The sequence below is a fragment of the Saccostrea cucullata genome, unplaced genomic scaffold (genome assembly GCF_032062105.1).
Source record: "Saccostrea cucullata isolate Sc308-1 unplaced genomic scaffold, CSIRO_AGI_Scuc_v1 ctg2161, whole genome shotgun sequence".
Lineage (NCBI taxonomy): Eukaryota > Metazoa > Mollusca > Bivalvia > Ostreida > Ostreidae > Saccostrea > Saccostrea cuccullata.
The window spans coordinates 18-72,106 of record NW_026936703.1 but is presented as its reverse complement, the minus strand read 5'-3'; the positions used below and the strand labels follow the sequence as shown (position 1 = coordinate 72,106).

Genomic DNA, 72,089 nt, shown 5'->3' with positions numbered 1-72,089 from the left:
AATTGGAAAAATTAAGGAAGGAACAGATAAGGCTCAGTCAACTGAAGGTAAATAAAACCTTTAAATGAAACTGAAAAGTATAGTAATGTGGCTTAATTAATCTAGTTGGGTTTGTATTCATATTAGGGGAAATCTACACTTTAAAATAGTTAAATTTTTATTCCCTCATGCATATTCAAAGATAAGGGGTATAAAGTTTTGTTCTGTCCATATATGCCTGTTTCACAGGCACCTGACGTACATTACTTATTTTTCTTTTAATAAAAAAATATACCCATACCTAATAATAAACATGGGTTTATTATTAGCATGATTAGGTATGAGTATATTTTTCTTTATTAAAAGAAAAATAAGTAACATCAAGTGCCTGTGGCCTAGCTGTTTATCTCTAAATTTATGTCACTGTGTTTGCCTGCAAAAACTGTACCTTAAATTGCCCATAACTTTGAGTGGGTGGCGCTAGCATTTCATTTCCGGAATTTTTGGTAATTATATCATCTTTTCATTTCCGACAATTTTTAATTTTCATTTCCGACATTTTTTTGTTTTCATTTCCGACATTTTTCAAATACATATGTAGTACTTTTAGTAACAGAGCTGAAGACTTTACTATAATTGAAAAATTTAAAGAAAAAAAATTAACATAGATAAATCATTGAAATCCAATATCTAAGTTTTGTAAATCTATCAATGACTTAGACATGAGTGCGATGCTGTCACTGACATTTAATTTAGTGAACATCAGATGCGGTGAAAAAGTTTATGCTCATCGAACTCTTTTTACCTAGACATAGTACTACATATGTGCATGTAGATGTTTTTTTTTCAATATTTTGTAATAAATACTTTTAAAATTCCATTTTCACTTACTTAGAAAATATTGAATTGCAGCACAGGTAAATTCGGGAAATGAAAACAAAATTATGTTGGAACGGAAATGAAATTTAAAAATTTCGGATATACTATGCATATTTCCGGAAATGAAATGCAGTGTATGGCATTCAAATATTTCATTAGGTGATTGAGACAAGACCTTTCTTTCTTTAATCTCTCGATCTTAACATCTGACTCACTTTTACAAATAATTAGCACACTTTTACCCTGGCAATAACTCTTTGCAGGGCTTAATTGTCCATATCTGGTTCTCGGCCCTAGCTGTATCCTTTCAATTAATTGGGAATTTTAAATCTGAAAAGTGGCAAAATTTTTAAATGTGATGCCTTATACTAAGTTTTACTGTTAAACAAAAAGACACTTTGAAGGTTTGTTCCCTATTCACATATCAATAAGTCATTAATATCTTAAAATTCAAGCATTAATATTTCTTAAGACGAAAAGCAAAGAAAAAATCAATTAATTAATTTGCAGTTTTTATGGACATTTTAGGAGTAAATTCTAAATTTGGACTGGGTTCTTTTACAAGACATGTCTGCAATCGAAGGAATATCAAGGCCTGTGTTAGAGTTTCATACTTCACATGTGTCAAGACCTTCAATGAATATGAATAATTTTCACCTTGACCTGAAAGTCTGACCCAATTTTAAAACTTTTAACCTTAGTCCTAACTTCACATGTGTATTCTAAGTGACATTAGACCTTCCTTTGCATACTAACAATTTTTTTTCACCTTGACCTTTGACCTTAAACTTCCATCTGAGAAACTTTCAAACCCTCACCATTAGCTACCATACAGGGGCATCAGTTGTTTTACAAGTGTATCATATTTATGCTTTATATCTATATTATTCCTATTAAATAGGGCATATTTACCACTACATCTGAGTCCCTTCATCATCAACACTGCAGTATTAAAGAAATGATGAACCCATAAGCAATTGTGTTTGAATAATCTTCATAGAAGACCACTGCTACATTTGGCACCCACGTTGATGATGGATGATGCCTACACAGGATGACGCATTAGCTGATGAAGGATGGCCAGGTCTACCTCTACCTTCCTCCTTGTGAGAGCTACATGTTTCGAGTGAACAGTGGCGATTTTGTGGTAGCTGACTTTAGCAACAGCTTAATTTATAAGTACAGTAGTGATCAACACTGTGAACTAGCTGTGATTTTTTATTGTGACTTCTGTGTGCATTGACTTTGTGGTGATTCAATCGGAATTATTCCACCTGTAATTGGTAAGTTAAAAATTTACCATATACAACACTTGTTTATCTATAACCACTAACCAATGTAAAGTTAGGATTTTAAGATACCCCACGCTTTTAAAGTTGGAGGGTATGTATAATGATTGGGATTTCCGTCTGTCTTTATATATGTCTGTCTGTTTTGTATGAATTGTTTTCTGCTTTAAATAGATGTACATGTACATGTATTAGGAACAAGTATATTGAAAACAAAACATTATATCTGTGTGCCCTGTCCCTATTGTACTGTACATGTAAATGATATATAGTTTCATATTTAAATTTCTGTCAAAATTCAGCCTAATTCTTATACTAACACATTTGCACTGCATTGCATGATAAAATTATTCTGTTTGATAATTGTTGACTGGATTCAACAGATGTTGACAGAGCTGTGGTACAATGTAGCTGTGGTAGATTTACATATATTATAATTATCATGTACAGGTAATGTCCCACCCCATGCCCTTCCTAGTTACATGTACACTATATAGACACATACACATGTACATGTACATGATAGTCATACATTATACACACATGTACATATTTGGCTCAAGCAAAATTAGTTGTTGTGTTAGGGCATTTACAGTAAATGTAAGCTATTAATTGAATTAACATGTCTGTCTGTCTGTCATAGTAAATATAATTGCAGTGAATATCGAAGTATACTGACATTTTTTGTGCATTGGGTACTCTATAGAGTATGTATCTCACCTGCTCGGCGTGACCATATATAGAGCTATACTTTATATTTAAATCAGACTGCCATTATTTTATTATTAAATCATCTGCTCATACATGTATTTCATTTTCATTTCATTCGTTGTATTTCATTTTATTGTGTAAGTGTATTTATTTTGTTGTCATTGTCTTTTGAAATCTTTCAATTGTCTCTTTCTATTGTGTATATATATAATGTAGACAGATTTGCAGTAAATTAGAGTTATTGCCCTTTATTCAGAGTAATCAGTTCCCTAATGAAATTTTCTTATCTTTTCTTTCTTTTTTGATATTTCTTTTCAAGATTATTTCTTGCTGAGCTACATGAATTTATTTTTTTAAAAATAAAATTATATGAATAAAAAAATTTAATATTTTAATTCAAATTTTATGGTTTTCAATCTAAATTGTTATATTACTATGGTATATATTGGACTAAGTGTGAGCTGGAAACTTACTATCGGGGATTTGTGATTTATTTTCATTTTTTATGTAATTTAATTTTTTTTAAATTCCATACATTGTCCCCTGCATTAAAATTAAATCTCATTCATCTGTCACTCAGCTGCTAGTCTTTCACAAAACAGGCACATATTATCTTAAACAATAAAAGTATCCCATGTCAAAGTGGAAGGCAGTTTGTTGGAAGTTATTAAGCATTCCCAGTTTTATTTTTCAAGCAGTTTATTAGCAGTTCCCATAGCCTTCCATGTCCCTCAAACAAGTTGATTTAATATTCGTAGAAATAAGGGGTTCAAGGCAGTTTTTCTTAGCCTTCCCAGTTTTCAACCAGTCGTGAAGCAGTTATTTTCAGCGAAATATTTAAATGAGTTCAAAAATACTGCTTGAAACCGCAAATAACTACTTCAGAACTGTAAATCCATTTCCATTTATGGTTGTGTCTAATGAATATTCAAAGCAATATGATGATGCTGAAACTGGTACACATACGTACAATTTTCTGCCAAAATATGGCTAAAATATTTCTAACTTGGCATAAAACAATAATAATCCATGAAATACAGTTAACAACAAAGTTGTAAGTTTATTATTTATCAAATTTTCCCAAGTCTGAATTCCAGTTAAAAACACTAGCAAAATTTAGAAATACATTAGCAAAAATCCTTAGCTATTATGTATAATTTACCCAAACAATTTCAAGTAATTCTAAAATTAATCAGCAATTTATCACAAATTCAAACAACCAGTAAATTTTAACCAAGTCCAATTTCTCAGCCAAAATGACTAAAACCTGATCAAAACTTAATTCCTGCAAAATTCCACAAATATTCCAAAAGTTCCTCAAAAATCCTTAAAATAACCCTGGCTTAAGCTCTTCTTAAAATAAAACTAAAAAGTAATTATTTAATCTAAATCAAAACGCCCAACCCATACTAATTCCTTACCCCTAAAACACAACTTCTCTAATCAAATCAACCTAGCAGAAAGCAAAAATTCCTAAAATCTCTCTCTTTTACACAATTAACTCCAAAAATCCGAAAAATATCGTAACTTTTACGATCGGGCTCGATCTACACAATTTACGACCGCCAAGTTCGCAAACATGCCACCAGTTTAAAACAAGGCAATAAACCTTCAATAGTTTACTAAAAACAACTTAAACTGCAAGAAAACAGGATTCCGTCCACAAATATATGGTTAATCTACTACGGAAAACCAATTAAAGTCCCTGACACATGAAGTAAGCTCAAATAATTACACAACTTTACTACTGCTATATAATGACTAAATCAGCTGATTTCTACGTAACTCAAAACATGAGAACAACTATTTCAACTCGTGAATCACTTAAACTTGTCAATAATCACCTACATTCAAAGCATAAATTAATACATATCCCTGCATTGTCAAGTAACTTTAACACATACAAAATTCATCTCAACTTTAGCTCCTACTGTAAATAGGTTCCATAATTCTGTATAAAACTTATCTGTCATAAATCACTGGACTGTTACAATATATCGATCATTATTCATTCAAGGCCACATATATTTTGTACTTACCACTTGTTTAATTGTCTACATCATTATTTCAATAGATCTCAAGCTTTTGTAGCCAGCAGGCTCCCTCTGTATTGGCTAATAGCCTTTTGTCAAAACAATACACATGGCAGCCATGCAGAATTCAAAAAAATTGGCGGGCAGTTGTAAGCTAGGTTCCTGTTGATTATATTTGTTGGAACATTGAGCCCAACATTAAAATTTCTCTTGAACCCAATCAAATTATACAAGGAAACCGCTATGCACTGCTTACAAAACTGCTTAGGAAATCTGCCTTGTCCTCAAGCATATGCAGCACTGCTAGGGAAACTGGTAACTGCTTAAAAACTGCTTAGGAAAACTGTTTACTCCCAATGCCCTAGCAGTTACTTAAGAGCAATAAAAACCAAACTGTTTGGTACTGTTTGAAAACTGTTAAAAATTTCTAAAACAGCTAAAGAACTGCCTAATAACTGCCTATATAGGCAGTTCACTTTTCCATGGGATGTCATTACATAGATAATATATAAAAATTAATTATATGATTTAATAATCTATTACAACAATCCTTACATGGAAAACATAGACCAAAAACCTTGTTGACAATCAGCAGTTCCTTTGAAAAAAATACTTTTATCGGATATATCTAATTATGAAGAGAATTCAAACCCGAGTATTTTTTCCAATTAGTAGAATCTAAAGTCATGATATATCTTTTTAAAATTAAGGAATTGATTGAATATAATCCATAGTAATTTTTATATTAATATGCATATTTACAGAATGAAGGAAAATAAGATATTTTTAAAGATTTTTTAAAAAGGGGGTTTAGTAACAAGGGCTAGAATATTGCCAGTGTACACTTTGTTGTGAAAAAAATGCTTGGGTTTGTTCTTCATGAGTTATACATGTAAGCGATAAATTTAATTTTTCGAAGGTGATTCATGCAATGTCAACAAATGTCAACAAAGGATTATTTATTGTGTGACCTAACAAATATTATTTTTTTAACTTTTGAATTTAGATATCTTTAAAAAGAAAAAGACTTTAGGGATATAATTTGACAAAAGTTGAAATAATTTATGGACAATTATTTTTGAAGAAGAAAAACGAATATATTTTTTAGCGCTTAGAATCGGACCAAGCGGCTTTAACATTGGTCATAACTTTTGAAAGAGAAAATATAAGGGGTTTTTTTTATATTTCACATGTACATCACCTATGAGAAATCCTTTCCAAATATACTCTGAATTTTGAATCCATGACCTTGACCTTGAAATTTTCAAGAAATTTAACTTTACTTTTGATTGGTCATAACTTTTGGAAGAGAAAAAATAGCTAGGGTTTTCATATAACACATGAATTAGTTATAAGACCTCTTTAAATATACTGTTTTTAGCTCACCTGAGCTGAAGGCTCAAGTGAGCTTTTCTGATCAAAATTTGTCCATTGTCTGTTGTAGTTGTTGATGTCGATGTCATAAACTTTTTACATTTTTATCCTCTTCTGAAGAACCACTGGGCCAATTTCAACCAAACTTGGTACAAAATATCCTTGGGTAAAGTGGATTCATTGACATGTTTCTTTAAATGAAGGGCCATGCCCTTATGCAAGGGGAGATAATTCAGAAATAATGAAAAATTGGTGGTATCTTTTAAAAATCTTCTTCTCAAGAACCACTGTGCCAGAAAAAGATGAAACTTATAGGGAAGCATGACCTCAGATAGTGTAGATTCAAGTTTATTCAAATCATGACAACTGGGGGTAGGGCGGGGCCACAATGGCCGATCAAAGTTTTACATAGAAATATATAGGGAAATTCTTTAAAAACTTCTTCTCAACAACCACTGTGCCAGGAAAGATAAAACTTATAAGGAAGCATCATCAGATAGTGTAGATTCATGTTGGTCTAAATCATGACACCTGGGGGTAGGGCAGGGCCACAATGGCCGATCAAAGTTTTACATTGAAATTTATAGGGAAATACTTTAAAAACCTTCTTCTTATGAATAGCAAAGGCTTGAATGATCATAATTATATGGAAGCATCCTCGGGTAATGTAGATTCAGGTTTGTTCAAATTATGACCCCTGAAGGTAGCGCGTGGGGGAGGGGGACTTCAATGGCTGATCAAAGTTTTACAAAGAAATATAGAGGAAAATTCTTTAAAAATCTTTTTCTCAAGAGTAGCAAAATCATGATTGATCATATTTATATGGAAGCATCCTCAGGTAGTGTAGATCCATTTTTGTTCAAATCATGACCCCTGGGGGTATTGCGGGTTCACAATAGCTGATCAAAGTTTTACATGAAAATATTCTTTAAAAATCTTCTTTTCAAGAATAGCAAAGCCATGATTTATCATATTTATATAGAAGTATCCTTTAGTAGTGTAGATTCAATTTTGTTCAAATCATGATCGACCCCGGGGGGGGGGGGGGGGGGGTAGCGAGGGGGCGCACAGCATGGAATCCAAGTTTTACATAGAAATTTTGAGAAAATTTTTTTAAAAATCTAGGTTCAAGTTTGTTCAAGCCATGACCCTGGGGAAGGGCGGGGCCACAATGTAAGTTAAATGTAAAGGGCAATAAAGAAGCAACCGGTAGTCAAAGAAATATGCAGGCATCTTTAGTTGATGTAGATTTAAGTTTGTTCAAATCATACCCTCTCCCCTTTAAGGATTGGTTGGGACCACTTTAGCATTTAAACTTTTCAATAATAAACTGATTTCTGCTTTTTTCCAAGCTACAGTGCTTAGGTGAGTGTTGTGGCCCATGAGCCTCTTGTTGATCCTGTAATCGTGACCTTAAAGTTTGACATACTTTTTGAAAATTGTATCTTTTCTCATATCTTTTGATTGAGAGAAGATAAGGCTTTCATATCTCACATATGGATCACCGGTGACAAGATGTTTCAAACATGCTTATTGATTTTGACCCCTTGACCTTTGTGTTTGACCTAATTTTCAAAAAGTCAGATTTTTTTTTAATGTAACATATGATAGGGCATTCATATTTGATACATGTACAATTTGCCATAAATAAGGCATCCCACCCACTAAGACAGTTTGAAAGTGGGGGACATAATATTTGCTTTTTATTATTTTTTTATCTTTTGACATTTACCGGTACTTAATTTTTGCATAATTTAATAGAAATTAAATTTTCAAAAATCATCCTCTGAAATTCAATAGCTTACATTGGTCATGTTCATTTTTCTCTTTATTGGGCATATCATTCTACACTTTTGTAATTTTTTCAGCACATCTTAGCCGAAGGCTCATCTAGCTGAGCTTTTCTGATCAAAATTTCTCTCTTGTCTTTTATCGTTGTCATTGTAAACTTTTCACATTTCATCTTCTATTCAAGAACCACTGGCCCGTGCCAATTTCAACCAAACTTTCCACAAAGTATCCTTGTGTAAAGGGATGTTCAAATGAAGGGCTACACATTATTCCAAGGGGAAATAATTATGATTTTGTTAAAAATTAGTGGTGTCAATCAGAAATACTCTTTTCCGAATCACATTGCTTGAAAATTAAAAACTTTTTTGGAATCTTTGTTGTGTACATTCTACTTTTTCAAATTATTATCCCCAGGGGTAGGGTGGGGTTACATAATGGTTGATCAAAGTTTTACATTTAAACATTTTAATACATAGGAAACACCTGTTAATATCTTTTTCCAGAGAACAGCAAATCCATGGTTGGTCATATTTATATGGAAGCATATTCATCAGATAGAGTAGATTCAAATTCATTCAAATCATGACCCCTGGGGAGGGGGTAAGGGTAGGGCCTACACTGCTTGGGGGGGTCAAAGATTTAAATAGAATTACATATAAAAATCTTTAAAAATCTTCTCAAGAACAGCAAAGCTGTAATTCAATGTATTGATATGGAAGCATCCACAGATAGATTCAAATCATGATCCTGTGAGAGTAGGATATGGGGCTACAATGGTTCGTCATTGCATTGGAATACATTAGTAAATCTCTTTAATTGAAATTAATCACAAGAGCAAGAAAGCCATGATTGTTCTTGATAAGATATTATAGATATTTTACATCTTTAGGTACATTTAAATTTCAAATAATGACCCCCAGGAGAACGGAGTGGCCATTAACAGGAGATTATATTTATTCAATGGAGTATAAAGCATATGTCAATAAAAAACATCTTAAGCAATAATATATCATATTAATTCAAAAGCAGCAATAAGAAGTGTATTTTCAAGCCCCAGTGGTCCTCTTGTGTTTTAAAGTATAAGTTTAACATTCTATTATATTTATTTTTATTGTAACATGTATATTGTATTTGTGAGAGTGAGGGAGGAAGTGGGGAGAGAGGGAGGTGGAGAGAGGGGGGTTGGGAGAAAGAATGGGGAGAGAGAGGGAGTGGGGGGAGAGAGAGAGAGGGAGTGAGAGTGGAGAGTTAAAGTGGGCAGAGAGAGAGTGAGTTGACAGAGAGAAATAGAGAGAGTGATAGAGAGATGGGAGAGAGAGGGGGAGTGGGGAGAGAGAGAGGGAGTGAGAGGGAGTGGGGAGAGAGAGAGGGAAAGGGGAGAGAGAGAGGGGGAGTGAGGTGAGAGAGAGATAGTGAGGTGAGAGAGAGTGGGAGTGGGGAGAGAGAGAGGGGGAGTGAGGTGAGAGAGAGGGGGAGTGAGATGAGAGAGAGGGAGTGGGGAGAGAGAGAGAGAAGGGGAGTGAGAGAGAAAGAGAGGGAAGTGAAGAGAGAGAGAGAGGGAGTGGGGAGAGAGAGAGAGGAGGGAGGAGAGAGGTGAGAGAGAAAGGAGAGAGGGAAGAGAGAGAGAAAGAGAGAGTGGGTGAGAGAGAGGGGGAGAGAGAGAAAGGAGAGAGAGAGGAGAGAAAGAGAGAGAGGAGAGAGAGAGAGAGAGAGAAAGAGAGAGAGAGAGAGAGAAGGGTCAGAGAGAGAGAGGGAGAGAGAGAGAGAGAGAAAGGGAGTGGGAGAGAGAGAGAGGAAGTGGGTAGAGAGAAAGTTGGGAGAGGGTGAGCATGGGGAGACAGTGGGAAGAGAGTATGGAGAGAGAGAGAGTGGGGAGAGAGAGAGAGAGTGAGTGGGGAGAAAGAGAGAGTGGGGAGAGAGAGAGAGAGAGAGAGGTGAGAGAGAGAGAGAAGAGTGGGGAGAGAGAGAGGGAGTGAGGAGAGAGAGAGAGGGAGTGGGGAGAGAGAGAGAGAAGGGGAGAGAGAGAGAGGGAGTGGGGAGAAAGAGAGACGGAGTGGGGAGAGAGAGGGGGAGTGGGAGAGAGAGAGAGAGAGAGGAGGGAGGTCAGAGAGAGAAAGTGAGTGGGAAGAGAGAGAGAGGGAATGAGGAGAGAGAGAGAGGGAGTGAAAGAGAGAGAAGGAGAGAGAGAGAGAGGGGGAGAGGAGAGAGAGAGGGAGTGAAAGGGAGTGGGGAGAGAGAGAGGGAAGAGAGGGAGAGAGAGGGGGGAGTGAGGAGAGAGAGGGCGTGGGGAGAGAGAGTTGGGGAGTGGGGAGAGAGAGAGGGAGAGAGAGAGGGAGAGAGAGAGAGAGAGAGAGAGAGAGAGAGAGAGAGAGAGAGAGAGAGAGTGAGGTGAGAGAGAGAGGGAGTGGGGAGAGAGAGAGAAGGGAGAGAGAGAGAGAGGGAGTAGGGAGAGAGAGAAAGGGAGTGGTGAGAGAGGGGGAGTGGGGAGAGAGAGAGAGAGGGAGTGAGGTGAGAAAGAGAGGGAGTGGGGAGAGAGAGTGGGGGGAGAGAGGAGAGAGAGAGAGAGAGAGGGGGGAGTGAGGAGAGAGAGAGAGAGGGGGAGTGAGTTGAGAGAGAGAGAGGGAGTGGGGAGAGAGAGAGAGAGGGGGGAATGAGGAGAGAGAGAGGGGGAGTGGGGAGAGAGGGAGAGAGGAGAGAGAGGAGAGAGAGAGAGGAGTGGAGAGAGAGAGGGAGAGTGGGAGAGAGAGAGAGAGAGAGAGAGAATGAGAGTGGGGGAGAGAGAATGAGAGTGGGGAGAGAGAGGGTGGGAGTGTGAGAAAGCGAGTGAGGGTGGGAGAGAGGTGAGAGAGAGAGAGTGAGGAGAGAGAGAGAGAGAGAGAGAGAGAGAGAGAGGGGGAGTAGGGGGAGAGTGAGAGTGGGGAGAAGGAGGGGGAGAGGGAGTGGGGAAAAAAGAGAGAGAGGGAGTGGGGAGAGAGTGAGAGGAGAGAGAGATCGTGGGGAGAGAGAGAGGGAGTGGGGAGAGAGAGAGAGGGAGTGAGGTGAGAGAGAGAGGGGGGATTGAGGAGAGAGAGAGAGGGGGAGTGAGATGAGAGAGAGAGGGAGTGGGGAGAGAGAGAGACGGTGGGTGTGGAGAGAGAGAGGGAGTGTGGAGAGAGAGAGAGGGAGTGGGGAGAGAGAGAGGGAGTGAGAGGGAGTGGGGAGAGAGAGAGGGAAAGGAGAGAGAGAGAGGGGAGTGAGGTGAGAGAGAGAGAGGGGGGAGAGAGAGAGGGGGAGTGAGGAGAAAGGGGGAGTGAGAGGAGAGAGAGAGGGAGTGGGGAGAGAGAGAGGGAAAGGGGAGAGAGAGAGGGGGAGTGAGGTGAGGAGAGAGAGGGAGTGGGGGAGTGGGGAGAGAGAGAGGGAGTGAGAGTGAGGGAGAGAGAGTGGGGAGAGAGCAGAGAGGGTGTGGAGAGAGAGAGGGGAGAGAAAGAGAGAGGGAGTGGGGAGAGAGAGGGGGAGTGGGGAGAAATAGAGAGGGAGTGAGAAGAGAGGGAGTGAAGAGAGAGAGAGAGGAGTGGGGAGAGAGAGGGAGTGGGGAGAGAGAGAGGGAAAGGAGAGAGAGAGGGGGAGAGGGGGAGTGAGGTGAGAGAGAGAGGGGAGGAGAGAGAGAGAGGGGGAGTGAGGAGAGAGAGGGGGAGTGGGAGAGAGAGAGAGAGAGAGGGGGGGAGTTAGGAGAGAGAGAGAGAGAGATAGAGGGGGAGTGAGGTGAGAGAGAGAGAGTGGGGAGAGAGAAGGGGAGGGAAAAGGGAGTGGGGAGAGAGAGAAACGGAGTGGTGAGAGAGACGGGGAGTGGGGAGAGAGAGAGAGGGAGTGAGGTGAGAGAGAGAGGGAGATTGAGGAGAGAGAGAGAGGGGGAATGAGATGAGAGAGAGAGGGAGTGGGGAGAGAGAGAGAGGGGGGAATGAGGAGAGAGAGAGGGGGAGTGGGGAGAGAGAGAGGGAGTGAGAGGGAGTGGGGAGAGAGAGAGGGAAAGGAGAGAGAGAGGGGGAGTGAGGAGAGAGAGAGAGCGGAGGAGAGAGAAAGAGAGGGGGAGTGAGATGAGAGAGAGAGGGAGTGGGGAGAGAGAGAGGGGGGAAGGAGGAGAGAGAGAGAGGGGGAGTGGGGAGAGAGAGAGGGAGTGAGAGGGAGTGGGGAGAGAGAGAGCACTCGCGCTCACCGACTTGTGGGGAACTCACACCTGACAAAGGACCTTTCTTATGGGGAAAGTTCAGAATTGTGGGGAACTCTCTCGTTCCCCACAAATATGGTCATGGGGTTTTTTGAATTCTACGTGTTCTACTGATAATATTTATTCGATTTGTGGTCATTTTTGAAAAAATCCCCATAAGTCCGTAAAATTGACTCGTAGTAATTTTCTCACTGCACCGTAAAACGAATGTTTGAGGATGCTGGGAAATGTTCATTCGGAACGCAGCGGAATTTAAACTGGTCCCCATATGATACCAATTTATTGCGGGCAATGGCTGCTCCGAGAACATGTGGTAATGTGGTAAGTAGATTTTTTATCATATTTTAAAGATATTATAGGCTGAAAACTTAATTTAACTACGTAAATCATGCATGCAGTTATTTCTTACAGACGTTCGTAAAGTAACATTTAATAATGAATGCACGTAAAACTTTGGGAAAGTTTGACCCGACCTAGACCTCGGTTATTTTTTTTTTTAATTGTATCATGTTTATAGGCCTAATGGCTATCCTGTAAGAACAAACTACGGATTTATATGAATTCAGCACCCCCGGGATATGGTAAGCGTTTAAGGCTTGTCCCCATTTTTTGTGAAACGCGACTATCCTCCTCATGCTCATACAAATTATGCTAGACGGTGCGACTGTCTGGTCTTTAGCTGTTTAGTGAGGCCTGGTGGGCGAATTAATTGTAAAAGTTAATCTGACTTAAACTGTACGTGTATCTATAAACGATGTCAGTCACACACTGACTCAGTGTCAGAAATGTATCACAGAGAACTCCACCTTTTCAAAAGGTCCATTGAAATCAGTACATTTATAGATTTACGTAGCTAAAATTTCTTAGCTTGGTTAGATTATTTAACATGTTTAATTCTTCCAAAAAAAAGCTTGATTTAGTTATCGTTTTTTTATCAAGTCATTCTTCCTACTTGTATATATTTCTTCGCATGCGTTGGTTTGCATAGTGTCCATTTGCCTTCATTATCTTTCACCTGCACCCTGTTCTACATTCATCCTGATTGCCCTACTGAAAAAATTTTCATGATTTTAGACCATCATTATCGATGTATCATAAGTATTTTTTTTTATTTTGCTAAGGCCAAGATAAATAGATAGTGTTTCCTATTTTAACCTTAGAAAATATAGGGTAGGTAGGTAGGAAAAACATTTTTATTTTATTTTAACATTGGCAGGCACGCTGCCACTTTCCCCCAGGATTTCACTGTCAAAATATTTCTGATTAATATGTGTAAGATATGCATTTCTCAAACATGGAAGTGATCAAGATTGGGATTTCATTTCTAATTGTAAACTGGAATTCCGAATACTGTAATATGTGTATATAATTTGGTGCTTTCAAAATTTAGCATAATCACTGGGTTAATTGGCATAATCATAAATTAGCGCTACACATGTATGTGCGGTGTATTGTATATATCAATATGTAAATGATTTCTTAGCAGTATTCATGAATTAGTGCATTGTTGTCTGCACCAAAGCCGCTAAAATATGAAGCCTGCATTTTAAAGTATACGTACAGTAGTTTACTCATGGAAAGATATTAGCAGAAAAAATATTGAGGGTCGGCTCCTATACTTCTTAGAGTTAGGCGGGGAACTAAACATGCTGAAAACACACTACTTATTTATTTAGGCCCAATTAAAATGTCTAATAAATTCATTTTAATTAAATACTTATTGTTAATTAAAGATCACCTTTTATTTTTAAAATTTGTTACAATTCAAACCTTGGCCTTGGGGTTTAGATGCTGATGGAATAAATAAGAAACAAAATCATATGTAAAAAATAACTAAAAATCCTTTTCAAAACCTCAATTACTATTGAATTATGATTGGGCGTGGTATACAAAATAATGCGAATTGGAGGAAATGGAGAAACATAGTAATAACAATTAGATCAGCTTTTATGATAGCGAGCATATTAAAAATTTAAAATTGGTTATAAAATTGAAAGGTAATGTTGAGATTTTAAGATTCAATATCTATTATTCATAATTATTTATATTTGCTTAACTGAATTTATACCTTTTTAAATTTATTTACATATAACGATCGCCCTCAAAGTTTTGGGTCTGATAATGCTTCCTGATTTTGGTCTTTTATTTTTTTTTTTAAGAAAACCATTTGATTTCTGCACCCACTCCTCCTTTCTAAAAATTTTTAATCTGCCTCTGGTAACTTTACGCTGTAAATTTCTATTCTCATTTTAATTAAATTTAAATAAATACTAACAGCACTATCATGCAATTTCAATGACTATCATTTAAGGTATTGATTCAGTTTTCTGTCATTCCTAAAAATAAGTTGTACTGTATCGTAGATTTTTTGCATATAAAACAGTTTCTGCTCATCAAACATCTACGAGAAAGTGTTCTGTTTCGCAGTTATTGTACGGTTGATTTAAAAGGGAAAGCTCTGATAGTAATTTTTGACCCCATGCGGCATGCCAAAATTAAGACTTAATGTATGCCCTTTCCTGAACCATATTGTTAACAGTGGGTAGGTAGGTATGAAAAATATTTTACTTTTTTCCTTCTTGTGACATGGCCCAGAGAATCTCTGGGCCATGTCACAAGAAGGAAAAAAGTAAAATATTTTTCATACCTACCTACCCACTGTTAACAATATGGTTCAGGAAAGGGCATACATTAAGTCTTAATTTTGGCATGCCGCATGGGGTCAAAAATTACTATTGAGTGATGTGGAGATATACCTGTCTTGTAATTATAGGTAAAGATATGAGCACTTTAAAAAAAATATACAATGAAATCTTTGAACTGAAAGCAAAATTATCATTGCAGGTTTTCGAGGGTTTTCACCACAAGAGCAAATTATACAACTTTATTCTTGAAAATGTTAGAGACTGAGACTTGGAGTCAAAGTCAACAGACACGCTTGCATGGACATGAAGGATGTAAAGAACTAGAGTATTATAACTGAAAGCATTTTGTCTGGATTTGTGTATGGAAACAGAAGGATTTAGTATTGGTAAGTCAAGATAGCTGTAAAATCTCATTTTGAACTCTATATGTGAGCAGTACTGTAAACCAACTACCAGGTAGTACACATGTACCCTATTTGTGTCATCTTTTATTTGCATATCTAATCTGTGTTGATTAATTTCCGTGACTAATGAAAGGAAACATTCTCTACAAATATAAAGCAAAATTAATAGTTCAGGGCAATTAATAATTTACTATTCACTAGTAAATGTAGGTCATGAAACTGGCAAATATTTCTTGCACTCAAATAAAAGTTGGTTTACAGTACTTCCGTTGCTCTAAAAACAGAAATAATAAAAAAAAAAAGCATGCTGATATCATGTATGTTATGAAGCCTAATACATGTACATAGAAGTATATAAACCGGTATATCTAAAATAAAAAAAAAATTTGGTCCTTGTTCATGATTTCAAAGTAGGTTAAAAGCCTCATGAACATGCTGAGAAGTTGTCAGAAAATATACATGTGTGCTAACCATGCTAACTGTGTAACAATAATCAGAAAATTTTACAAAATATAATCAAAATTTGGTTAATAATAATTAGTCATTGGCCAATTAAATCCATCAATGATTAAATTAGTACTTATATATACTGTCTCCTGATTTTATGACTTTTTAGGTCACCTGAGTTACTCAGGTGACCTATTGCTATCCGTTTTCGTCCGTCGTCGTCCGTCGTGTGTCGTGTGACGTGTGTCGTGTGTCGTGTGTTAACATTTGAACATTTTCAGCTTCTTCTCTGCAACCACTGAACCAATTTCAACCAAATTTGGCACAAAGCATCTATGGGTGAAGGGGAACAAAAATTGTGAATTTCATGATCCCTGCCCCCCTGGGGCCTGAGGGGTGGGAAAAACCACTAAAATTAATGCAATCTTTAAAAATCTTCTTCTTTACTCCTGGACATCAAGCAGTCAAACTATTTGCATGATTGTAATCAGCATTGAGTCCTCTACCAAAATTGTGAAATTCATGGCCCTGGGGTCAGGGGTTCTAGTGCTAGGGCGGGGCTAAATAAGTATATAGTGAAAATGCATTATTTCTTTGAAAATCTTCTTCATTGCTCCTGGGTATTAAATAAACCAACAAAGTACATAGTTATGATGAGCAAGAGTGCCTCTACCAAATTTGTGAATTTTATGGCCCCAGGGTCAAAGGTTCTGGTGTTAGGGTGGGGCTCTATTGATTATATAGTAAAAATACATGATTTCTTTGAAAATCTTCTTCTCTGCCCCTGGGTATTAAATAAACCAAATAAGTAAATAGTTATGATGAGCAAGAGTGCCTCTACCAAAATTGTGAATTTTATGGCCCCAGGGTCAAGGGTTCTGGTGTTGGGGGAGGGGGGGGGGCTCATTGATTATATAGTAAAATTACATTAATTCTTTGAAAATCTTCTTCTCTGCTCCTAGGTATTAAATAAACTAACTAAGTGCATATTTATGATGAGAAAGAGTGCCTCTACCAAAATTGTGAATTTTATGGCCCCAGGGTCAAGGGTTCTGGTGGGGGGGGGGGGGCTTATTGATTATATAGTGAAATTACATGAATTCTTTGAAAATCTTCTTCTCTGCTCCTAGGTATTAAATAAACTAACTAAGTGCATAGTTATGATGAGCAAGAGTGCCTCTACCAAAATTGTGAATTTTATGGCCCCAGGGTCAGAGGTTCTGGTGTTGGGGTGGGGCTCTATTGATTATATAGTAAAAATACATGATTTCTTTGAAAATCTTCTTCTCTGCCCCTGGGTATTAAATAAACCAAGTAAGTACATAGTTATGATGAGCAAGAGTGCCTCTACCAAAATTGTGAATTTTATGGCCCCAGGGTCAAGGGTTCTGGTGTTGGGGGGGGGGGGGGCTTTATTGATTATATAGTGAAAATACATGAATTCTTTGAAAATCTTCTTCTCTGCTCCTAGGTATTAAATAAAATAACTAAGTAAATAGTTATGATGAGAAATTATAACACAACCAAGATGGTGAAGTTTATTGCCCCAGGGTCAAGGGTTCTGGTGTTGGGGGGGGGGGGGGGGGGGGGGGGGGGGCTGATTATATAGTGAACTAATACCTAGGAGCAGAGAAGAAGATTTTCAATGAATTCTTTGAAAATCTTCTTCTCTGCTCCTATAAACTAACTAAGTGCATATTTATGATGAGCAAGATTGCCTCTACAAAAATTGTTAATTTTATGGCCCCAGCATCAATGGTTCTGGTGGGGGGGGGGGACTTTATTGTTTATAAAGTGAAAATACATGAACTCTTTGAAAATCTTCTTCTCTGCTCCTAGGTATCAAATAAACTAACTAATTACATGGTGATGATAAGCAAGTGTTCCGTAACTAAGATTGTAAATTTTATGGCCCCAGGGTCAAGGGTTCTGGTGTGGGGGGGGGGGGGGGGGGGGGGGCTCATTGATTATATAGTAAAATTACATTAATTCTTTGAAAATCTTCTTCTCTGCTCCTAGGTATTAGATAAACTAACTAAGTGCATAGTTATGATAAGCAAGTGTTCCTCAACCAAAATTGTGAATTTAATGGCCCTATCATCAAGGGTTCTGGTGTTGGGGGGAGGGGGGGGGGCTCTATTGATTATATTGATTATATAGTGAAATTACATGAATTCTTTGAAAATCTTCTTCTCTGCTCCTAGGTATTAAATAAACCAACTAAGAGCAAGAGTGTCTCTACAAAAATTGTGAATTTTATAGCCCCAGGGTCAGGGGTTCTGGTGTTAGGGTGGGGCTCTATTGATTATATAGTGAAAATACATTAAATCTTTGAAAATTTTCTTCTCTGTCTCTGGGTATGAAGCAGATGAACTACCTATATAGTTATGATGAGCAAGGGCCCTAATCTTGAAGAATTGTGAATTTCAAGGCCCCAGGGTCAGGGGGGGGGGGCTCTACTTATATACTGGAAATGAATTAATTGTTTGAAATCTGGTCCTTTGTATTTATAAAACATTTATTTACTTTTTGATAGGCAATTTTAAGGGTGCCTTTTAAAAATTTGTGCAACCTAGGGTCAGGGGTTCATGTCAGAATGTTAGGGGCACTACTGATTATTGATGAATATTACTGATTAGTTGGAGTGCTTTTTTGTTCCCCTACCCTGCATATGGGTATTCAGTAACCAAGCTAAGCGACTGCTAAGTTTATTGTTATGATAATCAATGGTGCTCTTTCAAAATTGTGAATGCCATATAGCATCTGGCTCAAAACATGTTATTGAATCAAATTTAATACACTGTAACTGGAAAGTTGTTGCATAATGCTCAGGTGACCTATAAGGCCCGTGGGCCTCTTGTTATCCTTTTCAACATACTTATTATTTTTGAATTGAAAACATTTTTTTTACCTGAGAAAATTAAAATTTGCAATTTGTTTTAAATCTAGTGAAGGAAAACAAATGTTTTTAAAATTAATGTGCTTTGATTTAAAAGACTTGTAAACATTAGATTAGTAATACATGTAGTTTCAATACAATTATTAATACTGATGATTGATTTTTTTTAAGATTTGATAGTTATTTTATTTGTTGAAAAATAATTTTTATCTGTAATGTTCATGTATAATAAAATAATGCATTTCCCAATAAGTGATAAATGTTTCCCACAAGTCAGCAATATACACTGAAGTGTACATTTATTGGTTGGGTTCAAAGGCAACATTTATATGGAAACAAAGTTTTAAGGGTAAAGCAATGGTCAATACATGTGTATTCCTCACAAGTGAACAGTGAGAAATATTCCCCACAAGTCAGCAGTGATAAATATTACCTAAAATTGTTAACTGTGAAAAATATTCCCCACAAGTCAGCAATGATAAATATAACCTACGTGAGAAATATTCCCCACAAGTCAGCAGTGATAAATATTCCCCACAAGTCACCAATGAAAAGTATTACAAGTTAACAGTGATAAATATTCCCCACAAGTCAGCAGTGATAAATATTCCCCACAAGTCAGCAATGAAAAGTATTACAAGTTAACAGTGAGAAATATTCCCCACAAGTCAGCAGTGAGAAATATTCCCCACAAGTCAGCAATGAAAAGTATTACAAGTTAACAGTGAGAAATATTCCCCACAAGTCAGCAATGATAAGTATTACCTACAAGTCAACTGTGAGGAATATTCAATAACAACATACAATTATTTTAACCCATTCTCAATCAAATTTGGGGAGTAAATTGGAATTAGCATGTCTGTCTATCTTTCTATAGGCATTACATATTGAGGGATAATGGTGGCATTATTTTTTTAGGAAATCTCACATCAACTTCCTGTTTATCTGTGCGTGTAAATTTTTATGTTTTTTTTTTTCAGCAACTACTATGGTAGCAAGAAGTTTGAAATTTTTTAACACTCTTTGTCGAGGCATATTATATACTGGTAGTGAGATTCATTTTTATGCAAATTCGATGTCAACTTCCTATATATCCACGTGTCTCGAGATCTGTACGCAATTTTTGTTGCAGTTTTTTCACCAACTGACTATCACAGATATAAAAATGTGGTACATGTATCCATTAGATTGAACCCTAGCAATAAAAATCCTGAGTAGCATTCTCTACTGAGACTAGCAAGCTAACCACTATGCTACACAAGTCCTGATGAGGATTGGCATTTAAATCATGTTTGTGATATGACCATTGACTCAGTGGACTTCAAGTTTTTCTCGAAAAGATACAAAAGTTATATCATAAAATTATAATTTTTTAAAAGGTTTATTGGGTTTTTACTCCATAATTTTGGAAATCAAAATAGTATATTTCATTTTGTATGCAAACTTTGAGGATAAACTTGAAAAAAAAAAGTGGAGTGAAGACCCACTCATACATTTCAAAACATTGTTTTAAAAAGTGTGTAGTGTTGTTATGATAGTCGCTGACTATCGAAAAATCGTCGTTTAAAGGCCCAGATTGGCGACAATCGATTGTAAATATTATCATCGATAGATCACTATATTTTTCAAGCCGTATTTCTCAAGCCGAGCAGGTTTAACTTTTATATTCACCAAAGGGACATCACTCTAATCAGCAGTAAACAAAATGAGAACGTGCATGGTGAAGAGGTTATAATTATTATATCCATATCCTGGTGCATTGTCTTTTTAAAATACTTCTAAGGATGAATAAATCTAACCTTTTATAACATTTAAAATTATCAATTATATAATTATATAAGTAATTGTGTTCTTCCGATTCAATTTGATAATACAAATGTAGTAAATTTGTCCAATTTTACAACACAAAAAGTGTGAAAAAATGACTCAATTTGCCCTTTTTCGCGTGTGTATTATATTTTACAGGCCAAAAACTTCAATCTTCATGAGATATGTATAAGTTGTAGAGATTTGACAGATTTACATAAAGTATACTTTAATTTTAGATGAAATATTTCGGAAAATTTTGATACAATACTTGATATCGCGATTACTTAACTTAGCTGAACTCTTTCATGAAGGAGGTAGGAATCATCTGTTGGGTGGGAGCAATGTGCTATTCAATACAATTAATGCAAGATCGATCATTGTAGCATTTATAAGGACAGATAAGTAAAAAATCCTGGTGGAATACCTCGCTAGACAATCGCTGAACCAGCCTTATACATTTTTGAGAGGAGCCAATCCTAAATTGTCACATTTTTAGCTCACCTGAGCCGAAGGCTCAAGTGAGCTTTTCTGATCACATTTTGTCCGTCGTCCGTCCGTCCGTCTGTCTGTCTGTCTGTCTGTCCGTCTGTCTGTCCGTCTGTAAACTTTTCACATTTTCGACTTCTTCTCAAGAACCACTGGGCCAATTTTGACCAAACTTGGTACAAAGCATCCTTGGGTGAAGGGGAATTTAAATTGTTAAAATGAAGGGACATATCCCCTCGCAAGGGGAGATAATCAAGAAAAGGCAAAAATAGGGTTGGGTCATTAAAAAATCTTCCAGCCTTAAAGCTATCATTTTTGTTCAGAGGAGCCAATCCTTTTTTAAATATATAGGACATTTTTAAAGATATGTGTTAATTTCAAGCGGACTCTTTTACATATATAGTTAAATTTTCATTGAAACTTATGTGGAAGCATCCTGGTATAACGTAAAATTGTTCAAATCATGACCCCCGGGGGAAGGGCGGGGCCACAATGGGGAATCAAAGTTTTAGATAGAAATATATAAGAAAAATCTTTGAAAATTTTTCTCAGAGAACCACGGGGCCAGAAAAGCTGAAACTTATGTGGAAGCATCCTGTATAGTGTAGAAAAAAATATTTTTAGATAGAAATATATAGGAAAAATCTTAACTTTCCTTATTTGACAATCTACTACAGGTGTATTTGGAATTATATATCTGGCAAAACATCGTGATTTTGGCATTAAATTGTTCGAATCATTCGATTGTCACTAATGTAAACAATGTCATTTGCCCCCAGAAATTTAGACTTTTCTTGACTCCCTCGCAAAAGAGCGGAGGTAAGTTAGATAACTGCGAGGTACTCATTGGTAGTCGCGACATAACATATTGAGATTTAATTTTTTCACCTTCATGTTTGTTGCGCTATAGGCTTATCCCTTGTTATGTTCTCGGACTCCCATCTCATTTATCATCCAATAATAAAATACATTTCCAAAGCATGTGAATTATATTTAGATGATAATTAAATACATATGATAAACAATAGATAAAAATTGATATTTTTGTCCTTTCTACTCTTCATGCATATAACATGTATAAAGTCCACAACAATAAAATGATTCATTTGATTTTTGTTAGGATTTGTTCATCGACATCCAACATATTGTTTACATGTTTATGTTACGTTTGTCCCAGAAATCCTGAAAGATTTGTACACTCTGCAACTTTTTTACAGAGGAGCGCACTAAAATCTTAAACTCTTCCATAGTTGAAATAAGACGTATTGGTAAATAGATTTTGCCCTGTAGTCCATCTGGCTGTTTGTCCTCAAAAACTTTAACCTTGCTCATAACTTTGGAGTGAGTGGGGCTATGGCTTTCATATTTCACTGCTGTACACTTGTATTTCTTGTGACAAGACCTTTCTTTGGGTACCACCACCACCAAATTTGACCTCTTGACCTTGAAGTTTGACCACTTTTACAAAAATATATCACTCTTCAACCTTAGTTATAACTTATAACTTTTGCACAGTTGGTGTTAGGGCTTTCATACTTCTCATTGGTATGTTCAATAATTTTTTTGACAGGTCTGCCCAAGTTTTGTATTAAAACGCTTCTGAAACTCATCTGTAAAAAACATTTAATATTGTTGGCCGATTTAAACATTTCGGGAAAATAGCAAAAAAATGAAAACGTGAAAAAAAAAACTATGAGGTTCGGAGAGTAAAATGGAGGATAGGTCAGGTGACAGGAAACATGAGTACAGTCATGTATATTTTTTTTGCCCCGGTATAGTGTCATATTTGATATTATATGGAATATGTGATTTGCAGCACATTCTTACTGATATTTCTTTAAATTACAGGTATCCTGAATTTTTGTCAACTTCTAGCCAAGATCCTGTACTTAAGCTGAATGTGGAGGACAGATGTACACACAGTACTAGTATAGAGGGTAAGTAGACCATAAAAAAAAACAAGATGTGTTTGTGAAACACTATGCGCCCGGTGGCAACAAAGTTTGGAAAAAGCTATTTTTAGCATTAAGGTCACAGTCAAGGTCACAAAGTCATTGACCTTGGTGTCATTTGAAAGAGGTTGATTAGTGGAGTATGGAGTGGACTCCATGCCACTAAACTGGAAGTGAACACCGCAGTGAATATTTTACGTAATTGAAGAAAAGAAAAAAATTGTATGTAAATCTTCATGTACAATATTATGTTTCCATATGTGATCAATTAAAAAAAAATATATTTTTAAAACAAAATAATGCCTCATCAGGTCGGTAAGACAAGCTGTTTGGCTCTTTGTTGACTTGGCTTTTCAATGATTTAAATTTGGCACCATGTAAAAATAGAATTATCTGTCCCTGGTACATATCGTCTTACAAGTAAGAAAAAGAATTGATAACTTTTTAAGTTTTCTTAAATATGCTTAAAATAACTGAATCAAAATATGTTGAATAATTATTTATTTTATTTCATTTGAACAAGCTTTCATCATCATGATCATGTTCATAGACGTCAAATATACACTGCGAGATTTACTTCCAGTTTAGTGGCATGGAGTCCAGGATGAGCTGTTAAAGTGGAAAAAGGGCCAGAAACGGCCTGTAGTCGTCAAGCAGATTGGATTTCTTAACTTGAATAAATAGTAAACCGCTCCGAATACTGAATTTGTTGCGAGATTTTTTAGGCCAAGCCCAGATCTATTAGTTTAAGTGTGTCCCCCCAAAACATATTGCCATCATGGTGTATTTTAGTTGAAGGTAGGAAAATTTCTTTCCGGATTTTTTTTTTTTTTGACGATAAGAACTTCAGACTCCTGTCCTATAACATTTTTAAAAATATTTATTGATTTTTTTTAAAGTCACTTGCCCACGTGCATGTACCTATTAAAAAAATTCACTTGCCTCCCCCCCTTAAAAATTCACTAGCCCCGGGCGTCGGGCAATGGGATTTGTCAGACCCTGGTAGTGTAGATTCAAGCTTGTTCAAATCATGACCCCCCAGGGGTAGGGTGAGACCACAATGGCCGATCAAAGTTTTACATAGGAGTATATAGGAAAAATCTTTAAAAATCTTCTCAAGAACTACTGGGCCAGGAAAGATGAAACTCATGTGTAATCATCTTCAGGTAGTGTAGATTCAAGTTTGTTCAAAGCATGACCCCCGGGGTAGGATGGGGCCACAATAGCTGATCAAAGTTTTCCTAGGAGTATATAAGAAAAATCTTTAAAAATCTTTTTCTCAAGAACCACTGGGCCAAGAAAGATGAAACTCACCCGGAATCATATTCAGGCAGTGTGGATTCAAATTTGTTCAAATCATGACCCCCAGGGGTAGGGTGGGGCCACAATGGCCAATCAAAGTTTTACATTGGAGTATATAGGAAAAATCTTTAAAAATCTTCTTCTCAAGAAACACAGGGCCAGGAAAGATGAAACTCATGTGTAATCATCCTCAGGTAGTGTAGATTCAAGTTTGTTCAAATCATGACCCCCAGGGGTAGGATGGGGCCACAATGGCCGATGAAACTCTTTCATAAGAATATATATGAAAATCTTTTTAAATCTTCTTCTCAAGTACTTCAAAGCCATGATTAGTGATATTTATATGGAATCAACCCCCTTAATGTATATTTTAGTTTGTTCTAATCATAACCAAGCGCCCCCCCCCCCCCCCCCCCCCCCCCCGCCTCTCAATTTTTCAGTTTTGACCTGATCTGTGCTTTTTCCTAGACAATGTCTGAGCCCTGGTCAAATAAAAAGGTCAAGGATTAAAATCATTCCAAGGTCCGAAACATCTCGATCTTGTCTCACAAAAGGGACATCAAAAATTAAAACCAAAATCAAATGTTACAATGAAAACAAGACTCACCGGGTAGGGCGGTGCCACAATGGCTGGTCAAAGGTTTACATAGAATATAAAGAAAAATCTTAAAAAATCCACTGGGCCAGGAAAGATAAAACTCTTGTCGAAGCATCCTTAGGTGGTGTAGATTCAAGTTTGTACAAATCATGACACCCGGGGGTAGGGCAGGGCCACACTGGCTGATCAAATTTTTATATAGAAATATATAGGAATTTTTTTTTTAAATCCTTTGCTCAAGATCAGCAAAGCTATGATTGTGATATTAATATGGAAATATCCTCAGAGTTAATTCAAGTTTGTTCATAACATGATCTCTTGGGTTTAGGGAGGGTTAATGAGGGGTCACAATGGGAGATCAAGTAATATGTAGGACAAATCTTCTTTTCAAGTATGGCAAAATTTAGCTGCAGATCTGTAGCACTATGGTTTTATAATTTGTCTGACTCTAACGCTACAGGTCCCGTAATGCAAAAAAGGTGGAATTTACGGGGCATTGTTTGCGCACTTTTGGGGAAAATTTTTCCATTTTCTAGCATTGGTCAATCAACTACCTTTCCATTCCTAATTCTGGACTTATTCCGTATAAAATAGTGTATATTTTATCCACCTCCCAACCATTTTTAGTTATATCTACAGTTAAAAAACTCACTTGAAGTGAATTTTCAGCAGTACATGTATAACATATAATTTTAATCAAGCGAGTTCTCAAGTATTAAAAAATTTCATCCCCCCCCCAACAAGTAAACTTCAATACTGAGCTGACTTGTGTTTTTTTAACTAGCCCATGTGCTCAGGTGAGCGATGTGGGCCCATGGGCCTCTTGTTTTCATTGTAACTTTTGATTTTGGTTTTCATTTTTGATGTCCCTTTTGTGAGACAAGATCGAGATGTTTCGGACCTTGGAATGATTATAATCCTTGACCTTTTTATTTGACCTTTATTCAAAATATTGCTTTGGAATTGACAATATATGATAGGGAATTAATATCTAACACAATATGCTATATATAATAGCACCTTACAAACTAAGACACCGAAAGCGAGGGACCACAATTATTTGAATTTGCTTGATTACATTGCTTTAAATGCTCAGAAATGATGTTTTCTAATTTCAGGTATTATCTCGGTACCTTAAAACTCCAAACGACAGGGAGAAGAAGAAAACTGCATATTTCCGATGTATCTTCACAGCAACATGACCCAAAGCACTACCATTAAAGGATTTGATTTGACATTAAGGAAGTAAAAAAATGAAGGCATTAGTCATAAAGAAAATTAAAGAACTTTATGTCTGAATATTATATCAACAATACCATAGATCTAAAGATGGATTATTTTGCCTATTAATTTATATTAATGCATATACATGTAATTTTATTCTTTTTATATATACAATCATGTAGTGTTACCATTTTTCACAAAGCTTAAAAAGTTATGTAGGGCCACACCAATTTAATTTCTTGTTCGTCGGACATTTGATTTAAAAAAAGTACAAGCAGTTAAATGATAATATTATTACTCTTTGCTGGGCAATTTTTTAGGCGGAGCGTAAAAATTTGAGCGGACAATTATATTTTTTCTGATTTACAGAGTAAGCAGATATAAAATACAATAAATAGAGCGGAAATGGAACAGAAAATAGCACAGAATTCCTATGGTGCGAGAAATTGAAATTAATATTATTTGTATGGTTTTGTTTAAATAAGCGCGTGGGTCCGACGAACAAAAATTTTCATTAGTGTGGCCTAGATCATTTAGATTCAATTCATTTTTTAGCTCTACTGGTCAGAGACCAGAAGAGCTTATGCGATAGTAATGCGTCCGGCGTCCGTCCGTCTGTCCGTCTGTCTGTCTGTCTGTCCGTCTGTCCGTCTGTCTGTAAACAATTTTTCAAAATGCTACTCCTCCTACAGTTTTGGTCTAATTTCAATATAACTTGGCACACAAGTAGACTACACTAAGATACATAATTCTGTGTATCGGTTTTTGATTTCGATGAACGGTGTTGCCGTGGTTACTAAAAATAGAAATTTCTGTGATATTCTTTCAAAATGCTACTCCTCCTACAGTTTTGGTCTGATTTCAGTATAACTTGGCACACAAGTAGACTACACTAAGATACATAATTCTGTGTATCGGTTTTTGATTTCAATGAACGGTGTTGCCGTGGTTACTAAAAATAGAAATTTCTGTAAAATTGTTTCAAATGCTACTCCTCCTACAGTTTTGGTCTGATTTCAGTATAACTTGGCACACAAGTAGACTACACTAAGATACATAATTCTGTGTATCGGTTTTTGATTTCGATGAACGGTGTTGCCGTGGTTACTAAAAATAGAAATTTCTGTGAAATTATTTCAAAATGCTACTCCTCCTACAATTTTGGTCTGATTTCAGTATAACTTGGCACACAAGTAGACTACACTAAGATACATAATTCTGTGTATCGGTTTTTGATTTCGATGAACGGTGTTGCCGTGGTTACTAAAAATAGAAATTTCTGTGAAATTCTTTCAAAATGCTACTCCTCCTACAGTTTTGGTCTGATTTCAGTATAAGTTAACAAACAAGTAGAATATACTAAGATACATAATTCTGTATATTGGTTTTTGATTTCGATGAACGGTGTTGCCGTGGTTACTAAAAATAGAAATTTCTGTGAAATTCTTTCAAAATGCTACTCCTCCTACAGTTTTGGTCTGATTTCAGTATAACTTGGCACACATGTAGACTACACTAAGATACATAATTCTGTATATCGGTTTTTGATTTCGATGAACGATGTTGCCGTGGTTACTAAAAATAGAAATTTCTGTAAAATTGTTTCAAAATGCTACTCCTCCTACAGTTTTGGTCTGATTTCAGTATAACTTGGCACACAAGTAGAATACACTAAGATACATAATTCTGTATATTGGTTTTTGATTTCGATGAACGGTGTTGCAGTGGTTACTAAAAATAGAAATTTCTGTGAAATTGTTTCAAAATGCTACTCCTCCTACAGTTTTGGTCTGATTTCAGTATAACTTGGCACACAAGTAGAATACACTAAGATACATAATTCTGTATATCGGTTTTTGATTTCGATGAACGGTGTTGCCGTGGTTACTAAAAATAGAAATTTCTGTAAAATTGTTTCAAATGCTACTCCTCCTACAGTTTTGGTCTGATTTCAGTATAACTTGGCACACAAGTAGACTACACTAAGATACATAATTCTGTGTATCGGTTTTTGATTTCGATGAACGGTGTTGCCGTGGTTACTAAAAATAGAAATTTCTGTGAAATTATTTCAAAATGCTACTCCTCCTACAATTTTGGTCTGATTTCAGTATAACTTGGCACACAAGTAGACTACACTAAGATACATAATTCTGTGTATCGGTTTTTGATTTCGATGAACGGTGTTGCCGTGGTTACTAAAAATAGAAATTTCTGTGAAATTCTTTCAAAATGCTACTCCTCCTACAGTTTTGGTCTGATTTCAGTATAAGTTAACAAACAAGTAGAATATACTAAGATACATAATTCTGTATATTGGTTTTTGATTTCGATGAACGGTGTTGCCGTGGTTACTAAAAATAGAAATTTCTGTGAAATTCTTTCAAAATGCTACTTCTCGTACAGTTTTGGTCTGATTTCAGTATAACTTGGCACACATGTAGACTACACTAAGATACATAATTCTGTGTATCGGTTTTTGATTTCGATGAACGATGTTGCCGTGGTTACTAAAAATAGAAATTTCTGTAAAATTGTTTCAAAATGCTACTCCTCCTACAGTTTTGGTCTGATTTCAGTATAACTTGGCACACAAGTAGAATACACTAAGATACATAATTCTGTATATTGGTTTTTGATTTCGATGAACGGTGTTGCAGTGGTTACTAAAAATAGAAATTTCTGTGAAATTGTTTCAAAATGCTACTCCTCCTACAGTTTTGGTCTGATTTCAGTATAACTTGGCACACAAGTAGAATACACTAAGATACATAATTCTGTATATCGGTTTTTGATTTCGTTGAACGGTGTTGCCGTGGTTACTAAAAATAGAAATTTCTGTGAAATTCTTTCAAAATGCTACTCCTCCTACAGTTTTGATCTGATTTCAGTATAAGTTGGCAAACAAGTAGAATACACTAAGATACATAATTCTGTATATTGGTTTTTGATTTTGATGAACGGTGTTCCCGTGGTTACTAAAAATAGAAATTTCTTTCAAAATGCTACTCCTCCTACAGTTTTGGTCTGATTTAGTATTACTTGGCACACATGTAGACTACACCAAAATACATAATTCTGTGTATCAGTTTTTGATTTCGATGAACGATGTTGCGATGGTTACTAAAAATAGAAATTTCTGTAAAATTGTTTCAAAATGCTACTCCTCCTACAGTTTTGGTCTGTTTTCAATATAACTTGGCACACAAGTAGAATACACTAAGATACAAAATTCTGTTTATCGAATTTTAATTTTGATGAACGGTGTTGTCGTGGTTACTAAAAATAGAAATGACTGTAAAATTGTTTCAAAATGCTACTCCTCCTACAGTTTTGGTCTGATTTCAGTATAACTTGGCACACAAGTAGACTACACTAAGAACATAAAGAGACTTTATCAACGATCATTATTCTATTTAATGCTGTTTATAAAGTTTCAAATCCCAGCTGCTTAAGTACTTTCTCTTCCTTTGCTATAAGTTCAAACCAGTAGAGCTTCAGTCTCGACAGAGACTTCTGGTTTCTTCAAATTACCACATGCCAGAATTCATAAGAAGGAAATTTATATATGGCTGGTGGTTGTGGCGATTTTTAGACTATATTGATCTCCTTTAGAAGGAGAGCTCCTTATAAAATTATACAAAAAATGACCAAATTTTAAAACTAAAATGTACAGAATTTTTCTTTGCCAAATGATAGTTCATAGAACCACAATTCTTCAATCATGTCTACTTGGAGATCAGTGGATGGATATTCATATACAATACACAGCTGAAGCAGGTTTTGTTAGGTTATTTTATTTTCAAAAGGAATGCATTATTTTCTTCAGTCCATTAATGTTAAGCTCTTTAATAGAAACAATTGTAGAAGATTTATCATATTTTGTTTAGAATTTTGAAGAATTTGTTAATCACTCAGTGAAAATTATCCCTTGTCATAATACAAATTTTTAAAATGTATGTACAAATACTTTTATGTTGAAATGACCATGCAAGGAAGAAAATAAAACAAGTTTAAGTGTACACTTTATGCTTTTATATCCAAATTGGCTTCTGTGGAAGGAGAAAGGTTCATATAATAGTATATTAATTAAAGGAGTACATAATGTCCTTTAGAATTTCAGTAAAATTTCTTGACTTTCATGTTAAGGTCATACGCAACGTAGTTTTAACTTTTTTGGATTCTGCCTTGGAGTTGAAGAGTTCCACTAAATGAAGGGCCTGTGTGCAATATTTTTAATGTCTATATATGGATTTGTACACCTCTTCTTAAACAATTTTTGATGGAAAAAAATCTGGAATTCATGTTTTATAATTTTTGTACATTTTTAGCTCACCTGAGCCAAAGGCTCAAGTGAGCTTTTCTGATCACAATCTGTCCGTTGTCTGTCGTCGTCGTCGTTGTTGTCGTTGTTGTCGTTGTTGTTGTCGTCGTCGTCGTAAACTTTTCACATTTTCATCTTCTTCTCAAGAACCACTGGGCCAATTTCAACCAAACTTGCAATAAAGCATCCTTAGGTGAAGGGGATTCAGGTTTGTTCAAATGAGGGGTCATGCTCCCTTTCAAAGGGAGATAATTAGGAATTTGTGAAAAAGTAATGATGTATTTTAAAAATCTTCTTCTCAAGAACCACTGGGCCAGGAAAGATTAGACTCATAGTGAAGTATCCTCAGGTGGTGTAGATTCAAGTTTGTTCAAATCATGACCCCTGGGGTAAGGGTTGGTCCGTAATGGATGAGTAAATTTTAAATAAGAATACATCAGAAAACCTTTAAAATTTAAAAATCTTCTTCTCTAGATCTCATAAGCAACAGAGCCATGATTAGTTACATTAATATGCAAGCAACCTTATTTAGTGCGCATTCAATTTTGTCTAGTTTGTGCCCGTACGAAATGATAACGGATTAGGTTTACCTTTGTTTATTTTTTTTTTCGATCGGGCGCGGTGTACATAATAAATGAAAACGAGGCTCACTCCTTCAGCCATTTTTGATGTGGACGGTGAAGAAGTAACCGAATTTTGATCTGAAACAAAAGTGTTCATTGCTGATTGTTGTTTTCATTCTGTAAGGTTTGAAGAGTAAAGGATTTAGCTGAATAATTACTACCTTGCGTATATTTGTTCATGCAGCATATATGCAGTGTTTAGGCACAGCGATCGTATTGCGCAGTTGAAGTCTCCTTCGGAGAAAGTCACATGGAGAAAAACAAGTCCATTTAGGCACTGCTACATTTTACTAGTGTTAAAAAAGATTGAGAAGATTTTTTTTTTTTAGATTTACTTAGTAGAAGGAAGCGTAATAGACTAATAGTTTGTCATTGCATAATTAATATAAATAGACGATTTTTTTTACATTTCTAAGAATTATGTCCCGTTGTCGGCGTAACGCTCGTTTTCCCACTGTCTTTGTCCTTTTTAAGTTACTTGTTAATATTTTTAATTTTCAAACGTTATCGAACAATTTGGATCTGTACCTGTATTGCCAGAGTATGGGGTAAGGTAAATTATGATCATATTCATGCAGATTTAATTACTAAGAGTAGAAGTAAGATACTGATCTATAAAGTTGGTAAGGTTATAGAGGGAAAACAGTGCCTTACGCTGGTTGACCCCGGATAGTTCCCACAAAGGGGAAAAACTTTTGTAAATGTGAGTCGTCTACAGTGACAACTCTCGCATATAGGTACACCTGTCATCAGGACATATTTATAAAGGATAACTTATTATTAATGAAAGTACTTTAGCAGCAGTACGAAGTGTTTGTCGAAGTTTGCAGAAAGGAAACTCCTACATAAATTGTGATTTTGTGTCAATCGCAGAGATGAAGAATATCGCCTACACAGGTTCCTGACAATTGGCTAAAAAAAAGCATAGACATTATTAGTAGTGTGCGTAAAATGCTTAAAAAAGACAACAGTACAATAAAAAGGCTATAGATCTACTTGCAGTTCATTATTGTTTTTGGGTATTTTTTATTTAAAAAAAAATTAATAGGAGAAAGGTGTCATTTTCATGATTTTACAATTCTGCCTTTTATATTGCACTTGTTCTTTGTTTTATATTGTACTCACTGGCGGATTTAAGGGGGGCGTGGGGGGCGCACGCCCCCCCTAAAATTTTCAAAGTATGATGTGACTAATACTTATAATGCCACATTTTGATACAAAACTAATCAAATAAGTGTTATTCTGCCTGGTTTTATTCTTAAAATACACAAAAATCCAGGAGCTTCCGGGGGCTGCGCCCCTACTACTCAAAGTATGACATGACAAGTATTAAACACGTCGTACTTTGATACATCACTAACCAATACCATTATGAGTAAGTAAATCGTTTATTATATAGTGACATGTGTTACAATACAATGAGAAATGTGAAATATTCAAAACATTTATTTTTCAAACATCTGGACCTACATGCTATTTACTTATACCAAAAATAATTGAAAAATATGCACTATTATTGTGCGGCACAGGTTTTACTCTAAAATACACGAAAACCGAGGAGCTTCAGGGGGCTTCGCCCCCTGGACCCCCACCTATATGCTATATACTTTTAACAAAAATAAATTGAAAAATATGCACTGGTTAATATGTGCCTGGTTTTACTCTAAAATACAATAAAACCCAGGAGCTTCCGGGAGCTGGGCCCCCACCTATATGCTATATACTTTTAACAAAAATAATTGAAAAATATGCACTATTAATGTGCCTGATTTTACTTTAAAATACATGAAAACCCAAGAGCTTCCGGGGGCTTTGCCCCCTGGGCCTCCACCAGGGCTTCGCCCTGGACCTACTAAGGGCCTTAAGGCGGCCCCCAGACCTCTTGCCTCAACAGAATTATCCACGCCCCCCCCTAACCACAAATCCTGTATCCGCCCCTGGTACTTGTTTTATACATGTAAGGTGCTTCAGGGTAATAACATATTTACATAAGGTGCTATATAAAAGTAGAATAATAATAATGTGGTTTATTTAATTAGCAGTCTGATTCAAGTTCTAGTGATGGGAAATCGGAAAAAATTAGAATCAATTATCGGTAATAATCAGCTGGGCATAATTGATAAATATTAAATAATGAATTATAATCGAAATTTTTAATTCAAATAACATAAACACAGGAAAGTTAAACTTATTCATAATGATAAATTTTTATTAATTTTTCTTTTAATAATTGAAAGTTGGAAGGTCTTATCACAAGAAATACACCTGTGAAATGTGAAAGTCATAGTGGATGAGGAGCCACTCAAAGGTTATAAGCAAGGTTAAAGTTTTTGTGGACAAAAACTATATATACTTCCAAAACTTGCAGACTTTATGATGATAAAAATGATGTAATTCAAAGGAATTGATTTTAATCAATCTTTTTCAAAAGAAATTTCAAGGTATTAAATGCTAGCAAATTATAAAACATGTTATAGGAATATTTAGAGGAAATGGCAGAATAAAAGGTTTTGACCAAAATAGGAAATTTTAAGAATCCAGACTGTAATTTTAGATACGAGTTATGAAAAAATAAAGATACATGTAGTGGCATAAGGGAGAAAAAAATGAAATGGCTTAAAGGGTTGCTTTTATAATTTTGACTGCAGGTTAAATACAATACCAATGTACACACAGTTCTCGATAAACACGATAAAAGAAAATTTTTATGGAATACCACAATGGTTAGGTACCATATAGCAAGTTTTTTTGGCGGGTGTAAAATTTGGTGTTATGCATGCTCAAAGGTATGCCAATAAATTGGTGTAATTTATTTTAGCTGACAGAGTTTCAGCGGTTTGCAGATTAACACTAAGATGAGTATTGACTATTTTTAGCGATTAAAATTTTAGCGGACTACCATCAAAATGCCAAAATAAGCTAAAATTAGCACCCCACTAAAATAACCCGCTACACGGTATGTAATTTGGACTTATTGCACAAAAGCTATGCCAGTATATTTTGTTTTTAGCGATTAAAATTTTAGTGGACTACCATCAAAATGCCAAAATAAGCTAAAATTAGCACCCCACTAAAATAACCCGCTACACGGTATGTAATTTGGACTTATTGCACAAAAGCTATGCCAGTATATTTTGTATACATTTATATGGTACATATAATTTCTTAAATGTGTGTCACATGTTCAAGGTAAGTCTTGTGTGAAAATGGTTTACAAATTGCATATAACTTGCGTTTCTCATAAAATGATTGATTGTATGTTATTTAACAACCCTCTGAATTTTTCATTCGTATGAGATGCCACCACTTGCAAGTGGAGATCTACAAATTTTTGTACAATACTTGGCACTCAGGGCAATTTAGCAGTGAGGGATCTTTTTCATTCCAGCACCTACAGAGACACAGGAGCTCTGTTTAAAGGGTCTCGTCCAAGCGATCAGTCTCCACATCCCACAGTGGGATTCGAACCAGCGAACTAAGGATAAACTCCTTAGTGTGTGCCTTTAACCACTGTGCAACACAAGTGACCTCTTTAAATGAATGTTGTCATATGTTTTGCATGTGATTTTGAATTTAACTTTCAGGTTTTAAATTTTTTCAACTTTCTGCTTTCTTTAATTTGATTTGTGCTACAAACTTAAAGTACCCCCGGTAAGTATATATTTTTAAAAGTATCTGCAATGTAGTTTCGAACAACTGCTCTCAAATCTGAAAGTGTCAGTGATGGCAGCATTATGAATTCGAGAATGTGTGTTAGTATCATGTGTAGGCTATGCTGATCCTTATTATATACTATAGATTATAACATTGTTATGTTTTTTGTAGATCACAGAATGCCTAGGAAGAAGAGCTGGAAGAAAGCTGCTGTGAAGAAGACGAAATCTTGTAAGGCAGATGTGGGTGACAAGTACCCCACAGATGTTGGCCACGTCCAACCATCTGTGCCTCTGGGTGTAGGCCACGTCCTAACACCTATGACATCTGTACCGGCAGGGGTGATCTCTACCACCCCTGTGACAGTGGTCTCTGCGGCTCTCCCTGAGACCACTTTGACTGAAACTATGCCTCAAGTGTTGCCTCTGGCTCAAACTATACCTCAAATGTTGCCTCTGGCTCAAACTATGCCTCAAATGTTGCCTCTGGCTCAAATGTTGCCTCAAAAGTTGCCTCAAATGATTACTCTGAATTCCTCTCAGTTGCTTACTCAGAATATATCTCAGATTACAACTCAGAATATTACTCCGTTTACAATGAACAATATACCAAATGAAACAACACATGCACTGCAAGGTAATTGTATGCATCAGAATTCAGATAATCTCGTGTTTGGATCCTTCCATCAGGGAAGCATGAGGTTTTCATCATTTTCAAGAGGTAATCAGTGTACATGCAATTCACTTATGATGTTGTCAAATTCATATGAAAATTTTTCATTTACTAGTTCCTTTTTAGATCAGACTCTGCTCAAGGGAGATAATTTGTACAACACAGCTGTGAAGAATCTCCAGAGTGCTGGAAATTTTAAAAGTAGGTTACTGATGTTTGATGAACTACCACTTCATATTGATTCTGGTGAAAATCATCACATTGTTGACAAGTTTGATACATTGTTTGGTTTATTAGTTACAGATGATAAGAGAAATCAAATTCAAACTCTACATGAATGTCTGCAACAAGCATTGGGGTTATCTAGATATGTATTAATAATGATTGGCTCGATATGTTCAGCACTGTACAAAGCTTCAGACAATGATTTTTATTTTTTTGACTCGCATTCTCATGGGGAAAATGGTTTGTCTGAATGTGATGGAAAGTCTCTGATGAGACACAGTTGCTGCTTAGATGATTTGTTAGGATTTCTGTATGCAATGTATGAAAGTATGCACATTGAATTTGCAACTGAGTTTGAAGTGATGCCTGTTGCCTTTCGCACACTTATTCATAGCTTCCCTAGTAATAATCAAAGTACACATCAATATTGTAGATTAGATCAGTTAACAACAACTGCTCTCACAAACAAACAATCTGCTGGTACCAATACTGGTCACTTAAAAACAACAGCGATAAAGAAAGATAAAAAGGATTACATGAGAGAATATATGAGAAACAAGAGACAGGAATCAGAGTTCAAACAAAAGGAAAGGGACAGTAAAAGAAACAAAAGACAAGATCAAGAGTTTAAAGAAAGGGAAAGGGACAGAAAGAGAAACAAGAGACAGGATCCAGAGTTTAAAGACAATGAAAGAGACCGTAAAAGAAACAAACGACAAGATGCAGAGTTTAAAGGAAAAGAGAGGGACAGTAAGAGAAACAAGAGACAAGATCCAGAGTTTAAAGAGAAGGAAAGGGACAGTATGAGAAACAAAAGACAGGATCCAGAGTTCATAGAAAAGGAAAGGGACAGTATGAGAAACAAGAGACAAGATCCAGAGTTCATAGAAAAGGAAAGGGACAGTATGAGAAACAAGAGACAAGATCCAGAGTTTAAAGACAGGGAAAGGAACAGTAAGAGAAACAAGAGACAGGATCCAGAGTTTAAAGAGAAGGAAAGGGACAGTATGAGAAACAAGAGACAGGAACCAGAGTTCATAGAAAAGGAAAGGGACAGTATGAGAAACAAGAGACAAGATCCAGAGTTTAAAGACAGGGAAAGGAACAGTAAGAGAAACAAGAGACAGGATCCAGAGTTTAAAGAGAAGGAAAGGGACAGTATGAGGAACAAGAGACAGGAACCAGAGTTCAAAGAAAAGGAAAGGGACAGTATGAGGAACAAAAGACAAGATCCAGAGTTTAAAGACTGGGAAAGGGACAGTAAGAAAAACAAGAGAAAAGATCCAGAGTTTAAAGACAGGGAAAGGGACAGTAAGAGAAACAAGAGACAGGATCCAGAGTTTAAAGACAGGGAAAGGGACAGTAAGAAAAACAAGAGAAAAGATCCAGAGTTTAAAGACAGGGAAAGGGACAGTAAAAGAAACAAGAGACAAGATGCAGAGTATAGGCATGATGAGCAAACAAGAGATTTAAAGAAGAAAAAAGAAATGAGACAAAATTCTAACCAGTTAGAAAAAGAAAGATTGAAGATGAAAGAAAAGAGAAAAAATGAAGAGTATAGATCATCAGAAAATATTGCTGCAAAACAATCAAAAGCACACTCACGGGGGAATTCGGACTATATTGAAACTGAAAAACAAAGATACAGAAAAAGTAAATTTGGAGTTGATGCAATTGAGTGTGTTGACAATTTTCACAACAATGTAAGATTGGGTCCTGTGTTTGTATGCACATGTTGCCAACAGACATGGTTTCACGAAAGTGTTTCAAATGTAGATAATGTTTTGTTGCATGCTGAAATCAAAAGGAAGTATTTTACTAATACAAAGTCTGTAAATGGGCAGGAATGGATATGCAACACATGCAATTCAAGTTTAAAAGAAAGTCGAACGCCAAAACTCTCTATTGCAAATGGAATGACATGGCTTCAAAAACCAAGTGAATTAAATCTGTTACCATTGGAAGAAAGACTCGTATCCTTAAGAATTCCCTTCATGCAGATAAGAGAATTACCAAGAGGAGGGCAGTATTCAGTAAAAGGAAATGTTGTAAACGTGCCAGTTGACATTCAACCAACAATCAACAGTCTTCCCAGGAGACTTGATGAAAATATTACAATACCTGTGAAGTTAAAAAGGAAACTATCTTTTCAGCACTCTTATTGTCATGAAAATATCCGACCTACAAAGGTTCTGATTGCTTTACATTGGTTAATGAAAAACAGTGAATATTATCAGAATTCAAACATAAACATAGATGACAACTGGTTCCTTGAGGTCACCAATTCCGCAAGCGAATTAATGAGAGAGTTTATAGAGGGTCACACCAATCAAGATTCAGCAATGCATGACCAATCAGATGAATCAGACTCTGATGAATTCTGTGAAGTTGATAGTGGTAAGGATGGAAATCGTGATACTTTACTAGACAGTGACTCGTATGACATGAATCAGATCTTCACATTTGCTCCAGGAGAGGGACAGCGACCAATTAGTTTGTATCAAGATCAAATGGCTGAGTATTTGTCATTTCCTACAATATTTTGTGGCAAAGGAAGGGTAGAAAACGATCAGCGTCAAATACCTGTTTCATATGCTGATATTGCCAAGTGGGAATTACGAAGTGTTGATAGACGTGCTGCACAGTCGGTACCAAATTTGTTTTTCAAATTGAAAAAGATTCAACTAAAACAGGTAACAGACAAATGCAATTTAGCCCTTAGAAAGTGCAAAACAAAGGGGAAAACCTTTACTGCAAATGAAATAAGAAATCCTGATCAAATCAATGACATTGTTAGACACAATGAGGGATTTTATGTTTTCAAACAGTTGAGAAATTCTCCTCCTTATCTTGAAACAAGAAAGAAAGACGTTTTTGCAATGATACGACAGCTTGGTCTACCAACTTGGTTTATGTCCTTTTCTGCTGCAGATACACGTTGGAATGATCTGATCAGAGCATTAGGAGTTTTAAACGATGACAAACAGTACACAGATTCTGAAATTGAGAGCATGACATGGACTGAAAAGTCAAAGTTAATTCAGAAAGATCCGATTACATGCACAAGGTATTTTGATCATCGTTTTCGGACTTTTTTGAATACTGTGCTTAAGAGTGATCATCATCCTATTGGTAAGATACAGGACTTTTTCTATAGAGTTGAATTTCAACAGAGGGGATCACCACATGTTCACATGATTGTTTGGATTGAAAATGCTCCAAAATACTTAGAAAATGATAACAAGGAAATTGCTGCATTTGTTGACAGCTACTTGAAGTGTGAAAGGAATACAGAAGACAATTTGACAGAATTGCAGGTTCATAAACACTCACAAACATGCAAGAAAAAAGGAAAGGCTGTTTGTAGATTTGGATTTCCACTTCCACCACTCCAAGCTACTATGATATTAGAACCTTTGGACAGTGACATTGATAAATACAAGAAAATGCACAAGACTATGCAAGACAAAGTGAATGACTTTAAAAATGGATGTGACATAAGCTGCACTTTCCAAGACTTTTTGCAGAATGTACTACAACTTTCTGAAGATGATTATATAAAATGCATCAGAAGTTCTTTGAGAACACCCAAGGTATTTTTAAAACGTAAACCCTGTGACTTGAGAGTGAATGCTTACAACAGTACTCTTCTTCATGCTTGGGCAGCAAACATTGATATTCAGTATGTTTTGGATCCATATGCTTGTGCAATGTACATTGTCTCATACATAAGTAAATCCCAAAGAGGAATGAGTGAGCTGCTGAGTAGAGCTGCTAAGGAAGCAAGAGAGGGCAATCTTGACATTAAGAGACAAGTTAGACACATTGGAAATCAATTTCTTAACAGTGTTGAAGTTGGAGCACAAGAAGCTGCATATCTAGTTTTGCAAATGCCCCTTACAAAAGCATCAAGAGATGTAATGTTCATAAACACATCTCCAGTTGATGACCGTGTAATACTTGTCAAACCTGATTCAGAACTTGAAAAGTTGAATGCTAATTCCACAGACATAGAATGCAGTAACATAGTCAAAAGATATGCAAAACATCCAAAACAACTTGAAAACTGGTGTTTAGCTGACTATGTGTCACAGTTAGATGTAGTTTTCCCAAAGGAAAGTATAAGTGAGCTGTCTGAAATGGAAACAAATGATGATGAGAAGCACCAGTCAGAAAATGAAGATAGTGGAAGTGATACTGAGGGTGAATTTAAAGAAGACAGCACATTAGTTGTGTTGAGAAATGGAATTAAAATCAAGCGCAGAAAAACACCAAGAGTTATAAGATATGTGCGTTATAGCTTAAAGACAAACCCAGAAAATTACTATAGAGAAAAACTAATGCTGTTCACTCCATGGCGAAATGAATGTTCTGATCTTCTGTGTGGACAGCAGAGCTTTGAGCAGTCATTTAACCAGAAAAAATTTTTCTTGGCTCAGAAAATCAAACAGTATGAACACAATGCTGATGTGCTTGAGCAGGCAGAACAGATGGCGCAGGATGATTTGACAGAAGCATATGATGAATTAGCTCCTGGTACTCAACAAACTGACGCAGATGATGAATATGAAGGAAATGTTGATTCTGAAACATTCGTTCACTTTAATCCAGAAAGGCCAATTGAACAGAGAGAGTATGATATAGGAAATGAAGTTGGAATTCCATCAACAAGACAATTAAATGAACAGAGTTCTGTTAGATTACCTGATGATGAGTATTTAAAGCTTGTAGCCAGTTTAAATTTGAAGCAACGCGAATTCTTCAATCATGTTATGCAATGGATCAAGTCTAAACAGGAACCTATTCATGCATATCTTTCAGGAGGTGCAGGAGTTGGGAAGTCAGTGTTAATTAAAGCGCTTTATCAAGCTTTACATCGGTATTTATGTGCTAAGGAGGGTGAAAATCCAGACGATATACGAATTCTTCTTTGTGCATACACTGGTAAAGCTGCGTTTAACATTGGTGGTCAGACAATTGCTTCTGCATTTCACCAGAAAATTAACCAAAGGCAGCAAAATATGCATTGTGATGAACTCAACACATTTAGAACTAAATACAGAAATTTGTCAGTTGTCATCATAGATGAAATTTCAATGGTTGGCAATGCAAAGTTGGAATTTATCAATGGCAGACTTCAGCTTCTTACTGGTTTGAAGAGGCCGTTTGGAGGCATCAGTATTATTGCTGTTGGAGATTTCTTTCAACTGAAACCAATTATGGATGGCTGGATTTTTCAAGATTTAAAACAAAATGCCCAAGCACTTGCATGTAATCTTTGGAAAGAAAACTTCACCTTATTCGAGTTAGATGAACTAATGCGACAAAAGGATGATTTAGAATTTGCACAGCTTTTGAACCGTCTTCGTCACAATGAGATGACTTCTGAGGACTTGGATATAATTCACAGGTGCATCATTGCTGAAAATAGTCCAAATTATCCACACAATGCTCCCCATCTTTTCACAATGAATGCAAAAGTAGATGAATATAACAATAAACTTATAGAGCAACTTCCTGGTGAAAAAGTTATTGTAAAAGCTGTTGACAGTGTCCTCCAAGACCACAGTAAGTCTGTGAAAGACCGACTACTCAGATCATTGCAAAATCAAGATGATGTTAGCAAAACTGCAAATCTCATGACAAAACTAACTCTAGCCATTGGAATGATATATGACATTACAGTTAATATTGATGTTACTGATGGCTTGACAAATGGTTCATCATGTACTGTATTTCTTGTTGAAAACAGATTACCTGGTGTATCAAGGCCAAGTATAGTATGGGTGAAGTTTTTGGATTCTGCATTAGGGAGAATTGCTCGACAGAAATACAGACATCTTTTCCATGATGGTGTTATGGATGATTGGACACCGATATTTGACTGTCAGCGATCTTTTGTTTTCAATTCAACTACATATCAAAGAATACAGTTTCCTTTAAGACCAGCTGCAGGTAAGACAATTCATAAGGCTCAGGGCTGCACTGTTGATGAAATTGTAGTAGATTTATCTCAGTCAAGGATAAGGAAAACACCCCACATTCATTATGTAGCTCTTAGTAGAGTTAGATCTGTTGACAAATTGCATATTCTGAATTTCAATGAGCAAGCATTAACTGTTGATGATAAAGTTGTAGAAGAAATGGAAAGAATGAGGAAGGAAGCACCTCTAAAGCTGTGTTATCTTCCATTGTACAAAACAGAGCAGAACAAACTAAAAATTATGTTTAATAATGCAAGACTCTTCACAAACATTTTGATGAAATTAAAAATGAACCCAATGTTGTAGCATCAGATGTTATTGGTTTTTCAGAAACAAGACTAACCATCAATGATGAACAGAATTTTATGATGGAAGGTTACTTGACTTTGTTTAATCATGAAAAGAGAAGTGACAGCAATCGGCCTCATCATGGAACAGCATTATATGTTAAACAAGACCATTTGATGACATGTATCTCAAAATTCAGTAACACTTTGCTTGAATTCATCATAGCTTTAATAAATTTCAGAGACCTTGGAGAAGTGCAGATAGTTGTTTTATACAAGTTCCCAGCATGTTCTTTTAAAGAATTTGAACGTGAAGTTATGTTGCACTTGAAACCTTTTGTAGACACAGAGAAAAAATTGATAATTCTTGGAGATTTCAATTTTGATTTGTTTACAGGTCACAAAGAATTTCTGAACTTTATGAAGTTGAATTTAAAATGCACACAATTGATCAAAAAGGTAACTCATGATTCAGGTTCACAACTTGATTTGATTTTCACAAACTTCCCTCATTGTGAAACTGATGTGATTGAGGCATATTGGTCGGACCATAAAATGATTTACTGTACATATTCTTTATAAATCTGATATAAGGGACGCAAGAGTATTTATTTGGGGGAGATACGTCATCTTGTCCCCTCTCCCACCTATCGATGTGCCAGTGTCACTTAGTGACATTTGGTACATTGATTGCTGTATACAGGGTTATATTCGCCCTGGCTGTGTTATTTTCAGCCTTTCACACAATTTTTTCAGCGTTTAAATTATCCCCACTCACAGTATTATTGAAGAAATCATACTACGTGTTCTTTTAATTTACCCTGTTTTAAATTTGTCTTACCTCAGATGGATGACAGTGGGAAAAATGAAATGGGGCGAATATTTCCCTGTATACAGTATCTTATAGACACCAATTACTTGATGTAAAATCTTGTTTGTTTTTAGTAACTTTAAACTATTTTTTATATGTATGCATTGAATAGCCTTAAAAATTTGCAAATAACTGTACTAAAATGATTGTACTAAACAGGAATCCTTCATTATGAATTTTTATTGTGGGTTAATTTTTAACAGACAATAAATGTACAAATAATTGAATGTTGCATGTTAAGGGAAATTTATGTACCATCAATAACAATCATTCATGTAAAAAAAAATGATGATCATTGTATATATTATGTGTTAATTAATATTTAGAAATTATGAATATACTGTATTGATGTTTGTGAGATAATAGTTTTACCCTTACTGTTTAGATTCTTTTCTTTAATGATTATACATATGAATATCATGAACTTGTATTTTGAATACCGGTATACATGAAATATTTTGAGATTACATGAATTGTTTACAAAGTTTACTTTAAAGAAAATAATGAGTTCTGCTTAATAATGATTAGAGTTGCACTTGCATCAAGTAATTGGTATCTTTGATATATGTTCAACACTGTATTCTATAATTTTATGAAGTAAATTCATCGAATATTACCGGCATCTGTTCATATAAAATTTTGCTGTATAGAAATATTGTAAGTTTAAAAATGTTACTATGTCTTGTGTCATTTAGTCCCTGCTGAACAATACTGGAGTACATGAGAGTATAAATTTTTACAGTGTATATGAATTAATATTTTTCCCAGAGCAAATATTTTCTTTTAACATCATTTACATGTATGTTCATTGTATATATGAAACTTTGTGTTGAAATAATTTGTCTTGAATTTTTATCTTTTTGGATTTTTTTTGTCTTAAAATGTTAAGTTTATTGTATTTTTGTATTTCAAGTCATTCAGCTTTAAACATTTACTTTTACTAGCTTTAGCTTATACCTGTGTAGAATAGGAAAGCAACCTGCATAATCAGACAGAAACTGACAACTCATTCTAAGCTACTAGTATATTGCTGATTTCAGTTAACTCCATACTAATTGATATTTAATTTTCTCCAGCATTGAGATATTTAATATGTGACCACCATTATATTATAATTTCATGAGAATCGACTTATACCCAGGTAAGTATGAAAAGAGGGGGTCAATGGCCAGCCCGTAAAGGGAGGTAAACCTACCTCTTTATAACATTACAATTTTTCCTTTAAAAGACAGGGAAAAAAAGGTGGATCACTATAATTTCTCATGACTGGGCTTTAAAATCAAAATTATTGATTGCAAAAATCTTAATCACTCCATTTTGGAATATTACCATCAAGTTTAGGTTATCTGATTCCTGCAGGTACTCCAATTACCGGTAAATGTTACTTATTAAAAATTCTTTAAAAATAATAGTTGATGTTCAAAGTCAGTGTCATATAATTATTCATATAATTATTCACTTTCAGTTGGAATCTTTCCAATTTTCGCTTTCGTTATGTATAGGAAAGATTTACTATTAAGTGAACTTAAAAATAAATACAGTATATTTTGTATCTTTCAAACGATTACCTTGATGTATTTAACTTTCCTCTAAACAAATTTTGAACTGTTTAAAAAGCATCTATGTTTACATGTAATGTTATTGTCAGGAAGTTTTGCATTTCTGTCACAAAATTGTTGCAATATTGCATATTTGATACTGTGATTATATATGTCTGTTGAAATCATATGAAATTTAGATAGTTGATTGTTATTAACGCTTCTTAGTTTTCATTATATTCTCTACTAATTGTCTGATAAATTTTCACCAAATCTGTTGAATTTTGTAAAGAAATAAAAGTAAAATCTTATTCGCATTTTCTGTTTTTATTATACTGTAAAATCACATATTTTCGTGGGGTCAAATTTTCGTGGTTTGAGGAAAATTTCTTGGTTCGTGGGGATTTGATTTCGTGGATCAAGAATCAATAAGTACTTATGTGTGTGAAATTTTACATTTCGTTGTAGACATGAATTCGTGGGTCTTGTCATACCACGAAAACAACGAAAATTAACCCCCCACGAAAATTTGTGATTCCACAGTAACTATCATAGCTAATGTTACACCCCCCAAAAAGGAGAGAAATGTTATTGTTCAATAAAAGCATAGTACACTTCAGAGTTGACAGTACAAGTGCTATATTCCGCAGAAATACTGAGATTGACCTCTTTATGACTAAATTGATAATGAGGTACACTGTAAGCATTAATTAAGCACTGGTTGAAAAGAAAGCCATTCTAAACAATTTTATGCTCAGATCAAGCCCAATTACAGAAAATGAATAAAAAGAAATTCATACTCAACATCTACATGCATAATTCTTGCAAGTAAAGGTCTTACACTCAGGTGAGCGATATGGCCCCTGGGCCTCTTGTTATTTAAATAATGCAAAAATTTTCAAAATTCGATATCTTTTCAAAACCCCTGGAAACGCATGCTGATTTTTTGTCCAAAAACATTTAATGATATTATAAGTTTAAATTTAGAATATCTTGGAAAATTATCAGTAGGTAAGGTACGTTGTGTATGTCCTTAATAGACATGAATTTAATTCGAATGGGGGTTGCATTCCATTCCATCTTGTTTTGAAAATGAAAGGATTAACTTCCATTGTAATTGTTGTACATCTCAATACATTCATATACTAGAATGAGTAGATTATATAGAAGAAATTTGAGAAAAAAAGGAAAGGAAGTAAAAGTCAATACATGTGAATAAGCCCACACTGTCCGTCGGACATTTGATGAAAAAAGTACGAGCGGGGTAGCGGTTAAATAATAATATTATTACTTTTTTGAAGGCAAAATTTTAAGGCGGGGCGTGAAAAAAATTGAGCGGACAATTATATTTTTTCTGATTTGCAGAGTAAGTAGATTAAAAGTACGATAAATAGAGCTGAAATATAACAGAAAACAGCAAAGAATTCCAATGGTGCGGGAATTTCAAATTTATATTATTTGTATAGTTTTGTTTAAATAAGAGCGCGCGGGTCCGACGAACAATAAATTTTATTGGTGTGACCTAATTCCTAGCTGCAGAACTGTAGCGTTGTGGTTTTAAATATTAGTCTTGTCCATAAAGCTACAGATCCCGTAATGCAAAAAAAAAAGGTACCATTTACGGCTGAAGATTTTTTTGCGCACTTTGGGGGAAATTTCTCCTTTTTCCAGCATTGTTCAATCAACTAACTCTCACTCCCGAATTCTAGACACATTCTGTAACCAATCTGTATATTTTATCCACCTCCAAATCCTTTACAGTGGTAAACTGATTTGATTAGAATCGTTTGTTAAATTGCTGAAAATACACTTCAAGCGAGTTTATCGCCTGTAGAGACTGCTATCAGGCATGTAGCATCGTTTTTGAAAGTGGAGAGGGGGGGGGGGGCAACCAGAGAATTTTTTTTTACTTACCTGTAAAAGTTGACAAGCATAAAAAAAAATTCCCAACTTTTTCCAAGGCCAACTTCCTTTTTCTTCCAATTTTTTTGCATACAATACATACAATACTACATTTCCTTCATATCACTATACGGTGGTAAGAATTGGGGGGGGGACCAACTTTACAGTGGACATTCTCAATAGTAAAGGTAATGTTGGGGAAAAAAGTGGGGGGGGGGGGGCTAGGCCTCCTCCTGGCCCCCACTGTTGCTACGTCCCTGACTATAAAGAGTTGAGAGGTGGATAATATAAACAGATTGTTGAAAGAATGTGTATAGAATTAGTGAGTGAATGGTAGTTGATTGATCAATGCTTAAAAGTGGAGAAATCCCCCCCCCCCCCAAACTGCGCAAAACGCAATGTTTTAACACAGGACAAGTGGCTTGCGAGGATGGACTAAAACTATATTAAGAACTTCCTGAACTAGTTTTGAAATTTTTTCTCCGGAATTGGGGGGGGGGGTGGTTACTTTTTTCTATGCATAAATAAAGACAAATAATTGAATATGTCCGTAGAATATGTCCGTAGAAAAAGTTCTGTCCTTTATGGAGTAAATGTAAATGTCTCAATAATTTCCGAATATCCCTCGTATATTGATAATATTACATTATACCATCATTGTATTTTTTTTTAAGGTCAAGGCAATGACTCAGAATTTAGAGGAGTAAAGGGCTTATCGAGCCCAAAAGGGCAAGGAGAGCGTTGTTTTTCAATTTTAAAAAATCAGTGATCGTCATGACAGAAAAAAAAATATCAATGAAAGTTTTATATGATTCAACGATTAAAACTGATGGAGCAGACATGTCAAGTTTCTTGTTTAAAAGTCAGAGACATGCAAACCCAATGAGACCATCGGAGCTAACATCAGCTTAATTTAACCAGTATAAGTTTTGTATTTGAAATCTTTTTTGGCAAAATGTAGAAAAACAATAAATATCGAAGCATACCAATGAAAGGTGTATTTTAAGAGGCAAAATGACAAATTACCTTAGAAATATCTTGGATCAAAAAGTTTTGTGATGTAAGGGTGATTTCCTTTTACTCTTCTGTATCAAATTTAAAACGTTTGGGGGTAGCATGAAAAGGACAATCAGACTTCCAGTGAACATTTTAAATGTTAAAAAAGAACAACAACAAAAAAATACGATCATGGAAATAGAAGTGGGAGGATACTCCACCCCTCCTGATTCTATCACCCCCTAAAATCAAGGGTTTTTGATCCGCTCCGCTTTATGCGGGCATCAAAAACCGGAGGGCAAGCCCCTTCTCAATTTCCTAGCTAGTGCCTGAATATGTTCGTTTGAGCGAAATTCGGATGCAGATGATATAACTTTTCTGAAATTGTTTTCAATCTACTGTATTTTCAGTTCAATTTAGGAATGAAATATCCTTATATTCACTAGGAAGGTCAAAATTGAAAACATTTATCTACATCAAAAATTCAAAATACACAAGACTGTATTGAAATGTTTTTACATTAGTTTCACAATTGAAGCACTTTTTTTAAGTGGTGTCATTTTGTAATTTTTGAATTTACTACCACCCGGTAATCAAAAAATTACAATATGACAATGGGATTTAAAAAATTCCTCTAAATATGCCTGTATCCAATTCTCAGACGACCATGTTATCATACATGTACACGTACTTGAATGTACATTATGCATGGAATCTTCTTTATTCTACGAGTAAATTTTGAAAAGAATTTCTCAAAGAGATTCCCACTGTTTATAAATAAAATTGAATCCACATAATACACGCACGATATTTTTCAGACATGCAGAAATTTTATGTCCTTCTTTCATGTATATGATTGCCACGTCTGATTCATATTTGGACGTTCTTCTGACTATACCAGTACTAACTATATTTAAGACCAAATTAAAAGTAAATTTTATGCCAAACGAATAACTTTAGCTTTTCTATTGTCATCTTTCCTTATTTATGAAATAATACAGGCACGTAGCAACAGAGAAGGGAAGGGGGGCTCCTCCCCCCCCCCCCCACTTTTTTCCCAACATAACTTTTACTATTGCAAATGTTCATTGATAGGCTGGTTGCCTCCCCCCTTTTGTGGTACAGTAAATTGAAATAAGGGTAATGTAGCATTGTATGCAAAAGAAGAAGATACTGAAAGAAGTTGGTATCCGAAAAAGTTGCCCCCCCCCCCTTCACCCACCCCACCCCCACAAAATAGGATTTTCGAGTTCGGGCAACGTCGCAGCTGTTGCAGAAAATATTATATACCTCTTATATATTTTTTTCTGCAAAAGCTCCGACGTTAATTTCCGTACTAGCAAACAAAGAAAAGCACTTAACTATTTATGTTAATTTTACATATTTATGAAAAAGGTCAAAGTTAAATTAAATAAGTTAAATATTATACATTTATTGACGGAGTTAGAGGACAACATGCGCTTTGTCAGTCCCAAGAACCAACTGTCTGTCTGAGGATGCTAGAACGACAAAACGCAGAACTTAGTCAATAAATGTTTTGCTATACCTTTCATTTTCATTTTTTTTCACATACATGTATTTTGTACTATCTACCGTGATGTAACCTCCGATCCGTCACTTCTGAACACCAATGAATGAAAATGAGATTAAGCTCCGCCCATTCTGTGACTGAAGCGATCCAACATCTCATCGACCGGTCCAACATCTCACTAAGCGGTCAAACATCGAATGTTTGGGTCAAGTACAAAATAAGACGAAAATAGTCCCATCCACATAATCTGCAGTAAATCGGTTTTGTTATTATAATATTTTTGAAAGATCATAAATATTCATGTATGATTATATCAATTGTATTCTTATATAAATATATGTACAAAACAATAAATGCAAATTACTTTTTAATGAATATTTACAAGCACTTTAATAAAAATGATTTAGTATAATAAAAACCAAGAATAGATCTAAAATAACAACACAAACTTAATTTTTTTACAATTTGACAGGTCGAAAGGTCGACAAGTTGACAGGTCGACAAGTTGACAGGTCGACAGGTCGACAGGTTGACAGGTTGTATATTTATTTAGTTATATCACTACAAGTATCATGGGTGGGTGGGGGTGGGGGGTACTGCATTTACATGCAAATCATTTTCCACACTGATATATATTGACTGGACATGTTGAATTACATATTTAAATAAACATGGGCAACATGTCTACCTGTCGACCTGTCAACCCGTTTTAGTAACATTTGTCTTTTAAATTTTTAATATCACTACAAGTATCATCTTAAGGGCGGGTGGGGGGGGGGGGTCATTCATATCATAAGATACATGTACATGTACATTGAATGCCTAAAAGTGTAATTTCCATTCTCTTTTCATATGCGCAATGTCTCATAACAGTTAGATGTATACATCTCCAAACCTATCCAAACCTATGACGACATGTTGACATTGTGAATTACATATTTAAATAAACATGTCTACCTGTCGACCTGTCGAGTCTACCTGTCGAAATGTCAACACACACCTGTTTCAACCTGTCGACCCGTCAACCTGTCTACCTGTCTACCTGTCGACCTGTCAACCTGTCGGCCTGTTAAGCAAACATAGTAACATTTGTTTGAACAGATAATCTTTTAAATCAATTTATATGCAAGATTAAATATTTTGTTTTGTACATTTATAATCCATTTGATATAATAATTGTTTGACGATATAGAATGCAATAAAAAATGCAATCGGTTGGTATAATTCACGAACAATGGCTCTAAATATTCATTAAAATAGCATACATTTAATTCATATACAAAATATGCTAATTCATTATGTTTTGTACATTTACAGTGATTTATGAATATAAATAAATATGCAAAAAAATATATTCTTACGAGGGAAAAAATGGAACTATTTTCGTCTTATAATGTACTTGAGCCATGTGGCTGTTAGACTGAAAGCACACAGTTTGGTTCGAGGGTCCGACAAAACGCATTTAGCCCGAGAACTCACTCTGTCAATAATTATTTTGTTATACTTTTCATTTTATTTTATTGACATACATGTATTTTATACTGTATTCCGTGATTTAACGTTAACTGTTTAACGAATGAAAATGAGATTAAGCCCCACCCATTCTGTGGCGTAAGCGGTCCAACATCTCACTCAACAGTCCAACATCGATTTTTTTTGTGCCCGCTCAGCAAAACATTAAAAATGTTAGAATTTTTTCGTTTAGATTTATGTAAGAACAAATTTTTAAAGGTATAACAATAGATATGATGGACTTTTTTTCGTTTATTGCTTTGTATAGGAACAATTTTAAAAGGAATATATTGCAGACATATATGTCATTGCGTGGACCCTGGGGTCCACGAAGTAAATATATAAGCGAGGTTTAACAGGATGCCTTGGGCAAACGACAGGCTTCGCATGCGCGAGAATGCTGGAGAGTTCGCACCTTAGGTAACCTGCCCGTAGAATAATTCGCCCTATTCGAATTAGAATATGCCATTATTTGCAAATCGCGCTTTTAAATCCACATATCGCATTTACATAGTCATTGGCGGATCCGAATTTCCCTCTTATACAGTCATATACCTTTTATGTACAAACTAAACTTTGATTCTATTGTACAAGCATTTTAAAAAGTAGGAAGAACTTAGATACATGTAACTTTACAACTTGAATGAAAAACGTCATTCAACGACTAGTTCTAGATTTTAAAAAATAGAAGAAGCTTTCAACGGCATAAGTCTTGTGCATCAAGGTTCGCAAAATAATTTTTTCAGCAATCCAATGCCGTTTGATAGAGGTCTATATATAGCAACGGGTTTTAATGTGTGTGTGTGTGGGGGGGGGGGGGGGGCAAAAATTTCTGCGTGCTACAGAGCTGTGATACACGTGAACCATCATCAGATCTTTGTTTTTCTTCCGCATAAATCCAGAACAGGTGTCAAGTCGCAGCCATTATCGGTTACATGCATATGTATCAAAATAGCCCGATTTTTGAAACTGACAAAACTTAAGGCCGCTAATCGGAGATAAAATTTAACAACTTTGCTTTGAGACTACAATCAGTCATAAGTAGGCAGATCATTGTGGAAAATGTGAACAAACCTACATGAATATTCACTACACCTAGAAAATTTCTTAATTGAATTTCGGTTAGAAAAACATGCATATGGTCCACGTATTGCAGTCCTTTTTTAAAGGACAGCAACTTGTTGTATTTATAACTGATGGAAGAAGGATATGGAGATAACGAACAGTATTCAATATCAACATCTATAAAACAATACAAAATAGGAGCAGAGCAAACACTGACCTGCGAAACATCAGAAGTGGGATCAGGTGCCATTGAGGAGTGAGCACCCCCTGCTGACCGGTCACACCCGCCGTGTATCGACCATAGAACTAAAGAAATGATGTCTTTAAACGAGATTGCTGATATTCTTGTTTCATCAACTTGCTTGTCAATAATTTACCGTGTTTTAGAAATTGTTCATACATAGAGAATATAGGTACTCCTGCGTATCGAATCAATTTATATAGACGCCATATGCAGGTGATGAAGGTATATTGCTGCATAAGTAAGGGAAGTTGACGATAGAAAAGTTAAAGTCATCAAGTTTATTATATAGCTTGGTTGTTAGATTACCATTAACACATTTTTCAAGTAAAATATCCAAGTATGAAACAGATGTGCCAGACTCTGTGGTATCTTTTATCTCAAGTTCACCATGATATATTGTATCGACGTAGGAATGGAAATTACTATTGTTAATTGACAATGCGTCGTCGATATATCTAAATGTCGAGTGTTTTCTTCTTTTCACGCATAAGATTTTGCACAAATTCTGCTTCATATGAATATAAAAACAGGTCTGCTGATAATGGAGCACAATTGTTACCCATGGGAATTCCAATAGATTGTTGATATTTTAAAATCAGTGTTCATTAATTTCACCTTTTTTTCATTAGGAAATACATAATATATTATACCAAAAGTATGTCTTCGTACGAGATATTATTAATATCCTTTTCGATACATTCTACCTAATTAACAGGACTTTATATCATCCAAAATATATACATAATTATATAACATTGCATATCTTTCCGCTTTTTTGTCTTAGCTATCAATGTCTATAATCAGTCAAACATCCAAATATGAAAGGAATAAAAGACAGCCAACCAATATAACTAATATTTGGCATTTTGCGATTTTCAATGTGTTTGAAATATAGAAATATACAAATGTAATGGTGATTTATTTAAACGTACGTCCACTGTTGGTGAATGAGGACATATTGGAGAATTAAACATTGAAGTTCAAACACTCTATTGGGAAAAAAAAATGTCAATTTTCAACAGGGGTAAAATTTTTAGATACAGTAGTGCATACAAAAAAAAATTGTTTTTTTTCTTCGGGTTTTTGTCGTTAGAAAATGACTCCGTCATTTCATTATTACTATGGTAGTCATTACACATCTTTACACTGGCCTGGCACAGTGGTTAAAATTCTTTATATAATCTAGGTTCGTAATTTTTAAAAAGGGGGCCCCCTAGCTCTTCCAAAATTGGGAAGTGAGTGATCCATGGGTGTTAAGTGTTTGTGTTAAGACGGAGCTCTATGGATCGTAAAGTGAAAATGTATGTATTCTCCTTCTAACCAAAAAGTGTTCCGCGTGGCGCCGTGTCCTTAAGTCGCGGATTCGAATCCACTGCGGGACGCGGAGATCGGTCCTTCGGATGATACCGTATGAACCGATCGAGGTCCCTCGTCATAGTAAGTGTTGACATGCACGCAAAAAGACCCTCATTCATAAATGGCCCTGAGGGCCATGTATAGATGTTTATGTAAATTCACTGCCCTCTATCGACAAATGGTTGTGTCTCCATGCATACGAGAGAAAAATCCTCTAGGGGATGTTCAACAACGCACACCGATATTTCCAATACCATAGTTATGTCAGGTGGTAGTCAGAAATTCTTTTTTTCTGTTTTTAATGCCTATATTTCGAATCCAAAAATGTTTCGATTTTTTTGGTCCCATTAAGTTCGATTTGTATTGTCGTAAATGTATTGTCGTTCTCAAGGTCAATACGATGTTTTATGCACAACATAAACAAGAATGCCATTAACAAACTAGATTAATTTGTGTACGGAAAAATGAATACAACCTTCAAAGTTTACAGTATCAAGGTCCTACAAACTTAGCTGCAGAACTGTAGCTCTCCGAAAAAAATAATTATATTGACATACAGGTCTGTAAATTCGACATATATTTTTCGGAGAGCAGCTATTACACCAAGTAGGGTAAATATGTGTATTGCACACTGGTGACACGTAATTCATATTTGAAAAATGTAAGCAAACAGGGTTATTGTACTCGTTGCAGAATGCAAATGTACTTTCCTAACACACACCCCCTCCACCAACACACACACATTTTTTTTCCAACATGCTTAATAAATCCATTAAAGAAAATTATTTCATTCTTTTTCATTCTTTTATGAAGAAAACCTGAAATCACTGAGTCTGAATTTGTTTTTTTTTTATCTTATTGTGGTATTGTCCAGGAACAAGGGAGCGTAAAGCCTAAGGCTATATTAAGCGACATACATTCGAGGGCTGTTCATTGTCCAATAATGTCCTTGGTGCTCGGAAAGAAGCAAAATACGCTTTTCAAAGGTTTTAATGATTTGACTGAATATTCTCTTTTAATTTAAACACATGTCCATGGTATTTGATCCAATTGCTATGGTGTTCCGCTGGGGCCACTCGCACCATCGCCTTAAATGCGAGAGTGCGAAGTTGCAAGGGCGAAGTTGCGAAATGCGATTTGCGAAGAAAGGAAAGTGCGCAGATGCGACGGCGAAGCGCGAAAATGCGAAACTTCACTAATCATTAACACATCTTTCAAGGATTGGCCGATGTATGGCCGAGCATCGTAAAGTCTCCGTTGAATCTAAAATCATCGGAGGGTTGAGTGGTGGGCAACAGAAATGGCCAATCATTGGTCAATGTTCGACCAAACAATTGCCCATAGTCGACCGACGTACAAACGATGTTCGCCAATGTATAAGCGATGTAACATACATCGGCCAATTACCCTGGGACATTGTTTAATGATTAGCAATGCATCGCTGGGACTTTGTAAGTCCGGACTACTAGACCGATGTGGACCGATGTTGGGGCATCACTCACACCACGGATTACCAACGATTACCACCGGTCTACGGCCACCGGCCGAGAAATGTGAGCAGGCATTAGTCTCAGAGCAGTATGATATTTCGGTATTTTATTCCTAGGGTTTGAATCCCACGTATACTATTTAATATTTTTATAAAATGAAAATTTTTTATGAGATATAATTTCTCTCAGAAAATGTTTTTTCCTCATAATTTCATAAATTTCAATAATGAGAAGTAAATTTAAATACGCAATTTACATATCAAAAGTGATTTCTTGATATCTGACGCTAAAGGCTTTCTGCACCCCTTACCCCCCCCCCCCCCCCCCATTTTCTTGACAATTTGCGCTGGGTTTTGTTACGAAATTTGCGCTGGGTTTTGTTACGAAAAAAAAATTATTTAACTGTCTTGCTGTTAATATAATCATACTTTGTTAAGAAAAAAGAACATAATTATTTCAAATGCACTTGTAAGACGATGCTAGTATGCCTCCATTCGTTTACGTCTTGGTTATGCATATTAAACTCATTCTTCAATATTCACGCAAGTTTATCCTTTGACTTTAATGAATTCTACGTTTATGCAATTTAGGTTTAATAAACTCAATATACATAACTTTGAAAATCTCACTGAGACCTCCTTAGCAATGTCCAGGTTGTCAAGATCGCACCACATTTTATTAACTCGACTACCGTTTTTTTTTATCAATTCTGTTATTCTTCACTGAGTTATATTGATCAACTCTAAAGATAAATTATAGCTTGACAGTTGCTGAGAAAAATGAGATTTAAAGTTTTCATTCTTCGAATACGTATGTTCAATGCATCTGGTCACCATTTTAAAGAAATGACATTGTACTGCCCCTCTCCCCTTCAAGCATATTTTATTGGAGGGGTGGGATGGGGTGGAGTGGTGGCTGTCGAGGAAACTGTACTCTACACCTTCTACACAGAATAGGACACCCCCTCCCCCCGGAAAATTGACCTTAGTGTGAGATTTTTGTAGGGAGGATTTTAGGGGGAGCCTACTTTACAATATTGATATGTCGCGATCGTGTTACAGAGACCAAGAAACCGGTATTTACATTGTAGGTACATGCATGTAGCTATAATTTCCAGAACTTATTCATTTATTTGTTGAATCTTCTACATTACATCTATAGAAGTGTAAAAATTTTAAAAGGTAAAACATGGCATCGTACATGTAGCATCCAAAGTTGCTTACACTAAAAAATGAAATTATGTTGTTTTTTCCGTACATTTTAGAGAGAAATGTGAATATTAATTGAAAATCATTGTAAAACCGGCTTGTAAAAATATTGCGATATTATGGTTTGAAAAAATATGATATATCGTAATACGAAAATTTTGGTGATATCCATCCCTATTTGATTAGTTGTTAAAGAGAGACTAGATCGATGTTGAAACACAATTTCTTTCCACTCCATTGAACTGTCTTTTGTTTGACATAATTAAGTTATATGTAACGAGTAAGGAAAAAAAAATATGGCGGAGAAGATTGCGATATAGTATTTGAATCCGGATCCTCGAAATATTCTAGACAAGTCCACTACCAACTGAGCTAGCTTGCAACCGGCGATCAATCTCGTATGACCGCAATATTTATACTTTAATGCATGTTAGAAGCAGATCAGACAAATAAAAAAGAGGGGTGGGGGTCAAGACAGATCTAGATCTAAGATTCATAGTAGATTGAATTCATCCTTGAACGAGCTCTGTTATCGTTAAAGTTTACGACTCACCGGGTGTGTTCAGTTGGTAAAGTCGGTACACACCAATGAACAAGGACTGACAATGTACTTTGAGGGAATTTTGCTTTCGAGCATATCTACTCTGAATTTTCTGGATAATAGTTTGATATTTTTCATTAATACACATTAATACACAACAAAATTGCCACTTTTCATAATTATTAAGAATGAAATTTAAAAAAATGTGAGTAAGGGAGGATACATGTATGTCAATCAAACCAGTCCACAAGTTCGAAGTTTCAATAATTCTGAGATGATATAAGATTTTTATTGTATTTTCATGTGAAAAGCTAAATTGCAATTGAATATATATGTCGTGATAATATACAGAAAATTTGAGAAAATTCTCTAGACATGTAACTTCAATTTTGTGTCTTAGTACCTTTAAAGCTCGTGTACCCCAAAGACTTATTCTTGGTCATCTGCTATTTCTCATTTACAAAAATGACATTAGTTGTCTATGGAATCAGCTGTGTAATTAAAGTCGACACATTGAACCTTGGGGAGCTCAACATTACCGCTACATCGCCAAAAATTTCAACTCATTATCGCTATAATTTTTTTCAAAATTTCAACCGATCATTACCGCTACTTCTTATAGGTTAAAATATCACCGATACACATCGAATCAGCCAAGCATGGTGTGGAGTACGAGTTCCAATCACAAAACTTTCACAAAAAATTCGGCACGTTTTACAGTTTACATGAAATAGGGGAAATTACAATACAGCAGTAGGTTTGGCAAATGACAGTCAAAGCTTTATGCCTAGGTCACATTTAAGCCGATGTTCGGGACACCAATTATACCCCCGCTTGAAAAGTGGGAGGGTAAACAGTGATCGGTATGTCCGTCCGTCTGTGAGTGTCTGTTACGCTTTGGGGTACCCATCATTTATCCGCATTTCCTCTTATACTGCTGAGTGAAATTTTATGAAACTTTCACAGAATCTTTATTACACATTGCCATTGTACATCTCCTATTTTTGCTTTTTGATCTGACACACATTTTGGGTTTTCCGGCCACCTCAAAAACATGACCTTTGCCATTATAACCATATGGGAGGCGGGGTATCGTTTGGTGAGCTCATGCTCACAGTGCCTCTAGTTTCTTCTGGTCTTGTCGGCTATAAGAATATAGAATAACACCTTGAATTAAGAACTTCATTCAACGAATAGTTCTAGGTTTAGAAAAGATAGAATTACAAGTAGTCTTCTTCGGCATTTGTTTTGTGCATCAAGCCTTGCAAAAATAATTATTTATACAGCAATCCAAATACAGCTTGATACAGGCTTGTAGCAACGGTTTTCCATGTGGAGGAGGGCGGGGGGGGGGGGGGGGCTCTGAAAAAAATCTGCGTACTACAGAGCTGTGCTTCACGTGTATCATCAGATATATTTTTCCAATTATAGATTTCTTCTGAATAAATCCAGATTAGATGTAAAGTCCCAGCCGTTATGGGTTAAAATAGCCCAATTTTTTAAAATGACAAAACTTTTTAGGCCAATCGGAGATAACATTTAACAATTTTGCTATATGTAAGTACTTTTGATCAGTCAGAGTAGACAGATCATTATAAAAAAGTGAACGAACCTACATGAATATTCACTTAACCTAGAAATTGTCTTGAATTGAATTTCGTTTAGAAACACATGCATTTGGTCCACGTATTGTAGTTTTTTTTAAAGGACAGCAACTTGTTTATGTTATTTTCGTTCAAAAATATATCAATCCATGCATCAAAATTTTGTTCATGTTATGTATCCTTAATAGGTTAAATATTCACAAGTCGACCAATCGTCGCCCTATCATCGAGCTCTGAGCTACAGTTTGATTTCACAGTCGTGCGAAATTTTGAACACTCTTATTGTCGAACGACGGACGACCGACTTAATAAACTGACTGCCGATGGTCGGACGATGATCGAAGGTTGGTCGACGGATAACTTCAATTGAAGAAATTGGCCACCGACGCAGAAAAATTATAACTTGGACCGATCGATGGACACAAAATTGGTTGGCCGACAAAAAAAGAAGTCAAAATCGGCCAAGATAACGGCCGATGAGCTGACGACTGTCACCCGAAGAATCTCATTTTTGCTTCAAAACTCGTCGGCTGTTGATTGTTGGAAATGCTACTGGGGTTTTACTGATTGTGTAAAGACAGTGTGAAGACTGAGTGTTTTATCCATGAACAGTGCTTGATTTGAAAAATTTGAAGTGCTTTATTAAATAAAATATATATTAAAATTACCCCCCCCCCCCCCACACACACCGGCCTTACTATCAAGCAAATATTCAAACACACACACGTATGGAAAGATCTAAGGTTGTGGTAAATAATAACTTTGTTTACGTCCCCTTTTTCTTTGAAAAGATACTGTACCCCCAGTCTGAATAAAAAAAACACATTTCAAAAACTATATACTGAAGCCTTAAAATTGAATGGATTTGCAGCATTTCCGAAGAGTACAAAGAACTTTCTTCTTTGGGAATTTGAAAAAAAACTTGTTTGGAGGTGGGTGCGGCTGGGGTTTAAAACAAAGAGTTACAAGTTAGTTCCTTCAAAACATATTTGATCAAAAAACGGTACATATATAGCCAATACAGCCACAGATTGCGGGAATCTAATATCAAATTAAACCTCGCATGTTACATATCATATATAAAATATATAAAAATAAGTAGACTATTTTCTACCATTTTCTCATAAAGAAGTAATAGTGAAGTGAATGGGGGAAATTAAATGTGTGAGAATCTGTCTATTAATATTCAATACATAAGTTAGACGTACAAATATCTATTATCGAAAACCGTGTTTATCTCCCCTCTTTCTTTCTCTCTCTCCACTTGGCAAAAAATAAAGGGGCCGCGGTTCCAACCCCCGCCCCTCTGGATCCGCCAATGTTATGCTTGTATATGTTATACTTAAATAAATCAATCTGTACACTCATAAGTGGCAGGTTAGCGAAAGAGACAATGTAGCGGTAATGTGTAATTCTATATGTAGCAGCAATACAACGTTTTTGTTTCGGTAATGTCTATGGAGCGGTAATGAAAATTTCTTAAATGTAGTGGTAATGATACGCGCACCCGAACCTTGTAGCTCAAAAGCTCAAAGACCGGATTTTACAGAAATTATATAATGATTTGAATAATTTCAGTAAAGGTATTACACATAAATTTTTTTAAACAAAGTTTGAATGTGAAAAATACTCAACTATTTTACCAAGAAAATTTAGAACTATCAGTTCAAAATTAAGAACAAGTAATCATCATCTTCCAATAGAGATGGGTAGATGAAATAATGTTGAAAGAAATGAAAGAGTGTGCAATTTGTGTAATAATAATCAGATAGGAGACGGATTTCAATATTTACTGGAATATAATGCATTATGTAGTATTCGGAAAGATTTTGTTGTTGCAGAAACACTGTATGTACATCCAAGTGTTATAAGATTCTGTTATTTGATGACAAGTACTGATCCAGCATTCTTACGAAAATTGTGTATACACTGAACCAAGCTTCTAAGTGTTCACCAAACATTTTTTAAGTTTTAAAGAAAAATGCAAACAATTAAGAATTTCGTAAATTCATGCTTAATAATGCATATTTCAGTTCGATTTTGCGTAAGTTTCATGTAAGTATCTCGTCAGAATTTTTAGCTAAGTGTCAGGGAAATGATGTACCTTCAAAATGAAAACTCACACAAAGATATTTCTTTGGAGTAAGACCACCATTCGCTCTTTTACTGCAAGACATACTTTACTGTTGGATACAATGTACCCCTGAATATGAGAATGACCCATCTGCTGCCAAACCTACTGCCTAGATTTTTCCAAACCGTTGAAATTGAGTAGAAGGGGGGTGGGCTTAAAATTTCTTATAAAATCAAAAATGTGTTAAATGGGATTCAGATCTGGAGATCTGAAGATGCATCATCACACAGAGGTCTTTTGGTCAATATCCTTGGACGTTTATCACGAGGACACCGCTTTAAGGATGATTCAGAGTACTGATATTAGACTGTCACAAGCACCGATTTCTTTTTCATACGATATCATTTTCATACTATTGAATCCTTTTGTTTTCGTATTTCTAACATTGTTTCAGGACAATTTAACTGTGTTTAAATCTGGTGTGACGCAAAATTTTGGCCTCAGACGAAGAACAAAGTCACTTAAGGTTTGGTCAAAAACTTTCAAATTGTGATAAATTGGCGATGAAAAAGACGGACAGCCTATCAAAAAATGTTGTTTAAATGGGATTTGATACGGATTGTTAATTTTTAAAAGTAATATCAAGGACAACTTAACACTGAAATAAAAGTAAGTAAAACGTGGTGCATGGATGGTCCAGATATCAACATTCTAACGGCTCTCCCTTCTTTCTCAATGGTCATTTTGCCAATGTTTTGTGTTTTTTAGTGAAAACAGTTTTTAAATTGTGATAATGTTCACAAAAAATTACTAATTATACAAAACACGTGCCACAAAGTAAGGATTTATTGTTTTTAAGATTCGTCATGGATCATTGGTTTTCATCGGTTATATTTATTTTTCTTTCTATAATTGTTGAGAGGACTCATTTGTTGTAATAATTTGAAAATATTATACATAAATACATTTATAAAAGTGAACACTTAGAAGTTTTGTTAAGTGTATATATCTCCAATTTTTTGACATTGTCTGTCCTCCTGTAATTTCTTCTCGCTCATAATTATTGTAAATATGTATACTAGTATATGTAATCTACCCATCTCGCTGAGATTAGTATATGTACCTCTTGTACCATACATTTGGTTTTTGAGAGAACAAATGAATGTTGATTATAATAGTAAAGCCAGTCAGATACTACAAACCACACCATCGTGGTACCTGGAAAGCTATCCAACGAAGGACCCGATTCACAACCTATTGTCGTTATCTATAAGCTAGACAAAGGTGATCGGATTTCTTGCGTTTGATTTTATTATGCTAAAATAATTTTGTTTAAACCAATTTTACATGTATCAATCTGATAAAATTACATTTTCATTATCCTGGGACGGGTTTAAATTTAAATATTCACATTTCTAATTCAGTGGCAAAGGACTAGTGAAATTGGCATGGCGGTCCTTGTGTAATTTAAATCTATGTCCACTTTTTAAAAATCTAAATCTACAGTTTTATTTCACAATGCAATGAAATTATAAGGAATCACTGTCTAGTTAATATAGCATGCCTGGGACATCAACAATAGTGGGAAACATACTTCGTCCGTCATGCAGATTATCCCACGTTCCCCACAGTCGTTAATGCCCTGGCATACTATACTAACTAAGACAGTGATCCTTAAATGCATAGATGATATCCGGTTAAATACATTGTATATACACGTGATTTAATCGGTCAATAGAAGGATAATACTTTTATTTATAATGACAAAGTTTATACTAGAATGTTGAGAATTATAAAGAGTATACGTTGTTAAAAATAATCTATTGATAAATGGAATATAAAGAGGTCGAATACATAATGAAATTTCAAACAAGGAGGATTTTGACATGTTAAATTTCTTCCTGTTTATTTGAAGTCCATTTGAATTATAACCCTGAATATGTCGAACCCCCGGACGGCTCGAAGCCGATCTATGGTCCCATCAGCTTCGAGATAACGAAGCTTAACTGTTCATGCATTTTTCTTTTCTATTTAAATACAGAGGCATTAATTTAATTTATTTAGTGAATAAGTACCATAAGTGTCAATAAAATTTAACATTACAATATCGACGCCGCTCATCATATTGTAACTGGCTTCACAAAAAATGACTTTAGGGCCACTATTAAGGGACTGGTTGTTGATCTTTAAAGGTCATTAAAGGTCATGAGATCCTTTTCGTATTTGACCTCGCCACAAAATAAAGATACATGTAGGCATAAGGTATATACCATCACTCCACTGGACAAAAGTGTCACACAATGCATATGCAAATCAAATATAGTACTGATCACTACAGTAAGGCCTTCATCCTATCAACTATCAAACTAACATTGAAAGATTCCACGTGAGGGCAGGGAATGCCCCCCCCCCGGCCTGTTACTAGTATTTGGTTCCTATCTTCAATGAAAAGGATGCAGTGAAGGTTAGAGATACTAGTAGGGAAACACCTTTCTGACATAGTGCTTGCAAATGTATTATTCAAAATAATACTAATTTGTCTCTTTTTTTGTTTGTAAATTGTGTTTCTTATCTTGCGAGCTGTGTATTTCTCTATATACGGTTTACTGTATTTGGTCCGTCTCGGTACGTAAGAAAAAATTTAATTTTTTTATAGAATAATATTTTGACATAATTGACGGGAAAATCCTATGTTTTTGAAAATTAAAAGTAATCTTACTGTTTTCCCATTAATAATGGGGCTCCATAAATGCACTTAGGTGTCTCTGGTTGAAACTCTAAGAATCAGGTTGAGGTAAAGCCTTATTTTGTATTTTGGAAGGTCTTGTTGTGTACAATGCACATGGTAAGTATTATAAAATTAAAAAAAAACACACTTATATACACAGAACGAAATACATGATGTCGTTGTCCTTGCGCTTTAAACCAAAAGACAAGGCCACCACAAGGAAGAGTATCCCCTCGCAAAGAGAACTGTATTCGATAATGATCCCACGATGCAAATTACGTCACTCACCCATATGCGTCAGAACCGGGGTGGGGGCTAGGGGGGCTCAGCCCCCCCCCCCCCCACTTTTTTCAAAGGTTGACATAAAATAAGCATTGAAAATTGCATGGGGTTTATTATTTTTTTAGTTTACTTTTATTCGTTGGTTTAGCCCCATCCCCCACTTTCGATTAGCCATCCCACTTTCAATTTGCTTCCGACGCCCATTCACCCACAAACGAACACGCCCAACTGCGTAACGTGGGGACAATGTCAGATTGATTTACTGAATGAAAAAATATAACTTCTGACTTTGAAAATTTATGAAACAATTTTTAAGCTGGAAAATGAATTGATATACTGAACTCAACAAATGCTGCTAACAAATAATTTTGAATTAAACGATTTATTGATCTCTCTAATTCATCGATCAATTGAGGACTTCGTTTATTATCTTACAAATATGTTTTTTAAAGGAGAAATGAACTAGAGTACCATTTTTTAAAAGAGAGAAACGATTCAACTAAAGACAAGAACTATTTTATTTAAATTGTGGAAATGTTGGATCGGAAAAAATGGGAAGGAAGGAGTAGATGGGTTTAAATTCACTATCTATGATGACTTGTTACCTTTAAATTATTTTAATTAAATAATAAACGAAACTTAATGCACACTTCCTATCCCGCTGAAAAATGTCATTGTATCCTAGAATATAAACATGATAATGGTCTCGTTATAGTTGGAAATAATGCAGAAAAACTCAACAGCGTTTATCTGTCATCCTTGATATATTCCCCTTTTATTTTACTTTTATTACATAAATATAAATGAACTTAATCAATTTCCAGTCCGTTCCTAGATTCGATATAGAAACCGTTGCATGTTTGTGGACAACATTGGACAACATTGGAATCGGGCTCGATGTTCAATGTAACGAGTTTCGTAAATATTGTGACGTCATTTATTCAGTGTTAAAAAATTATTCAGCGATTTTAAACAGACTATACATCAAAATACCACATGTCTATGTAAACTGTATCCACGAATAAGTAGAGGATTAGGAGAAAAATGTTCAAAAACATCAAGAACGATATAATTGTTAAATCCAACAGTAAAGCCAGAGGAGTTCTGATGACGTTCCCCATAAGAATGAGTGATAAAAAACATTCCCCATAATTTTTGATTACATACTGAGACGACAGATACGTAATTTTTAGGATTATAAAGGAGAGTCTATAGTAATATAGTTATTTTCCATAAAAATTGCCTATTATTTTATTAAAATTGTCATACGGAAGCACTTTCCCCACAATGTATTCCATGCGCCCAATTCCTCACAAGTCGGTTATGTCGGGTAAAATATTGACTGTACTTTGAAGTTCTTATTCATTTATTCCTAAATGTTCTTGGGATTTCAGATGAAACTTCCCTATGAATTTTTGCCTTTGAAACACTGCCATACTTGCCCCATAACAAAACCCCACGGCATAGGCGTCGGAACCGAAGGGGGAGGGCTAGGTCCCTAACCCACCTTTTTTCCCCAAAAATATAGGCATTGAACATTGTGGCGTAGGTTTAGACCCCCCCCCCCCCCACCCCTATCACTTTCAACAGACACGTTGCAGTAAAGCCAAACAAGGGAAAGTGGTAGTGTTTGAAAAAAAAAATCAATGCTTTGGATGCTATATTTAATACAAACCCCTGTGTATTTCATATATTTTCATATATTTATATCTATTTATATTTTTCAATTTTATGTAGCTAATTTTACTTGTACATGTATGTCTTTGATCTCTGTTTTATAGAGAGGACTTATATAGGCAGTGCCTGCTGTCCAATCCTATTATGTTCATTTATAATAACATATTGTTTAAATTAAATTAAATATTTCATGGGTGCAATGTATAAGATGCTCACATACTTTTGTATCCTTCATTTACAGAAGAGTTTTTAAAATGGAAAATTCAAAATTTTAATTTTCATCATATTCCCAATCGGAGCAATCTATATTATTATACTTTCATGTTAAATACTAAAATCTGATTGGTTTAGACGCAGTTAACAATCCGTTCGATTACCCTGAGCCTTAGCAACACACGTGACAACGGGTAACACAACGGTAATGCCACATGCGTGGAAATTATGCGCGTACGGTTCACCGTAGAATTCTCAAAACGTCAGTTGCGCGTTTAAAAGAACCGGAATTAACTTGACGTCAATAAAAGCTTGCGTCCGATATAGCTTACTTGAAAACAGCAAGCGACAGACGATACATGCTAATGAGTGTAGGAAACATGCTTGCGAGCCAAAAATAACGAAACTTTATATGATAAATGACTCTAATTCGAGTATCAAACAAACAATAAGGAGATTAGTGAACCGGTGAGTGTGAAAACTTTCTATACATGAACGTAAAGACGATCGACGGTTTTTTTTTTTTGCTGACGTCCTAAATCAATAAGACATTCAGCACGGTGTAGTACCTAAACGGTTGCTATCAGAAAAAAGTGCGCGTTCATCACTGCTATCTGAAATTTGAACGGTTGCTAGTGGAAAAAAATGGACGAAATTGTAAGTATTTTTCTTCGCTGGCTCAACAAAATGGTAAATAATTCAATAATTAAAGTTTAGCTGCTTGGTATTCCACCCTTACGGAACGTTACAAACATTTTGAAACTAACATGTATATTTAGAATTTTAATGAATTAAAGAATTGCTGATATATAAGACGAAAACTGTCGAAAGCGTTGGACATAATTACATGCACGTAAGAAATATTTTAAAATTGCGTCAGAAGTTTTAGATATTTGATAAAAATGAATCGACAGTTCGTTGTGTATTTGTAAATAGTATTGGTTATTTTATATCATTGTCCGCTTTGATGGGTTTCTTAAAAGCTAGAGCGTTTTTATTAGGAGAATCTTCTGTTACGGCTACTATTAGACAACGGCACCGGTTACTATTTGAATAGGTTTAAGTTTTTAAATTTCATGAAATCACATCCTCAATTTACATATGTTATGCAATTATAGTTAAGAAAACTATATACTTTCTTAATTATTAAACTTCGGCAAATCTTTTATTTGGTGTACCCCCCCCCAACTTTCAATTTGCTTCCGACGCCTATGGCACATGCATGTGCGCGCACACACAACTGTTAAAGTTTGTTTTGTGTTGGTCATTAAATCATGTGACCATTCAATTTATTATATTTCAGGTATGTTATTATGCCAGATCGATTAAATTTACGATTTGGAATTTATTGGAGAATATTTCCATTTCTAATTTTTTTCTCTGTGATAACTCTTTGAAAGTTGTCGGAGTTTATTTCTTGATAATTCTGCCGGAATGTAAATTAGGCAGGTCGATAGGTCAGCAGCTAAGGAGGCCTAATACGCATGCAAATCTCGTGCGCATCTGTCTCTGTGTCCGACGCTAAGGAGGCCAAATATGCATGTAAATCTCGTGCGGCTGCCTTTGTGTTTGACGTCAGTGGGCGAGGACTATTGAAATTAGCATGGAAGTCCTCGTGTGATTTAAGTCTATGTCTACATTTTCAAAGTCTAAATCTACAATTTTATTTCACAATGAAATGGAAATATAAGGAATCTCTGTCTAGTTTTTAGAGTATGCCAGGGACATCAACAATAGTGGTAAACTTGGGATAATTTAAGCATAACGGGCTTCGCCCGTTATGCAAATTATCCCATGTTTCCCACTATTGTTGATGCCCTGGCATACTCTCAAAACTAGACAGTGATTCCTTAATTATTGTCTCAAACATTCACGCAACTCACCTCTATAAATCCAAGCATAAACCTACAAATTAACAACCTCTATATCTGATTTAAAAAAAAATATGAATTGAAAAATGAATAAAGCTCACATAAAGTTATAAAGTTTTACTGTCCAACGTTGATAATTTCTCAAGTACATGTAAAGTGCACAATGTACATAAGAGTAAAACGTGGACAATAACGTATGTACATAGGAGCTTACATTTATTACGATTTGTATACGTATATATAGGACGTTCAAATACTGTACATGTGCATCGGGTAAAGCACGTTAAAGGTACATTGGGGGAGGGGGGGGGTGTCTGCTCCTCTTTCCCCCTTTTTGTTAAGAGAATTTTCTGTGATTTTTTCTTAAAGAATCTTTGCTGTAGTAGTGTCAAAGACTCCCAGAGTCCAACAATTATTTTAATGAAATATATTAAGTCAATTTACAAGAAATATGACAGTAAAAAGAAGTGGAAAACATCAATATAAAAACCACGCTTTCTTTCCCGGGGGGGGGGGGGGGGGGGGGGGGGGGGGCTTGTCTTTTCTTGCCTATATAATTTAAAGAACTCTTAAAAGCCTAATTGGGGAAGGGGGGGGTCGATGTTTTGAATATTGCATGTTAGTCATACAACGAACCAATGCATCACCGTACTTCGAAAAAGAAATATGGAATTAGAAATATTTGACAAAGCTTACACTTAAACTTTTCTAGATATTATACATGTTTAAGTGTACATGTAGGCTACAAATCCCCAAAGACTCTAACTTAAGAAAGGTTTTAAAGAAAATTAATGATTGTAAATGATAGTAAAAATATATTATATGCTATTTCAAATTGATTTACGGGTCATTTAGTAAAGCTTTCTTTTTGATTTGTGTAGCAATGCTTTTCGAAGATCAGCTCTACTTTGCAAAAATACGATAGATTCGAGTTACAGACCCCCCCCCCCCCTTCCACTATTTGCTCCAAGCATAACCTTGTTTATTGAAAGGTCTGTTGACTTTCTTCCAAACATAACATTTACTATATTGAAAATTTTCATTGAAGGCTCCCTTTTTTATTGCATTACAGTCAAAGAAGGGTAGGCAGTAGCGCGTGAGAAAAAATGGCACTGAAAGAAGTTTGACAACTTTCCTTTTTTCCCATGTCTGATTTTTAAAAAATAGATTTGAATTTTTCTGCCCCCTCCCCCCTTTTCAAAATCGAAGTTACACCCCTGAGTTAAGTTGGTAAAAGTCAACCGCATATATAGACATCTTATTTCACATGCAATTTTAGATATTTAAAATGTATATTTTAGACATTTGCCACCATAAGTTTGTTTCACATCTCCGTTAATAAGGAAAATTTTCAAATAGCATCCGATGCGATGTTTTCAGTTATTAACCGGTGCAATATATGCTAGGACTCTGATAGCAACCGTAACTTTAAAAAATCGTGTTTTGTCCAAAAATCTCTTTTAAAGTACACTTGACAATTTTTAAAAATTATTTCTAAGAATTATTATAGATTGACGCATCTTCAAATACCAAAATACCAACAATCTGAATTATAGATGATGTAAAAAAGCATGAAAACTGGGTATTTATTGACTGAAGATTTGGTACAGGCTTCGGAAATTTTACTAATTCTAAATTATTAGAAGGCTATTCTGCAAATTACACACGACAACATCTATAGAAATACCTTACTTGTTCCGTGCACCCGGACTTTTCAGAGACTATCTTGATTTGGGGCCATGATTTCACTGTTTTACAACTTGTTCTAAGAGTTTTCCACATATTTATTTCTGCTAGCAGCCGTAAAATTTTCGAATAGCTGCACTGAACGCGGTTTTGTTCCGATAGCAGCCGTTTAGGTACTACACCGTGTTCAGTATAATAAAATAAATGGTGCCTGTTTTGGAGGGTAACATTTGAAATTGACACCCCTCGGAAAACCATTGTCAACCTCCGCTGACGCGTCAGTTGACAATGGTTTTCGATCCTCGGGGTGTCAATTTCAAATGTTACCTTCCAAAACAGGCACGATTTATATAATAGCATTCTATAAGGTTGTTATAGTGTAAGATACAGAATATACAGATTATTTTTAAGGGAGTTCATGGAAACATAACAAATGACAGAATATAAATCTTGTATCTCTGCATGCTTTCCCATCGGAGGTACATGTTATATTTTCTAGCATCCTTGAGAGTCAGTCTTTCCAATTGAGATAGGGATAGATTCATCTTAAGATGCATTACCATATAGATCTAATAACATTGTTTGTTTTGGCTTTCTTGTACTCTTCTGCCTAATCAAGATTCTAGTTAAGGACAATTTATACATATTTTACAATAAAACTCCCGTTCATTGTGGTATAATGTGTCTATATCGAAAGAAAAGAACCAATAGGGAATTTGTTTTTAGACAAACGATTATTATTTTTTATTGATTCATATCAAAAGTTTGTCTCAATAAGCAGACGCATCTAGTAAAATAATCCTATTGTGTCCGGATAGGACCTTTTGCTGAAGTTCAACAGCGCGTTCAGAAAAACACACTGTCGCGCTAACACACAACAAGCTGTAACGCTAACAAGACTTCGGACGGTCCTCTGGTCAGGTGCCATGGAGGAGCTAGCATCCTCTGCCGACCGGTCACACCTGCCGTGTGCTCCTTCTCATGATCTTGAGAAACGGAATAATTCGTAAGCACATTAGTGTGTAACTTTTGACCTAACATTAAGAATGAAAACTTTAATTATTATTTGACTTAATGTAAGATAGTATTTGCTGAAAAGATGATTTAATCTACCATAGATTTTGCGAGATGAGGATTTCATATGAGGGTGTTCATATGTATTGTACTAGAAATTGTCCATATGTTGATCATGTTCTTGCACTGATGATAAGTAAAATTTGGACGTATAATATATTCAAAAGTATATTTTTTGTTCGGTCATATCTTTGAGAATACTGTAAACCAACTTTTATTCGCGTGCAAGAAATTTTCGCGACGTTCGCGAGAGCATCGTCAACGCGAATATTTCTCGCCGCGAACGCGTCCTTTAAGTCTCTTTTTCTACTAAAACAGTTCCAAGAAAGCTTGATCGCGAAAATAAATCGTCGCGAACTAGTTTACTATCGGTAAATCGCGAAATAAAGTCGTCGCGAATAAAAGTTGGTTTACAGTAACTGGATGCTCAATGTTGGTACACCTTTTTATTATATAGTACCCATTAATTTCCTTGTTTTTGTTACTGTTAATTTTACAGAGTTTGATCCGATTTTCCGGATCAGCACACTGTGGTTTTCTGAATCCATATCACCACTCTCTGAAACTGATGACGTAGTACGCAAAAACATGACGTTATTTTTCTTGTGCGTTAAAAAGTCCCTTGTTATTATGCTTTGTTTTATGAATAAATATTTTACAATTTATCTTTAAAGTTTTATTCTGCTATATTTAGCTAGTTATAAGGGGGTATATAATAAATTTATCATTATAACAGTAACTTGATCCGAAGAGCCATACCACGTCTCGTTGTCAGGCGCAGATCATCAGATCAAACTCGACGCTTCGCGTCTCGTTAGATCTGATGATCCGTGCCTGTCTACTCGACGTGATTCGACCCTTCGGATCAAGTTACTGTTATAATAATATATATGTATTTTATCCACTATCGATCGTGTTGATTCAAGGACATATCGAAATGCTTAGGGTAGAGTGCAGGGAACTAATTTTGTTACATAAACCAGCATCAGGATCAGCATAAGTAGGATCAGGATAGAACTAGCATCAGCATTTAAAAAAACAGCATTACTTGGATCAGCATCAGCAACTAGCATTGACCAAAGTGAAAACAGATAAAGGAAAGTCATTTAACACAAATCACAAATAAAATTACCCCAAAAACTATTTTTAATGGCTTAAAATAGCGATGCTGTTTTTGAATTATTCACATCCGGCAGGATAATCCTACTTCTGGTAGCATTACTAGCATTGACCTAGTTTCAAACCAGCATCAGGATAAGGATCAAACCAGGATAAGGATAACTAGCATCAAAATCAGCAAGCAAAGGAAGCATCAAAATCAGCAAGCATAGGAAGCACCAAAATCAGCAAGCATAGGAAGCACCAAAATCAGCAAGCATAGGAAGCACCAAAATCAGCAAGCATAGGAAGCACCAAAATCAGCATTGATGCTGTAACAAAATTATTTCCCTGCACTGTATCTGAGAGAAAAAAGATTAAAACTCTTGTCCAGGCTTTTATTTGATAGAAAAATCACTGTCACGACACAGGAGCGTCCTATTTATTGCAGAGACTGGCTTATGGACTTAGAAATTTAAGTAAACTGGGTGAGAAGTTTTGTCAATGCTCAATATTTAGTACACGGATTGTTAATGACTAAGAAAGATTGATTTAGCGCTTGTTGATTAACGTCCCTTTCGTGAATTTTACACTCACATAGAGACGACACCTCTTGCCGGTGGAGGGCTACAAATTCTGACAATATTTGAAGAATCTGGAATCTTTTTCGTGCCAGCACCTACTGCGACACGGGACCTCTGTTTATAGGTCTTCATGTTCACAGTAGGATTCGAACTCGCAAAGTAAGGATTAACTCCTTAATCCGCGACTCTAGAACGGACGCTCTAACCACTGCACCAAGCGGGTGGGTAATGACCTGAGAGAGAGAGAGAGAATGAACGAATTTCATTCCAGCTAGCACAGTTTCATTTATAAAGCAAATGTAAAATGCAAATAGGCCTTCAAGTTCTTAATGCAGGCAAATGAATAATATTGAATTTTTAGGATAGTCAAGGTTACATGTGAATTGATAAAAGTCAAATTTACACTTGCAGAATTGATTGGAAGGATTCTTTTAATTCACAGTCACTGTACGGTTTACTCCATGTAAGATATTAACTACACGAAAACATAATCACTTTGAATGCAATCTAGAAGAAATTAAAAGCATTTTTAATTTGTATTTACTCAATGCATATAATTTCCTAAATAAACAAGCAATCTGGGAGTATTGCATAAGCAATACATGTCTTCTACAGGGTTCGGCTTTTCTCTTTAAAACATACAAGTTCATTTTGAACTTTTTTTTAGTGCATAACAAACCCGATCGAAATCTCAATTATGAAAAATAAAAAATGCCATAATTCCGTCAAAAACCAATGAAGCGTAACGAAATTCAAACTTGATCTGTAACCCATCAAGATACACTTACTTATAATCATTTTCAACAAGCATTTAGAAACATGTACGGAAAACCAAGTGGAACATACTTACAGACCTAAGGAAAGACAGATAGACGGACAGCAAGACAGACGGACTGACATACTCAGAGGAAACCTAAAGTCCCCTCAGGTTTCACCGATAGGGTACTAATAAAATACACCATAGACGTTTTTTTTTCTGATAGAAAAGTTAGAAAATCAGAGTCTTTCTTAATTTTCTCCATAAAAACAATTTCTTTTAAACATGTTAAATAATAACATCTTTTAATTTACACTGTTTTCACTGCACATTTTTCTTTTCAGTCGTAATTGATACTTATACAAAGAAGGAATACGATATCACGTATGGAT

The 72,089-nt window shown here is 35.5% G+C and overlaps 1 protein-coding gene and 1 long non-coding RNA gene across 2 annotated transcripts; both read left to right on the top strand.

Moving 5' to 3' along the window:
- The first annotated feature begins 12,451 nt into the window (after nt 1–12,451).
- Nucleotides 12,452–26,936, top strand: LOC134246303 (uncharacterized). Its single transcript, XR_009987610.1, has 4 exons — nt 12,452–12,570; nt 15,105–15,291; nt 22,799–22,887; nt 25,921–26,936. It is a non-coding gene; the product is annotated as an uncharacterized LOC134246303 (long non-coding RNA).
- A 7,870-nt stretch (nt 26,937–34,806) lies between these two features.
- On the top strand, nt 34,807–41,305 carry LOC134246304 (uncharacterized). The gene is made up of 4 exons (XM_062728627.1): nt 34,807–36,478; nt 36,566–36,733; nt 37,301–41,092; nt 41,277–41,305. The coding sequence occupies exons 1-4, from the start codon at nt 34,807–34,809 to the stop codon at nt 41,303–41,305; spliced, it is 5,661 nt and encodes a 1,886-aa protein (XP_062584611.1).
- Nucleotides 41,306–72,089: the final 30,784 nt, after the last annotated feature.

Bases quoted from the DNA above. Each gene is read 5' to 3' on its own strand.
- LOC134246304 (XM_062728627.1), top strand. From the start codon at position 34,807: ATGCCTAGGAAGAAGAGCTGGAAGAAAGCTGCTGTGAAGAAGACGAAA. The intron at 36,479-36,565 runs GTAAGAGAAACA...CAGAGTTCATAG, and splicing joins TAAAGACAGGGAAAGGAACA to AAAAGGAAAGGGACAGTATG. The intron at 36,734-37,300 runs GTATGAGGAACA...TTTCAAATGTAG, and splicing joins CAAAGAAAAGGAAAGGGACA to ATAATGTTTTGTTGCATGCT.